This window comes from Taudactylus pleione, unplaced genomic scaffold, assembly GCF_031769625.1.
Source record: "Taudactylus pleione unplaced genomic scaffold, aTauple2 ptg000279l, whole genome shotgun sequence".
NCBI classification, from domain to species: Eukaryota; Metazoa; Chordata; class Amphibia; order Anura; family Myobatrachidae; genus Taudactylus; species Taudactylus pleione.
The window spans coordinates 454881-508272 of NW_028284681.1; the positions used below are offsets into that span (position 1 = coordinate 454881).

At 42.0% G+C, this 53392-nt stretch overlaps 1 protein-coding gene across 1 annotated transcript; it reads left to right on the forward strand.

Moving 5' to 3' along the window:
* The first annotated feature begins 12060 nt into the window (after window positions 1-12060).
* Window positions 12061-41852, forward strand: LOC148512608 (protein-glutamine gamma-glutamyltransferase E-like). The gene is made up of 14 exons (XM_088481885.1): window positions 12061-12122; window positions 13434-13486; window positions 14021-14194; window positions 16025-16264; window positions 18533-18651; window positions 20543-20671; window positions 22763-22934; window positions 24633-24768; window positions 28720-28823; window positions 30481-30723; window positions 33444-33779; window positions 34778-34935; window positions 41019-41152; window positions 41641-41852. Exons 2-14 carry the CDS (start codon window positions 13480-13482, stop codon window positions 41789-41791), a joined length of 2103 nt encoding a protein of 700 aa, XP_088338011.1. The 5' UTR covers window positions 12061-12122; window positions 13434-13479; the 3' UTR covers window positions 41792-41852.
* The last annotated feature ends 11540 nt before the right edge of the window (window positions 41853-53392 follow it).

Here is a 53392-nt window from a genome sequence, read left to right on the forward strand (position 1 = left end):
TAAAGGGTGCTGTAACCCCTGAAAGTACACTCCAGTCCAAACCAAAAAAAAATTATTTTCTGTGTTTGTGAATTGTGTGCGCAGTAGCCGCACGTGCATCAACAAAGTAGTGTCAAGCGTTCGCCTGTGTCATAAGTAAAGGGCCGGCTGGCTTGACCGTTAAGGGTGCTGTAACCCCCGAAAGTACACTCCAGTCCAAACCAAAAAAAAAATTATTTTCTGTGTTTGTGAATTGTGTGCGCAGTAGCCGCACGTGCATCAACAAAGTAGTGCCAAGCGTGCGCCTGTGTCATAAGTAAAGGGCCGGCTGGCTTGACCGTTAAGGGTGCTGTAACCCCCGAAAGTACACTCCAGTCCAAACCAAAAAAAAAATTATTTTCTGTGTTTGTGAATTGTGTGCGCAGTAGCCGCACGTGCATCAACAAAGTAGTGCCAAGCGTGCGCCTGTGTCATAAGTAAAGGGCCGGCTGGCTTGACCGTTAAGGGTGCTGTAACCCCCGAAAGTACACTCCAGTCCAAACCTAAAAAAAAATTATTTTCTGTGTTTGTGAATTGTGTGCGCAGTAGCCGCACGTGCATCAACAAAGTAGTGCCAAGCGTGCGCCTGTGTCATAAGTAAAGGGCCGGCTGGCTTGACCGTTAAAGGGTGCTGTAACCCCCGAAAGTACACTCCAGTCCAAACCAAAAAAAAATTATTTTCTGTGTTTGTGAATTGTGTGCGCAGTAGCCGCACGTGCATCAACAAAGTAGTGCCAAGCGTGCGCCTGTGTCATAAGTAAAGGGCCGGCTGGCTTGACCGTTAAGGGTGCTGTAACCCCCGAAAGTACACTCCAGTCCAAACCTAAAAAAAAATTATTTTCTGTGTTTGTGAATTGTGTGCGCAGTAGCCGCACGTGCATCAACAAAGTAGTGCCAAGCGTGCGCCTGTGTCATAAGTAAAGGGCCGGCTGGCTTGACCGTTAAAGGGTGCTGTAACCCCTGAAAGTACACTCCAGTCCAAACCAAAAAAAAATTATTTTCTGTGTTTGTGAATTGTGTGCGCAGTAGCCGCACGTGCATCAACAAAGTAGTGTCAAGCGTGCGCCTGTGTCATAAGTAAAGGGCCGGCTGGCTTGACCGTTAAGGGTGCTGTAACCCCCGAAAGTACACTCCAGTCCAAACCAAAAAAAAAATTATTTTCTGTGTTTGTGAATTGTGTGCGCAGTAGCCGCACGTGCATCAACAAAGTAGTGCCAAGAGTGCGCCTGTGTCATAAGTAAAGGGCCGGCTGGCTTGACCGTTAAAGGGTGCTGTAACCCACAAAGTACACTCCAGTCCGAACCAAAAAAAAATTTATTTTCTGTGTTTAGCCGCACGTATATATCAAATCGATATAACATAAATGGAGGACCAAACTTTCTCCGATAAAAATAAAATAGAGAAAGATCAAGAACCACTTCCTCCTAGTGCTGAAGCTGCTGCCACTAGTCATGACATAGACGATAACATGCCATCAACGTCGTCTGCCAAGGCCGATGCCCAATGTCATAGTAGAGGGCACATACAATCCCAAATGGCAAAGTTCAGGAAAATGACCTTGAAAAAGACATTTAAATCAGCTGAAGAGAAACGTAAACTTGCCAATATGCCATTTACGACACGGAGTGGCAAGGAACGGCTAAGGTCGATCCCTAGTATGTTCATGACTAGTGGTTCAGCTTCACATGACGATGGAAGCACTCCTCCCACTAAAAAAATCAAAAGAGTTAAGCTGGCAAAAGCACAGCGAAGAACTGTGCTTTCTAAGAAGATATCACAAATCCCCAAAGAGAGTCCAAGTGTGGTGGTGGTTGCGATGCCTGACCTTCCCAGCACTGGACGGGAAGAGGTGGCTCTTTCCACCATTTGCACGCCCCCTGCAAGTGCTGAAAGGAGCACCCACAGTCCACTTGCTGATATGCAAATTGAAGATGTCACTGTTGAAGTACAACAGGATGAGGATACTGGTGTAGCTGGCGCTGAGGAGGAAGTTGGCGAGGAGGATTCTGATGGTGATGTGGTTTGTTTAAATCAGGCTCCGGGGGAGACAGTTGTTGTCCGTGGGATGAAAAAGCCCATCACGGTCATGCCTGGGCAGAAGACCAAACATTCCACCTCTTTGGTCTGGCAATATTTCTATCCAAATCCGGACAACAACTGTCTTGCCATATGTACCATATGTAAAGGTGAAATAAGTAGGGGTAGGGACGTCAACCACCTAGGAACATCCTCCCTTATACGGCACCTGCAGCGCGTTCATAAAAAGTTACTGTCAAGTTCAGAAACTTTGGCTCAGACCGTAAGCAGTCCAGGGACACCTAAATCCCGTTGTCCTGTTGTATCCAAGCGCCTGCAAACCACACCGTCAACTCCCTCCTCGTCAATTTCCTCCTTAGTCAGGATCGGAAGTAGTCCTGCAGGCCATATCACTGGCATGACTGACTCTCCTATCCGGGATTCCTCCGGAGGATCCTGCATTGCTACGCCTACTGCTGCCGCTGCTGCTGTTGCTGCTGCTGCTGGGAGTCGTTCATCATCCCAGAGAGGAAGTAGGAACACCACTACTTTTACTAAACAATTGACCCTCCAACAGTCCTTAGCGAGGAGGATGAAGTACGACAGCAGTCATCCTGAAGCAAAACGTATAACTGAGGCCTTGACTGCTATGTTGGTGTTAGACGTGCGTCCGGTATCCGCCATTAGTGCAGTGGGATTTAGACAATTGATGGAGGTAGTGTGTCCCCGGTTCCAAATCCCGTCTAGATTCCACTTCACTAGGCAGGCGATACCGAGACTGTACAGAAACGTCAGAAAAAGTGTCCTCAGTGTCCTGAAAAATGCCGTTGTACACAATGTCCACTTAACCACGGACATGTGGACAAGTGGAACAGGGCAGACTAAGGACTATATGACTGTGACAGCCCACTGGGTAGATGTATCACCTTACGCAGCAACAGCAGCAGCGTCACCAGTAGCAGCATCTCAGAAACGCCAGCTCGTTACAAGGCAGGCTACGCTGTGTATCACCGGTTTCAGTAAGAGGCACACCGCCGACAACCTCTTAGAGAAACTGAGGGAAATCATCGCCCAGTGGCTTACCCCACTTAGACTCTCCTGGGGATTTGTGATATCTGACAACGCCACCAATATTGTGCGGGCATTACATCTGGGCAAATTCCAGCACGTCCCATGTTTTGCTCACACAATAAACTTGGTGGTGCAGAATTTTCTGAAAAGCGACAGGGGCGTGCAGGAGACGCTTTGGGTGGCCCGAAAAATTTCTGGCCACTTTCGCCATTCAGCGACTGCGTGCCGAAGACTGGAGCGCCAGCAAACACTCTTGAACCTGCCCCGCCATCACCTGAAGCAAGAGGTTGTGACGCGGTGGAACTCAACCCTCTATATGCTTCAGAGGATGGAGGAGCAGCAAAAGGCCATACAAGCCTATACATCCACCTATGACATAGGCAAAGGAGGGGGTATGCACCTGACTCAAGCGCAGTGGAGAATGATTTCCGTGTTGTGCAAGGTTCTTCAGCCCTTCGAACTTGCCACACGTGAAGTCAGTTCAGACACTGCCAGCTTGAGTCAGGTCATTCCCCTCATCAGGCTTTTGCAGAAGCAGCTGGAGAAAGTGAAGGAGGAGCTAAGACGGAGCGATTCCGCTCGGCATGTGGGACTTGTGGATGAAGCCCTTCATTCGCTTTGCCAGGATTCCAGGGTGGTCAATCTGTTGAAATCAGACCACTACATTTTGGCCACCGTGCTCGATCCTAGGTTTAAAGCCTATGTGGTGTCTCTCTTTCCGGCCGACACAAGCCTGCAGAGGTGCAAAGACCTGCTGGTGAACACACTGTCAGCTGAAGCGGAACGTGACACGTCAACGGCTCCTTCTTCATTTTCTCCCGCAACTGGGGCTGCCAGGAAAAAACTTAGGTATCCTAAGCAACCCGCTGGCGGTGATGCAGGGCAGGCAGGACCAAGTTTGGACATCTGGTCCGGACTGAAGGACCTGGCAACAATTTCTGACATGTCTACTGTCACTGCATATGATACTGTCACCATTGACAGAATGGTGGAGGATTACATCGGTGACAGCATCCAAGTAGGCATGTCAGACAGTCCATACCTGTACTGGCAGGAAAAAGAGGCAATTTGGAGGCCCCTGTACAAACTGGCTCTATTTTACCTGAGTTGCCCCCCCTCCAGTGTGTACTCCGAAAGAGTGTTTAGTGCAGCCGGGAACCTTGTCAGCGAAAGGCGTAGGAGGTTGCTTCCACAGAATGTGGAGAAGATGATGTTCATCAAAATGAATTATCAGCTCTTCCAGGGAGACCAGCCTCCAGAAGGTACAGAGGGACCTGTGGTGGTGGATTCAAGTGGGGACGAGTTAATACTTTGTGAGGATGAGGATGTACACACTGAAGAGGGTGAGGAATCGGTGGATGAGGAGGATGAGGATGACATCTTGCCTCCGTAGAGCCAGTTTGTGCAGGGACACATTAATTGCCAGCTTGTTTTGTGGGGGCCCAAACGAACCAATCATTTCAGCCACAGTTGTGTGGCAGACCCTGGCGCTGAAATGATTGATTTGTTAAAGTGTGCATGTCCTGTTTATACAACATAAGGGTGGGTGGGAGGGCCCAAGGACAATTCCATCTTGCACCTCTTTTTTTCTTTGCATTATGTACAGTTTGGGGCCTAGTTTTTCTAACTGCCATCCTGCCTGCCACTGCAGTGTCACTCCTAGATGGGTCACGTGTTTGTGCCGCCCACTCGTGTCGCTTAGCATAGTCATCCAGCTACCTCGGTGCAACCTTTTGGACATAAAAACACTATTGTGAGGTGTGAGGTGTTCAGAATAGACTGGAAATGAGTGGAAATTAAGGTTATTGAGGTTAATAATAGCATAGGAGCAGAAAAACCTACAAATTCTGTGATTTTAGCTGTTTTTATGCTTTTTTTCAAAAAAATACAGATCCAAAACACAAAACCCAGAACCCAAAACACGGAAGGGTGGTTTTGGCAAAACCAATCCAGATCCAAAACACGAAGAAAGATCCAGATCCAAAACCAAAACACAAAACACGAAAAGTGGCCGGTGCACACCCCTAATATAAATAAGCACAGTGGGGTGCTATCCAATCCCAAAGTGTTTACAGCTGTGCCCCCAGATGAGAAGACTTCATGACATGTAGATGTATAATTACAGCTGTGTGAAAACAGACGCCGCTGAAGTGTGATCTTGCTGCCCAACTACAGTATGGTGACAAAGCCACGCCGTGTTCTGGACCTAAAACTCACTGTGAATGATGCACTTTTACCCAGCGAGCAGAGCTACGTACCTTTCACCTTTTGGCTGATATCTTGGGAACAGTGTCCAGGTGTATAAGCTAAATCAGACACAGAAAACAGGATATGTCTCTGTATATATGTATATATGTATATATATATATATATATATATATATATTATATATATATATATATATACTTTTGATCCAGTCTCCTAGATAGGAGCACTCACCAATAACAACAATAGGAGTCTCTAATGAATCCAGAAAAAGTCATCATTTAATCTTCAAAATTACAAAATGTTGTCCACAATAAGCCATATATTCAGTATTGTCGACGTTTCGGTTCAAAATATGAACCTTTCTCAAGACTGGCGCAAAATGTACATCATACTCATAGTGCTAAACGCACACACTTATGTATTACATCTAAAAAATAAATGAAAAAAGAAAAAAATCAATCTTTTAAAATAAAATGTATACCAAAAGAATATGACAGAAAATAATATATCACAGTGATGCTGTCTATCAGGCTCTATAAAGCTTCATGGAAAAACTCATATAGACAAATAAACCCACTATAAATGCAGGCACCAAATGAAAATATATTGCAGGCATAAAAGAGACCCCCTTTCTTCATATTCATATGGAGCTGGACTATAAAAAAATGTCTATTAATCCTATAACCAATCACCACTAGCGTTATGCTCATAACAGGGAAACAACAGTGTCTCATACCTAAATAAATATACTAACATGCCCCCAGATATATTTATTTAGGTATGAGACACTGTTGTTTCCCTGTTTTCGGATCATGTTATATGGAACTATGGTTTAACATTATTGTTGCATAGGTATATTATCAAGGATTCAGGCCACTATATTGGATAACTTATCTCCATATTATGAGCATAACGCTAGTGGTGATTGGTTATAGGATTAATAGACATTTTTTTATAGTCCAGCTCTATATGAATATGAAGAAAGGGGGTCTCTTTTATGCCTGCAATATATTTTCATTTGGTGCCTGCATTTATAGTGGGTTTATTTGTCTATATGAGTTTTTCCATGAAGCTTTATAGAGCCTGATAGACAGCATCACTGTGATATATTATTTTCTGTCATATTCTTTTGGTATACATTTTATTTTAAAAGATTGATTTTTTTCTTTTTTCATTTATTTTTTAGATGTAATACATAAGTGTGTGCGTTTAGCACTATGAGTATGATGTACATTTTGCGCCAGTCATGAGAAAGGTTCATATTTTGAACCGAAACGTCGACAATACTGAATATATGGCCTATTGTGGACAACATTTTGTAATTTTGAAGATTAAATGATGACTTTTTCTGGATTCATTAGAGACTCCTATTGTTGTTATTGGTGAGTGCTCCTATCTAGGAGACTGGATCAAAAGTGGATATCTAATTGGATCAGTGTAGAAATCTGATCTTGGAAGCACCCCATGGATGAATCTTCTTTGATGTGAGTGCAGGATTTCATTGGATATATATATATATACACAGTCAGGTGCATAAATATTGGGACATTGACAGAATTTTCATATTTTGGCCTCTATTCACCACCACAATGGCTTTGAAATGAAACAAACAAGATGTGCTTTAACTGCAGACTTTCAAATTTAATTTGAGGGTAATTACATCCAAATCAGGTGAATGGTGTAGGAATTACAACGGTTTCTATATGTGCCTCCCACTTTTTTAAGGGGCCAAAAGTAATGGGACTATCAACCCAAAAGCTATTTCATGGACAGGTGTGGGCTATTCCCTCATTATTTCATTATCAATTAAGCAGGTAAAAGGTCTGGAGTTGATTCTAGGTGTGACATTTGCATTTGGAATCAGTTGCTGTCGACTCTCAATATGAGATCCAAAGAGCTGTCACTATCAATGAAGCAAGCCATCATTAGACTGAAAAATCTAAACAAACCCATCAGAGAGATAGCAAAAACATTAGGTGTGGCCAAATCAACTGTTTGGAACATTTTTAAAAAGAAAGAACGCACCAGAGAGCTCAGCAACACCAAAAGACCCGGAAGACCATGGAAAACAACTGTGGTGGATGACAGAAGAATTATTTCCCTGGTGAAGAAAAACCCCTTAACAACAGTTGGCCAAATCAAGAACACTCTCCAGGAGGTAGGTGTATATATGTCAAAGTCAACAATCAAGAGAAGACTTCACAAGAGTGAATATAGAGGGTTCACCACAAGATGTAAACCATTGGTGAGCCACAAAAACAGGAAGACCATCATGTGTTAGTGCGAGTATATGTGTGTGTGTATATATATATATATATATATATATATATATATAGGTTAGTGAGTTGATGTGTAATGTCCAAATAAATATGAGTGTTCCATAATAATAAAACAGTAAACATTAAAAATATGAGAAACATAAAGTGAAATGATGCACAAAAAATGTGTAAAAAATTATGTCAAGCAAAAAGTGTACCTGCAAAAAAATGGTACCATAATTACGAATAAATCCCTAAAAAAAGGGACATAATTTACTGTAAGATGCCATTAAGTATGAAACATCATTTAAAAACAGTCCAATGGATCTTCTCATTGAGTCCCTTCGGGCTCATGGAGTTGGGATTAAAAATCCTCCATGCCTCCATATATATATGTATATATATATATATATATACCAAACGAATTGCTCCGGCACTCCGGTCCCCACCAGGGGAAGCTTGCTCCAGTGCTCGCCTCCTGGGTCAGTGCCCAAAACATAAACAGCAAAACAAAGCGGCACTCCAGAGACTCAAAGATACGTGAAAAGATTGAAAACTTTACTGTGGTCAATGTTTCGGGGACGTGCTCCCCTTCTTCAGGACAGTAACAAACAAATATAAAATACAAAAATATATTTATACACTCACCCCTGAAAACTTCCCAATCAGCATGTATCCTGGCTCCGTCGTCTGCAGTATCCGTCTAGGCGCTTCCGGGAATGTGACTCCTATCCGGCTGGAGTAACCCGACGAGCCCATACGGCGTTGCCGTGGAAACACTATGTGCATAAAAACAAACACATAACATAATATAGATAAATGTGGATGTTAGTGATAAAACATCAGTGATCAAAGCATACATTTAAGATACAGCAAATAACTGTAATGGAGTATTTAAAGTGCAACTTCAAAAAAATTATATCATAATAAGTAGATGACATTAAATAAAATAAAAAAATGCAAACAAAATACTGATATTGTGCACAGCTAGATGAAACCATGTTGAGTGAACATATAGGTGTAAAAAACATATGTATAAAAACATATGGAAAAATACGTGTCTATCTAAAAAATAATAATTAATAAAAGCGCTTGGAATGTAGCACCAAAAAATCGTTATCCTCAGATGCCAAAACCAGTATAAATATCATACATCGCTGTCATGGCTATAACTAAATATATAGTCCTAAAAAGTATACAAAACACCTATACAGACAGTGAACCATATATTTAAAATGTTAAAGATAAGATATTCAAACCCCAATAATAATAGCTGTATCATCATCATCTAGAAGATGAAAATACTATTATCCCCTGATAGATAAAATTGATCAAACCGAGAGATTCGTTAAGGCCTCTAGGGCGTAAAGTATCTAAATGAAAAATCCAACGGTATTCAAGTTGGAGCAATTTTTTAGATCTATTGCCTCCCCTCTGGGATTCCGGGACGTGGTCCACTGTTTTGTACCTCAATGTGGCCATGCTATGTTTGTATTCCGCAAAATGACGGGCCACCGGTTGGTCCCCTGTGCCTGATTGTAGAGCTGAGCGAATGGTCAATCTATGTTGGGCATTCTGATCTTAAACTGGCAATCAGTTTTACCTACGTAGTATAGTCCACAGGGACACATGATGACATACACTACAAATTTCGAGCTACATGTTAAAGGCCACCGAATTTTAAATTTGCGACCTGAAAAAGGATGAGTAATATCCTCACCTATAGACAAATAGTTACATGTAGTGCAGCCCAAACATCTGTAACACCCATTCCTGCAGCTTAAAAAATGAGTGCGAACCTTTTTGAACCTGCCCACATCCGTCTTTACAACAGCGGCCGACAGTTGATGGGTTACCATATTCTCAGTTTTTGAGATTTTGTAGGGTATCCAACACAGAAGTAGAAACAGATAAACAACTTAACCAAATGGTGGAGAAATTCAGGTCACGGGGTTATCCCTTGAAAGGTTTATTAAAAGCAAAAAATAAAGCTTGGTCTATAAGTAGAACGGAGCTGTTGAAACCTGTGGTAAAAAAGGAAATTAAAAATGTAATTCCCTGGGTTAATGCTAATATCAGCTGTGATATTTTAATGTTTGCATTCGCATTGCGTTCGCTGCCTGATATAAGGACGTCCACTTCCGCTTACTCACATACGTATACTTGACCAACATAGTGAAACAATCTCTAACATTGAGTAACATCGGACAGTTAGAGAAGCCCAGACCTTCCTCAGGAATTGCTTACTTATGCACATGCTATGACGCCTCAGGCAGCATCTGGTATTGTAGTGGATAATTTATGCACGCCCCTGCAATGGCGTTGAAACGCACTGGCACGCTTGTGTTCACCCTACCACCCCCCCGTTCCCACACATAACTGGCACTTCCCGTCAATTACCCTGCCATGGGTCTGTGTAGTCACTGGCTTCTCAGGGGTCTATTTATCAAGCAGTGAAAAGTGTGGAGAAGTGAACCAGTGGAGAAGTTGCCTATTGCAACCAATCAGCTCCTACCTATTATTTTATAGACTGTACTTGATAAATGCTACTTCAATGCTGATTGGTTGCTAACTTGCTATGGGTAACTTCTTCACTGGTTCACTTCTCCACACTTTTCACTGCTTGATAAATAGACCCCTCAATTCCTAACGCAGCGCTTAGCTCCTGCATGCGCACTGCGATGTATATGCATGCGCAGTGCAAATTAATAGACCGATTGCGTGCGTATAAGCAACGGCATTCCTTGCTGACTCAGGCCCTGTGTGAGTAGCACAGGGTGCTTTGTGCCCAGCATTAACCCTTGAGGTTTGGCATAAAACACTGTTATTACTGTCTATTCATGATGGCAAAAGAAGATTACAATTTTAATATGCTTTAGTCTAAAGCTGGGCATCCACTATACAATTATCTGTCAGATATCTGTCCAATCTGGCTGGTTGGAATGAAAACCTGGTAATGTATGACAGCAAATGACAGTCATTTAGCTCACAAACACTGGAAAATAGCCAAAAATGGTTGTTCAGACAAATTGGTTAAAACACACAAATGTAACCAATTCGAACAATTTTTTATGTCTTTTTTTCAGTGTTTAAAACCATATGATTGACTGTCATTTGCTCCCATACATTACCAGGTTTTCATTCCAACCAGCCAGATTGGACAGATATCTGACAGAAAATTGCATAGTGTATGCCCAGCATTAGTGATTTTTTAATGACAGAATTAGGGTTCTATTGATAAATAAGTCACTTTTCTCAAAGTACTCACTTTAATGAGTCTTGAAGAAGTTCATTAGGAATATTACTTTTATTAGTATTACTATACTTTTTATTTATTTCATATGGCTTAGCAAAACTGCACTATGGTTTGTTTTTGTGTTTCGTTACTTTTTCCAACAGTTTAGCTGCATACAGACACAACGATTGAGTTAATGAACGATTTTAGTAAACGATTTTCTACCTTGAAAAAATGAACTAAAATCGTTTACTAAAGTTGTTCATTTACTATGTTCATTTAAATGTAATGAACGATTTTTATGAACTACAAACGATTTTTGCATATTAACTTAATGAAAATCGTTGAGTTGACAAGTCTGACTGAACTACAAACTACAAACTACAAACGTGAACGCGCATGAACAATAATCGTTCATCGTTTGACTCAGAAAGTGAACGATTTTTTTCAAACGATTATCGTTAAACGATATCGTTTAACGATAATCGTTCAAAAAATCGTTGTGTGTGTATGCACCTTTAGTGTTAGAAGTTTCCAACGGGTCAAATACATTGTCCAATACTAGTTAAAAAATTAGACAGCATAGTCAGTTATCTATGGGGCTGATATTCCTAGCAAGTGAATGAATCAGTTTGCTTGGCTCATAATTAATCCATCTGTTCCCTCACAGGGATAATCTCAAAACATGGCCTACTGGGGAACTTGAAAATTAATGCATTAGTATGAGTCCTCCATTTAGGGCAGTGGTTCTCAAACTCGGTCCTCAGGACCCCACACAGTTCACGTTTTCCAGGTCACCCAGCAGGTGCACAAGTGTATTCATTACTCATTGACACATTTTAAAATTTTCACAGATGGAGCTAATTATTTCACTTGTGATTCTGTAAGGAGACCTGGAAAACATGCACTGATTGGGGTCCTTAGGACCGAGTTTGAGAACCTGTGATTTAGGGACCTATGTATCAAAGCTTCATGTGAGATAATATTATTAAATACATATCACCAACCAATCAGCTCCAAACTATCATTTCTTAAACAGAGGTTGGTGATATATATATCTCACAATTCTATCTCACATCAAGCTTTGATACATATGCCCCAAGTGATCATGAATCCTGTGATATTGTTATATCTATTTACCATTCTTACGTGGTGGGGATTCATTCTAAATCCAGATCTTAGAATCCACTTCCACGTTACAGTGACAGTTCTTTTCCATCAACTTATAAAAGGTCCATGTGGTTTTTTGGATCACTATTCTGTGGTGCACAGAGTGGCTGTGTTGGGATTTTGTGATTGGGAGAGACCAGCATCTGGTAATTTGTAAATTGTGATAGTGTGTAAATATTCCAATTAATGCTTTATTATATTATTAAGTGGTTAATGCAATGCTCAGCAACATACAGTATATTGCCTTCCAGTGTATTTTCTTGTTTGGTTTAAATGTGTTCATCTGCATTGTTATAGCATGCTTCTATTTATTTGGACTGAGTGGCTTATATACAGTAGTTCTTAACTGTTACTAATATTCAATGGAGTGGCCTAACTTCATCCCAGGTGCCTGGAGGCAAGATAAATGTTGGTGCTTCCCCAACCCCCCAGTAGTAAGCCCACTGTAGTGTCCCCAGTAGTTAACCCACATGTAGTAAGTCGCCTGTAGTGCCCCCCTGCTCACACATATATTAAAAATAAAAAAATAAAAACTTGCCTTCAACCCCGCTTCAGTGCCTGCTGCCGACTGTACCTGGCGCCCGCTCCTCGCAACTATGGGAGTGACTTCATGATGTTGCTCCCATAGTGCACTGCGGGACCCGGAGCTCAGTAGTGAGCTCCCGCTGGGTGGGGGGGGGGGGGGAGAGAGAGGGAGCGGGTGCATGCTGGTAACTCAGTGGGCATCCGGCATCCTCCGTAGTTATGCCACTGGAGGTGGAGCGCCAATCAATGGTGCTCCTTCTACATGCAGCTCCTCCTCAGCAGTGGCCGGATGACAATGGAGCCAGGTGCCCCCTTCAGGGCTGGCGCCCGGCGGCAAATGACTCCATTGTCTCTGGGAGTTCCACCACTGATTCAATGGCCACATAAGGTTCAAGTTTAATGTTCACCTCTTTTAAAACTGGGCAACTTTAAAATATATGCAATTTTTTTTAAATGGGCTAAATATAAATTCTGATCCTGGGTGTTGTAGGTTGGTTTAAATTAGCAACTTTGCCACATTTTAAAATGTATCCCTGAACATTGTCTAAATGTTAAGGCCCCCCATACAGTGTGATATGTGACTTATGATCTGATGGCTCACCTATCGGGCGGTCCCCACACATGGAGCGATTGGGTGGCCAACTGCCCGATATATTGGCTCCCCCCACCTGCATAGCGCTGCATGGGATTGTACATCTTATCCCCAGATCAAGTGAACATCCAGTAAAATCTGGAGGAGCGATGTACGACACCACAGGCCGATATCATGCCCACACAGTATGATATAGCAGCGATATTTATTCAATCGATCGTATCGGCTGCTATATTGTGCTGTGTATGGGGGCTTTTAGTGGTGATAGACTTGTTCCAAACTTGTTACATACAGTGCTAGTAATGATCACAGCTCCTGAAAACCAGTCTTTGTGTTTTAGAGCATTGAACTAAAGAAAAGCTGCTTTTCTACCAAACCGAGACACCATGACAAGTAAGTGCATTAATTGGTGCTATGTCTCTACTGTGGTGCTGAATGGTATGTAGAAATGCCGTGTCTACACTATACTGTACTCAGGTTTTTGCACATTATGCCACTTGTGCTTGGAGGCACACTAGTAATCCTAATATATGTAGTTATCTTATGGAAGGCTATCCCACTATTCATGTATCTATTGAAAAGTGGCTTCCTCCATATGTTGCATGAATATTGCAGTGAACGTATTACAGTAGATACTTTGCAGGAGAAAGAGGGCTCTCACCATTTGAATTGGCTGAAAGTCCAGTACTTTCAATTGCATACCACCATGTGTATTACAGGTTAATGTAAGTCAGTCTGTTGTAGTCTCATATTGCAGGACCTTTGACAAGACTCACCGTAAAAACATCTGTCCATGAATCTTTATCTATGGTAAAATGTGTAGCCTATGTTCTAGGTGTGTGGTGGTGGTTTTGTTTTTTGTTTTCTTGAACACCCGGCAAGAAGTCTCTTTAGTTACCAGTAACAGCATCTGATCTTGTATTACAGGCCTGCGGCTCCTAAATTCACGCTTTGAGCACAGCGCAAATTCTTTGGCACACAGAACTAACCATTTCTCCACCAAAGCTCATGTTGTTAGAAGAGGACAGCCCTTCAATGTATTGCTCACATTCAACAGTGCCTTTCAGCCTACAGACTCGCTCTCTCTAACTGCTGAAACGGGTAATGTAATCCAGAACCTTTTCTCTGCTTCCTGAATGCTACTTTTACTGTATGGTAAACTGTCTAAGGCCTTTTTACATGACATGGGTCTATTTACTAAGCTGTGCTAGGAGAAAGTGAACGGGAATAAGGTACCAGCCAATCAGCTCCTAACTGCCATTTTTCAAACACTGCCTGTGACATGGCAGTTAGGTGCTGGTTGGCTGGTACCTTATCACTGGTCACTTTACCTCCTAACAGCTTAGTAAATGGAGACCCCACAATATTTAACTGATGCATGTACCAGTACTTGGAAAACCACATATTAAGCTGCATGTCCATGGAATATTAAAGTAGATTTTATGCTAAATAGTGAATTGTTCCATATTCAATAAAGATGCTTCACACAAGGATGCTCCAAAAAGTGTTTTCTTGGAATGCAGCCTTTTTGGGCTTCCTACATGTACATGCATCCACTGTGATGTAATAAGTCAGTCCACTGGAGCTGATGTTCCTCTTACATTCATCATGGTTACTAACTGCTCAACCTTGGCATTACATCTGACATAGTTTGGCTGCCTTATGCCGGCCATACACTGATACTGAAACGTCACGATGTGTTGTACGATTTTCCTTTGAGATTCTTCCCTTGAAATTCTCCATAAGATGTGTTCAAATGGTTTATGATTGATTGTTATGATCATACGATATGGATGCTAATGTGGATCACATTGTACACAATAGATCACAATCTTACGGTTTTCCCATAAGATCTACAGTACAATCCAGCTATACGACTGGGGATGCACATCATAAACATACAGAATCAACACACTGTTGTATGGGCTGCTTTAGAAGCATTCGGGCATATTGATGTTTGGGCCATTTTCTTTAAAAAAAACCAAAAAAACTACTAGTTCTTAAATTCACATCCTTTTAGTGAGCAGATCACATTCCCATATTTTTAATGTGAAATCTGATCTGTTTCAGATTTACTAAAAAAAAAATTGTGGGAAAATACCAAGAGGGAGCCCTGCAATAACTCTGGAGATGGCATTATGCAGGGTTCCTCCCTTGTTGAACCTACTGTAGCTTAGCCTTCCATCTCTGCTAATAGGGAAAGCGGAGCCCAGAGCATTCTTATTTGGATTTATAAATGTCTGTACAATGTTTTAGAATTCCTTAATTTCGGTTCATGATTGGTGTTGTGGTTTAACAAATGAGGTAGATGTATTGTCATGGATGAGGCATTATGTAAGTCATTTGGTGCTTTCAGGGAGTGGCAAATCTTCCATGCATTACACAATCATCTTGGAATCTTTTTGGTACGGAGTGGGCATAATTTTCTAAAGAGTATTGTATTAGCCTGTTAGGACAGTGGGACCATCAGGCTTGAGGGCAATGGAGTCTTGATATTCTTTAAAAGAGCATCATAAGATTGGTGCTCAAATTAACAAAATGTAATGTATGTTAACTCCAAACTAAGTCTCTAATGACCAACCTAGATGGTCTAAAATGTGCTTTGACAACTTGGTAAGAATCTAACTTGATAAAACTTGTATGTGTGGAAACTGTAAAATGTTTGCTATGGCTACTCAAAATCTTGCAAGGGGCTTGGAGTGTTTGGTGGCACTCCAACTGAGTCTTTTCTGTTCTAACATATACCTCTATGATCAGGGCTATTCCTATTAACCTTTGGTACCAAACTGTGTTGCTCTGCTATTTCCATTGGATAAACTTGTATCCAGAAAGCAGCTCTGACAATGGATATTGGAAATTAAATTCTGCATGACAAACACAAGAGAACTGGAAACATGCCAATTGTCTGACTTTTTGTTTTTCTTGTTCCAGGCCCTTTTCCATCAGTAGCTACAAATACAAAGGCAGTGATGGCAATCACCACCTCTAGCAGTGGAACATCTTGGAGTGCAGTCTCTAAATCAATGAATAACCCCCTCATGGTTATCCTAAGCTCTCCTGTCAATGCTGTCATTGGGCGTTATCGTCTGAGTCTGTATGTTACTAGTGGAGGGAAGACCACTTATAACAGACTTGATGACTTCATTATGTTGTTTAATCCCTGGGTCTCAGGTAATATACCCTCAATAAATGGACAAATGATCAAATTATATTGAGGTCTATATTGATCATAGAAAGAACCCTAGGAGCTCCAGAAACTGTAGCTAATGAATAATTTCTAGAAGCGGCTCACCACTGAGGGGTTGGCTTGTCTCCAATTTTAGGATCCTATATCTAAGAAGCAGATGTGTGGGAGCGCTAACTAGAAATGGGTAAAAGGTGCACAAATAAGATGTGCAAATAACAATTGGTAGATTAAAATAGGGAATCCATTTAATGGTGGTATGAATTGATCATAATCATCCCATAATCTATGTAAGATATACATAGAAATAAAATGACAGAATGAACATGAGTGGTTGTACAAAAACAATAGGCATATAATAGGAATGTGTTCCTTGATAGAAAATAGTTATTTTCTGTATAGCAATGTCCACAGATGGCATTAGGAAGTTCTGTAAATAGGGCAAGTTCAAATCTCTTAAGGTTAGAGATGGTCTTATCACAGTTGAATTGGAATTTTGAATGTGACAAATATTTGTGCAGGATCAGTATGTGTCCACCCCCCTCTGTGGGGTACTTGTAGTAGTCCCGCTTGCTTACCTACTTGATGTAGATGTCTCTAAGTGGTGTAACGGACAACACTGTAGCCCCGCTTGCTTACCTGCTCGATGTGAATATCTTATGAGCAGTGAAGCTGAGGTCACGAGAGTCTGTCCTGTCTTTGAAGGATTTGTCCCGGCTGGGAAAGAGCTCTGACTCAGACTTATATTCTGCTCAAGTGAGCTCCGGGCGGCAATGCGCCTGTGAAGAGAGCCGTCGGAGCCGTTCGTGCAGTCTGCCTCCATATATTACTTCAAAATTTGTAAATCCAAGTGAGTGGTGTGGGGCTGATTGCCAGTAATTATTTGGTGCTAAGGCAATGGTGGGTGAGAGAACCTAATGAGTTTCTCGGCCTCACATATACTGGCTGTTTCCTCAGAGGTAGTGGATCTCACTCCTATGTGCCTTCTTTTTATGCTCCTGTAATGATAGTAAGCACTTACAGATGTGGATCTTGGAACATCATTTTGTTGCCAGTTTATTAGATGCAAATAACTTTGTATCCACTGTGTAATGTTTTATCTCAGTTTTGTTTCAATTGTAAATTTCTTTACAAAGAATATATATCATCTTGGATATAATTATAATAGATTATAATATTTGTTAGTCCAGAAGACTTCTAAAATTATGTATAAATAAAGCATACAAATAGATATATAACAAATTAACTAGATCTTAATTAAAACAATAAAATCTTTATTAAATATAACAAAATATATAGTGTTAGATAAAATTTGTGAAATGCAATAAAATAAACTTAATATAGTGAAGTAGATGTTTATAGATATTCAATAAACGATACCTTTTCCTTATTTATATATAATAAAATAATTTTATGTATTGTATTCATAGTTACAGAACAGATCATTGGTCAGTGTAGATAGTTTTAGTTATAGGTTTTGTTCTAATTTAGATTGAAAAATGTCATACAAATTTGATGGAACCACTTAAAAAGAAGAGACAAAAAACTCTTCTGCATCACTTGTTCTAATGTCGGGGGGGGGGAGGAAACCACCTGCCGTGGCTATTTAAAAATGCAGAACATTCTGCAGGGCTAATCGGGGGTACCCAGAGTGAACCCTTATGTCTGGACATCTTTAGGGGGCCCTAGGAGCAAAACCGCCAAATTCACTAACTTTAAGCAATTCTTACCTTTTCTGCAGGCTCCCGTTTTCACTGCTTCCTAATTGAATACGGGGATAAAGTGGGCACGCCCCCGATACTTTATCCCAGGAAAGGCTGCGATGTGGAGAGAAAAGTCCAGCACTGACTTTTTGCTCCCCCAATTGAATAACCCCCTAAGACTTGGATGGAGATAGTAGCAGCCATCAGCTCCTGACTGCCATGTCACAGGCTGTGTTTGAAAAATTAGTTAGGATCTGATTGGTAATGTGAATGGAGAAAGTACAAACCAACCAGCTCCTGTCACTTTTTCAAACTGCCTGTGACATGGCAGTTGGGAGCTGGTACTTTATCTCTGTTCACTTTTTTTTTACTTTCTATTTTTTTTTTCTCCATCTGAGGCTTGTTAAATGGACCCCACAGCCTGTAAACTGACATTTAGGAGCTGATTGTTTGGTACTTTATCTCTCTCTCTCCAAGGCTTAATGAATAGACCCATATGTGTATCTGTTATGTTGTTGAAGCCTACATCTAATGTGCATATTTCTGATCCAGGTGATGAGGTCTACATGAGCAATGAGGATGAGAAGAGAGAGTATGTTCTTAATGAGACTGGGCTAATTTTCATTGGGAATGCACAGTATCGGCAATCTCGTTACTGGGATTATGGCCAGGTAACTTTGGCTGCTTAATATTAAAGCTCTACACTTCTTTGCCGTTTTTGTTTGTTTTTTATGGTGTCCACATATTACATGGAACTTGCTGTCAAATTTCTCAATCAATTGTACAGACCTGTGTAAAGTGCGCTAACTTGGTAAGATTAACCTACAGTGTTTTTGGACTATAAGAGGAAACTAGGGTAATGTAGGAAGATGGTTAGTTATGGCAACAAATCCTAGTTGGTGGTGCATCCTGCACTCCCTTCTATGGTTTGGAGTATATGACTTAGGGGATATCATCCCTGTATGCTGCCCTGGTTACTAGTGACTTTTTCCAAGCTGTCAGGAGTTTAATAATCAAATAGTGTAAAAGAAAAGATCCCTTGATGTGTAAGATGGGTAGATGGTTTTAAACATGAATATTCACATATTTAATGTCTTTAAAGTTAGGTCTTAAATGGTCTCCTATAACATGTAGTAGTTATATAATTATGGTAACTTCTGACAAAACACAATATTTAAAACTGCACAGTTTGGATGGAAACAGTAAAGTGATAGAATGCTATGTTTTCTATTCAATAATTCTCTACTGGTACAAAGAACATATAAGGCAGAATTATATTAAGAGTCCTTTGGTGCACTAGTGAGTGAATTCAAGTCCAAAGGTTGTAGGGAAGCTGATGTCCATTTTACTCTTCAGTCATTAGGAAGGGAGATGGTGTGACCACCCATAAATTTTAAAAAGTTGGTTCCTTCTTATAGCCATAGGGGTTTATTTACAAAGCATAAAGTTGTAAACCCTGGTGCTTCTGATTACATTTGATATTTAAAAGGGCAATGCTTTTACTAGCCATGTCTTGATAGTAAAAGAATTACCCTTTTAAATATCTGGCATAAACATGGTCAGTAGCGCTGCTCTTCACCAATAAACCCCATAGTCATGGGTCTTAAAGTTGTGCTGTAACTGGAACCAAAAAGGAAACTGGTAGGGTTTATGGGATCAAGAAAGTTGATAAGATGTAGTTTCTGGTGTGCTGTTTCTAATTTATGGGGGATCTAGAAAAACTAGGTCAAAGGATTTGATGATTTATGCCAGGAAAACTTGTGGGTTGAGGTTGAGAACTCCAAACTACAGTAGCCATGTCTTGAGGATTTCTGTCTGTGGAAACAGGTGGGATAATCACTGTTTTATTGCAAAATAAACTAGCTCACCTGTGCATGATTACAGAAATTCACAAAATGACATGTTGGTGGTACTTGAAGACTGAGACACCTTGGTTTAGACGTGCAGAGTAAAAATGTACCTTGTGGCTTAGGTGTTTCAATGTTTGAGATAATTTGAACACAAACTTCCATGAGCATGGATTTGTATTTTGAGCAACTGTTTTGACTGGGGCAAATGGTGAATTCAGTACTAACACATCAGTGTAGTTTGATCATACAAATTGTGACTCATCTGATCCAGCTGGAGTGCCAAACCTGAAACCAGATCTGGTTTTACACTGTGTACACTGGCTGATCTAGAGCAATCTAAAAAGAGGGTCAAAATGGTGGTTCATGGTGCTGATGTTTCATTAATATTTGAGCACTTTCTATGTCAACAATGGTTATTTGCATGAAACATGCTGTTCCACTTTATAGTTGGTAGAAAAACATTAGGCTGCCTTCAAAAATAAGCGGTGAAGTGTCTGTACAGACATGTACTGTTCTAGAACTTGGATATCAGACTAGTCCATTCCAGATATCTAATAGACTAGGTAGACTTACCTGGCCACTTTTTCTAGAAAAAAAAAAAAGGATGGTGCCTCCCAGTTTACCATTACCCTAACACTAGGAACCAATGTTTAATTATAGGTTGAGTGGTCATTCTCGCTTTTATAGTAATGATTTCTATTTCTGTTTTCAGTTTGAAGATGATGTATTGGACATAACCCTCTCATTGCTGGATAAAAATTCAAACTACAAGAAAAATTCTGCTAAAGATGTTTCACTCAGACATGATCCAGTTTATGTGGGAAGAGTGCTTAGTGCCATGGTAACATGTGACTCATCTAGCTTAAGTTCTGTGTAATCATAAAAGTACAAGCAAATATGCCTTGAATATTTGCTGTCCACCTAGGAGATGCCCCTTATCAGTAGTAGTATCGGAACACTAGGGCCATCAAATGCTCACATCTACTGATGATGGTCAGTCATGCCTTCTTGGGTTATGGCTCAGACTCCCAATCAGCCCCTTAATATTTGGTTGCTGGAAAGAATGAACTGAAAGTGGATTGGGGAGTGTAGGACAAGAAGTAAGATTTCGCATGATGCAACATCTTGAGACAATGACTGTCTTTAGTAGGTACCAAACTCTTGTCTGAGGGAAGAAGTCCAGGCGTGCAGAGTAGCTAGCTGAAGTTTGCAAAGACACTGGGGGTTAGACATGGTGGATTTTGGAGGAGGGAAGAATGTGTGCTTTTCAAATGAGTGATGTTTATTGGCAGTTCCCAACTTTAATACCGTGGAGAGGCTGCAGCATCTCATTGGCTGTGGTCCAGTCCCTATAAATTGAGCATGTACACAAAAGCAGCACTGGTGCTAGAGGCTGCTGTAATAAAATGCTTCAAATTGAAGTGCCTCATCTGCTAATGTTAGACCAGACTGGCAGTTCCAGGGCCAGAATAATCCTACCCCCCCCCCCCCCACTCAAGCTGCAGAAAGCCCTTCCAATGGGAAGCCCCTTCTGCTTTCATTATAGCAGCCAAAGGACTGCTGGAACACAGTGGTAGCCTAGGAGCTCACAGGAAAGTGATTATTTTATAGTGGGGGTGCAGCCCCTAGCTAAAATCAATCACTGGCAGTATTGTAAGATTAGTATGAATTCATTGTGGAGCAAGTTGGCATTGGAGTAAGATTGCCTCCAGTGGTGCTCAACAGTGTGTGTATTTTTGCAGGTAGTGGGTCTATTTAGTGTGCCATGGTTGAGGTTTAGATTGTTGGAAACTGTTGGCTGGATCTGCATTGTCTAGGACTGAAGTGTCTTGTAAATGAGAACTGCTTGGGCAGAACAGGTTGGTCACTGAGTAATTGTATTCATGAAAATGGCCTATTGATTTGGTCAAGAGTATTGAGGTTACCTCATGCCCAAATACAGTAAAGTGTGGATGGAAGGAGGTTGTGGTTGGACAGTAGGAAACGAGAGAATAGAAGTGAGGGAGGACCAGGTCAAGGGTGTTGATCAGTTTTTCGGAGATAAATTTCACTGGGTAAGACTAAAGAAGTAAGTGAGGTTTTGTGGCAATAGGTATTGGATTTTACTATGGAATTCTCCAATTTCCTTTGAACCACCACTAAGTGTTATTGTTAATGAGTAAACCAATTGTAGTTCACAAAACATAGCATGAAATAGAAGTGTAGTTGGCTGTTAGACTTTAAGGAGGTGATTCAGTTTTGTGTGCCCATCAGCAATTAAATTGTTCCCCCTCCCCATAGGGCAAAAGTGCTGCATTAGTGTCTAAAGTACACATTTCTGCTCACCACCTCAGAGGCTGCAAGCAGATGTATCTCCCGCAGTGATTTGCAGCTGAATAGAGCAACAATTTAATTACACCGTCAAGCACCCACAAGAAAGTCATGGGGAAAACCTTTGAATCTCCCCCTTTGCTTGATTAATTTAACTCTTTGCTTATGTCTGTAATCGCTCTCAAATTGAGTTTGGCAAGGCTACAGATATTTCTACATAAGCTTCCATCCTAGCATAGGTCTAACTATTGGTCAAATGTTGCTTGTGTCCTTAACATATGCACTGCTACTTGAGGTTTAGCAACTATCTGCTTTAGGGGACCCTTTTTACAGACAAAAAAAATTATTAGTTTCCAATAGAACTTGTTATAGTTTACAACTAAAATCGCTAAATTAGTTCATTAAATGGGACTTGCATATGGCAATTTCTATGTTGCACTGTCACTCAAACCTTCATGATTGCAAAATTCTAGATATATCTAATTCTGAATCGATAGTTTTGGTTGATCTTAAGGGGGGAGGGGGATGTAATTTCCTTCCCCCTTCTCTTCCTACTGCAGATACAGATCCAACTTTATTCCCAGATTTGAAAAGATCTTTGTTTTATTTCCTCACTTTTTAGGTTAACAGCAATGATGACCATGGGGTGGTTTTTGGAAACTGGAGTGCAGACTACTCTGGGGGCACAGAACCCACACAATGGAATGGAAGTGTTCCCATCCTACGCCAATGGAGTAAGGCTGGACCAGTAAAATATGGGCAGTGCTGGGTTTATGCAGGAGTACTTTGTACAGGTTTGTGCAGATCTAATTACACTCCATAGTGTTCAAGGCAGAAATTAAAGTGAGAGAGGGGGTAAAGTCTGCATAACTTGGGTGGCAGACATCAGGCAGCACTACCTGCTGAACTCCAGAGAAAAGGGATACACCAAAAGGCTTTCTAATTCACAATCTACAGTATATTTCCTACCACATATATGCACATACTAGGGTTCAGTTTTGTTGGGAGCCAATTATCTTACAGGCTTTGGAGTGTAGGAGGAGACCCTAGCAAGCACTAAGAATGTACAAACTCCGTAGTTTGGTTCGATTCACACCACGGCCTTAAGATCTCAGTGCTGTGAAGCAGTAATACTATCCATTACACCAACCATGCTTAAGATGAGAATTAAACTTTTATTATGGTAAAATATCAGGGTGGTCCATTTAATAGACTTCTACATTTTACAGCAATATGTAAAAATAAGTAAAAAAATCCAATTGTTGAAGAAAATGATTTCAAATGATGCTGTAACAGTACAATAGAATGTATTGTTTGCATGAAGGTGTCCAAATTGAAGTACTGAATTTGTAAAACATGAAGGGCCATATTCAATTACAGGCAAAAAGATGTCTTTGCCTGGCTTTTGGAGATTTTTTTTCGCCTGAAAACAGATCTCCAAATTCAATTCCAGGATTTCACCTATGTGGAAGCTCAATGCATTGAAATAAAAAAAGGTTCTCCTTTGAATAGCAGGAGATGAGGTAGATAATCTTTATTTTGTGGTGCTAACATGGGGAAACTACTCAGAACCCTTGGGACATATCTGTCAAATAAAAATGCCTCAACACCCCAAAACACATGTCCTTTTTTGGGGTGAAAATGTTAAAAGTATAAAGACTAGCAAAATGGGGTGCTGTAAGGAGGGGCCAAGTGTTTTTTGGATTGCAGGTGCATGTAGGAGGGTGTCTTTTTTCATGTTTTTAAAAGCTCACTATAGAGACCTGAAAATGGGTGCTAGCATATTGTCAGGTAGTCCATACGTGATTGGGCTACTTATTTTCACAAACACTGCTTTATGCCAGTCTTCACCACTTTTCCATAGACTTTAATAGCAAGCAATTAACACCACTTAAGTACCCTAAATAGTTCAGTTAGGGCTATTGGTACACATCCTTAATGACTTCCTGTGTCAGTCCATCTTTTCCTAGGGTACAGAGTGGTTCTCCCAATCCTCCTGCACTTTCCGCCAGTTCCCATTTTAGTCTATTTCAGGATTGAATTAGGCAGGAAGCGGGGACACGCACTGAGATTCCTCCTCTGAAGGAGGCGGAAAGTCTGACAGGCAAAACCTTTCCACGACAATTGAGTACAGGCCTAAGTTACAAAAGTATGTAGTAGCTTCTCATAATAAACACCGCTCCACCCTCTTGATTTAACAGGTGCAGTGTTGCTACACAATTTCAGTCAGGGTAAACTCTTCACGTGAACTGTAGGTAAAAAGTGTTAGCATGTATATACTTACAGAATGTAAATAACCATTACACTTAATGTACAGTAAATATTCAAAGTATGCTGCCCCAATATGAATGGGCATTAAGTAGGTGAGCATTGTGAATCCAAAATATTGTGAATGCAATGATGTAAGCTGTGCAGAAGTATCTCTTGGATTGCATGACTATTGCCCTTTGTTTAATGTATGGAATGCAAATGAGCTGTGTATCTGTATTCAGTGCTCCGCTGCCTGGGGATTCCTGCGCGTGCTGTCTCTAACTTTGAGTCTGCTCATGACACTGATGGGAACCTCACTGTAGATCGATATGTTGATAGTGATGGAAGAGAAACATCTGACACAGAAGACAGCGTGTGGTAAGATCTTTGTTGTGTAGTAGCATAGTCCATGCTTCATATTTCGTATGCTCCTCTGGATTTTGTGCCATTGGCTTGACAAGCCTCACTTATCAGCATCTGATTGTACCTATTAGAGATCACATAAATATCTTTATTTTTACTATACCAAGCAAAAGGTATAAGACCAAGAACCTATCCAGTGCTATGGCCAAATGTATTAGGTTCTTTCATAAAAGCTTGTGTACGTCTAAATCAAGATCAAAGTCTAACTCTTTATAGCTGTCATTCCCTGTCGTCATCCTTAAATATCATCGCATATTTTATAATAGACTGTTTAGAAATGCATACCACCTCTGTACTTTATAAGATGGCATGTCATTGACAGGTACTTCTTGCCTGTGTAAATCTGAGTCAGATGTCATGCAGATGGATTTTTTACCTGGTCTTGAACAATTTAATTTAGAACTTTAGTTGCTAGCTGTTGGCCTGTTGTAATACAGTGCTCCAACATTCTTATAGTAGGGGCAACACTTCTGAACAGATGGCTCTGGCTTATGACAAAGTTGTCTGCCAAATGCACTTTTTAGGGGCAATATATTTACTATTGAGTCTGTGCATTTCTCCAGCACCTCGCACCCAATGATGTCCTAGATGGTGTGAATTTATTTAGGTTTTTAACCAAAGATTCTTAGAAAAATGTAATGCAATAATATTTAGGAATGAGTGCAGCTGAACATCACTCATTGGTGTTTAGGCAATCTCCTTTTAAACTTTACAAGCATTTTAAAGCAAGCCATTCTCTCCAATAGGACTTGTATAAATTGACATATTTGCATAGGGTGCACTCAGTTGTAAATCCTTCAGATCTTTCCCTGCCACAGTAGAGCTTGGGTTAATTGGCTTCTGACAAAACCGACCCTACTGTGTTGTAGGTAACTATAGATTAGTGTGGGGTTTTTTTTTTTTCTTTTTTTTAATTGGGGGAACCACAGCACCTGTAATAAACAAACATGGTGGGAACATATATATTCCTCATACAAGGATTTGGGGGACAATCAAACCAGTACAATGTCTTTGGGGGTGATTCAGCAGAGGAAGCAGGATCTATTACAGCTGCTAACATGAAAGCAGCTGTAATATGGTAATGCAACAGGAGGAGTCACACCTTTTGAACGCAGCTTGAATAAATAATGCATGCAAGTACACAGCTGGCTGATGTGATTGCCGATTATCAGATCCTCAGTGATTGCAGATCACTCAGCTGGCTGGTTCGTATATGCAACAGAAGCCAGGAAATCTCAATCAGCCAATCCTGGTATCTGCGAGCACCCATGTAGGCCATGGCCTGGTTCCTCCAGGAAAACGGGGGTGACACGCGGTTGTGAGGCTGAGTACGCCTACTGCGCATGCACAGTCCTCCCACCATAGGAGATGTGGGCTAACCATTGCATACATCTCTAAATCCGGCCCTCTGTGTGATCATGCAGGACCTATACTACGCATGCGCAGATTCCTGACAATCAGGAATCTGCATTCAGCAGTGCACTACTGAACTGGGGCCTCTATCCCTATGGGGATAGCTTATTATGGCATGATTTGGATTTTTTTTTTTTTTTGCCTGTGAAAGGCCACAATTTTTCACACCCAATGCTCTGACTTGTGCCTGGCTACCAGTGGAATTGCTTGTGTACCAGTCGTCATGCAAAAAAAAGTTACTCTTTCCTACCAAAAACCTGGGTCTGACCTGTGTTTACAGACATGGTTCCAACCCAAGTCAGACAGTCTACACAGCACCATCAATCTGGGTTATCCTACGGTCAGCCCTGTTCACATTGAACCTGGGTCTGCCCTGCTAAACTTGTTAGGTCATAAAGTGGGAGATGATTGCTCCACAACCAACAGTCGGCTAATTTTAGGCATTACCAAGGTCAAATAACCCAGGTTGCGCAGTTTACACTGCATTACCCAGGTCTGTTTTGGGTCTGACCCTGGTAGCTACCTTGGTTGGATTGCCAGGTCACATTTACACTGAGTTGTGACCCAGGTAGACCCAGAAATAACCCGGGTTATCGCAGCAGTGTAAAAGGGCTATTGGTGAGGGCTTCATTGCCATGCATTACTGATTGGTGTCCTGTAAGTAGTCGGGATATGGTAAATACAATATATTTATTATTGACCCAGGAAGGATACTTGGTTGGGTCCCCTTCAATTAAGGATGGTTGCAGGATTTAAATTTGTTTCATTAGTAGTTGGCTACTGAAGTTATCCAACACCATTCTATTGCAATAATGTGGTAATACATACTTGCAACACTATCTCTCTATCATAAATAACACTCTACAAGACAACCTGTCATAACCAGCAGTGGCTCCTATCCTATTGGATGATGGGGCTGCCCAAGGAAAGGAGACTGTCCCTGCACCGGCATATCTGCAAGCAGCGATGGCGCCACACAACACTGGCTTCTAGGGACTGCATCAGCTGAAGCCCCTAGAAGCTGGATAGGGCTGCCTGAAAGGCAGGGGAGTGGCTTACCACTAGAAGTACACTTCTGCTTGTCATAGCCTGGATTGGTAGTCCCAGGGTAGAACACCTCCCCCTGTGACTGCCTGTACTGTGTATCTGGCAGGTAGCGCTTTCAATGGAAAGTGGTGGCATAATTAGGTTCTTTGGAGCCCAGGGCAAGATGAAAAAATGTCACACGCCACGCACTTTGCTTCAAGCAAAATTCCATTGCTACTTCGTACCGAACCACTAGAGGTCAAATGGCAATGTTTCAGGATGATATTCTTGCTGTCCACATAGTGACTATATCATCCTGACCCAGCTGGCTCCGAGATCCAACACTGGTGTATTGTGACTTAAAGCATTGTAACTGCATGAGTATTCTAAATGAAAAGATGCCAGTAAGCAGCATATTTAAAGTTGGAGCATTTTAACAATTTGTTGTAACTTTAAACATGCTGCTTACTGATGTCTTTAAATTTACAATACCCACCAATGTCAGGATCCTGTCATGGTCAGGTTGACATACTGTCGGGTTAACTCACACTCTGGCTGCATATTGAATTTAATTTCTAGGAAAGCTCCACTTGCTAAAGACCCTTGTATATGTTGATAGACTTATCCGAACACTCAGAGGACCTATGACCATGACAAAGCCCTGTGTTATGTAACTGGACACTGGAGTCAACCTACTTTAGCAAAACAGGGTGCTGTTCATGGAGTGGAAGACTTGTGTATAGTACACCTATTTATGACATTGGCTACACCAATTTGTCCCTAGATCTTTCCCATCTAGCTCTGGTAACCTGTGCTTTGGTGTCTTTACCAGGATTTTATTTCTATCATTTACTGTAAATTGAGGTGACATGGGAACATCTAGAGCCATTTTATTATCCAAAATGGCAAGGATAAAGTATGCTGCTTAATCCTGCCGCTGGTACACAGGCTTTATGGGACATCCTTATCGCTCAATTGATGCTGATGAGAACAGACGTCACTTTCTGTGGCACAATCTAATGAAATCAGGACTGTCCTATCTAAAGTTGACTTCAATTTTTATTTTTTTTTCCATACATGTGAGTTTTTGTTTTGGGATAAGCAAAGCAAGCACTCTGTAATAAAGGCAGACCAGTATTACTTCAATGTAAGCCATAAATGAGGCTATAGAGCAGGCATTTAGATGCATCCATTGGCATACTTGAAGGTTCTACTTTGAACACATTCCCTTTTTTACACCATTTTTGGGCATCTTCATACTCTTCCACCTAGCTATGCACAATTCTAATTAGTGAAAGTAGGCATGCACTGGGCAGTCAATCTGGGTGCATAAGTTTTGTAGGTTGTCTGTGTATTGACCACTGAGTTCACTTATAATTCAGCTAATATGTAAAACCTACTGTTGTCTGCCAATGTTTTATAGATTGTCCTCATCTAAAATTGAATTTTTCACTGTACACTATACAGGAATTTCCATGTGTGGAATGAAGGCTGGTTTGTTAGGAAGAGCATCGGTTCAAGCTATGATGGATGGCAGGTTTTGGATGCAACTCCACAGGAACAAAGTGAAGGTATAAACTGCATACAGAAGTTCTCGAATGGATGATTTTTAAATGATCAAAACCCTGCATTGTCATATTGTACTATGCACCACTTCAGTCCACATACTGGTGCTGAGGCACAAATGGCACCAATGTGGGTGTTTACTACTTAGAAGTTTGCAGAAAAATGGTGCATCTCTGCAAATACTGTATGAAGTGCTGCATGTCTCTGCATTGGTAACATGTGCCCGGTTTACAAACTTGCCTAGAAGGTGCAGAAATACTGTTCCTAATCTGTATATGCACTTACTTGCTGTGCTGCATTTGTGCATAGCTGGAGAGGGCACGGGCCACCAGGAATTGGAGCACTGCTCCTTAGGTGACTCTGCTGGATGCATGTCCAAGCACTCTGCAAGCCAAATGGGGCAGCTCTGCAGCAGCACTACTGGCTGTAGGAGTTGATATGGATTGGCCCCAATGCACTGTGCAATAACACAGCTCGAACACCCCTGGTTAGTCCTCTATCTGTGTAAATTACAATTACTGAACTTTGGAATGGAAATAGGGTGGTTTTTTCACATACACCTTTCTGTTTGGAGAGTTTGATGCTTCACTGTGGGGGGTGACACCAAAGTTCCGGCTCCTCCTCATTCATCTGGGTGCAGCTCCTGGTCGCTGAGGGGTCGGCAGTGCAGGCAATCTGAGGGCAGCATGGCACCTCTGGGAGTGCTGGGCATGCCCCCAGTGTGATGTAACCAGGGGTGTGCTGCAAGGTCACTCCCCCTTTCTGGTGGTGTATTGGGTGGACTGTGTCACTGGCCCAGTGATCCCATTGGATGAGAACAGGGCTGCATAGCTGTGAACGCATTTGCTTTCTTGGCATGTGCAATACAAACTTGCATACTACTCACTCTGCAGTCTTACATATAAACCTAGCGGGGCTGAAGCAATTTTCCAGCATTTATGCTTCTGATTTGGTTCCCAAACTGGCTCATTGTATTGAACTTTCAAAGCCTGGTTTTTCTCATTTGTGACTAGCCTATTTGAATTAAAGTCAAGCAAACAGATTGGAGCGGTTTAGAGCTGAAATGACTACTGACCACACCTATTTGTATGGTATTTATAATGTCTATATTCCTTATGTGAACACCATAATGTCAACATTCAGGATGACAATGTTCAAAATGTTGACATTCACAATGACTACTAAAGTAATGTCATCCCTCTTAATGTCCGCATTGTGAATGTCAAACATCAGAATGTCGACAATGTTTTAGCCTAACCCTAATTTCAGGTGTCTGCGTTCTGACTACATCCCTGCAGTGTTCCTTGCAGACTCCAGTAACTGATTGTTAGAAGCACAAACCTACAGCATTGTATGTGATCACTGGACATGGGGCTTACCAGAGTGGGAGGTTTGGATGCAAGGAGCTGATGAATGGAGTTCCTGGGAGAAGTGGGCAATGTATCTTGGCCTTGCATGTTGAAACCTAAATTCCCAGCAAACTAGCTGTGAGGCCAGGAAATGATAGGTGAGCCCGCCAGAAGTATGTGTGTACAGAGTGCAGGCTGCTGTAGTTGTCACCACAAGTGTTAAGGTCACCTTCTTATTACAAATGGAGATTGCAATATAATTCTTATAAATATAATATTTAATTTTTATTTATTTTTTCCTTCTCTACATCAGGCTTGTACTGTCTTGGACCATGTTCGCTGAATGCAGTTAAAGAGGGAGATGTGGATTTGCAGTTTGATACAGCATTTGTATTTGCAGAAGTGAATGCTGATATTGTAAACTGGATGGTATATCCTGATGGGTCAGCCAGAAAAGTTTACTCCAACACCCGATCAATTGGGCAATTCACCAGCACCAAGGCAGTTGGCTCTAACAAACGTGTAGATGTGACTAATAATTATAAATATCCTGAAGGTATATAATGCACATCTAGTAACTTTGTTTATTGTATTATACTCACCACCCACTTAGTTGGAACTTAATGCTGGATGTTGTCAGTTTTTGTTTTACAACTTTCTTATTTTCAGTTTCTTTGGCTCATCTACTACAGCAGAGATACAGGCCAGGGCTGGATTAACCTTCAAGCAAAATAAGCACATGCCTAGGAAATCATAGGAAGGGGGGAGTAGCACAGAAATTTTCCATTGCTGGATTTACAGTGGACCATATGGTGCAGCAGTACCAGGTTCCACAAAAGGGGCTATATACAATAATAAACATAAAATAGTAGTACTAGTAATGGAGGTTAATGACATGCATTACTATTGGGAATACAACAAAAATAGACTCTGGTAAACTGCAGCATGGTCCACCAAGGTTCTTTATCGTTCTTGTCTTGGTCATGTCGCTGTCTGTCCTTCAGAGTACAGCAGAGCTCAGTACAGTGTCCCAGATGGGGGGGGGGTGGGGGGGTGTCCTACAAACTGAGGTTTTTAAAGGTATTGGTGAGAATGTTTTATCTTTTTGGGGGGGGGGAATATATAATATACTTGCATTACTGTGCAAAAGTTTTAGGCAGGTATGGGAAAAAATGCTTCAAAGCAAGAATGATTTAAAAAAATAAGTGTTACTTGATAGTTTATAGCTGTACAGAAGGGGGATCAAAATGAAATCCATATTTGATGTGACCACCCTTTCCTTCAAAATTGTATCAATTCTTCTAGGTACACTTGCACAAAGTCAGGGATTTTGTAGGATTCTTATAATCGGGTGTATTATTAACCAATCATACCAAACAGGTGATGATGATGACTTTAAACCTACATCTGAAAATGATGAACTGAAACAGCTGTGTAGGAGGCTCGAAACTGGGTGAGGAACAGCCACTCTGCTACAAAGGTGGGGTTGTGGAAGAGTTTCAAGACACAAGGTAGTTGTACTACATCAGCAAGGTCTCTCCCAGGCAAAGATTTCAAAGCAGACTGGGGATTCAAGATGTGCTGTTCAAGCTCTTTTGAAGAAGCACAAAGAAACTGCAAATGTTGAGGATCGTAGACTCGGTGGTCGGCCTTGAATCAGATGAAACGCATCATGCATGATTCCCTTCAAATTGGGAAGATGTGCCATCAGCTCAGAACTGGCAGAAAGCAGTGGGACCCAGGTACACCCATCTACTGTTTGAAGAATACACAAAAAAGAAGAAAATTCCCCTTGCGCTCCACACTCTATATTGCTGCTTACAAGACAAAAAATGGAGGCTTCACACTCAACAAACAGTATTATATCACATAAGATAATGTCCCGTAATAGCTCTAATATAGTTTTCCACAGTACTTTCATTTTAGAGTTTGTTCCCAAATTTTAGATACAAGAATTCCAATGGTCGCTGTATCTCCTCTTTGGTAAAATTACTCCAACTCCTGATATTGGTATACTCAAAGAGGAGATACAGCGACCATTGGAATTCTTGTATGTAAAATTTGGGAACAAACTCTAAAGGAAAGTACTGTGGAAAACTATATTAGAGCTAGTACGGGACATTATCTTATGTAATATAATACAGTTTGAAGAAGTCTGTCCAGAAGTGGCCTTCATGGAATAACTTTTGCCAAAAAGCCATACCTCCAATGTGGAAACAAGGCAAACTAGACTATGCATGAAAAACCTATCAACTGGGGTGCAGAAAAATGGCAGCAGGTGCTCTGGCCTGATGAGTCAAAACTTTAAACATTTAGCTGTAACAGAAGGTAGTTTGTTTGCCGAAGGACTGGAGAGCAGTACAATAAGTGACTGCAGGCAACTGTGAAGCATGGTTGAGGTTCCTTACAAATTTGGGGCTGCATTTCAGCCAATGGAGTTGGGGATTTGGTCAGGATTAATGGTGTCCTCAATGCTGAGAAATAGACAGGTACTTGTCCATCATGCAATACTATCAAGGAGGCATCTGGCTCCAAATTTAGTCTGCAGTAGGGCAACTACCCCCAAACATACAGCTAATGTCATTAGGAACGGTCTTCAGCATAAAGCAGTACAAGATGTTCTGTAATTGATATGGAGCCCTGATCTGAACAATGTGTCTTTGATTACATGAAGTGACAGAAGCATTTGAGCAAGTCTATATCCAAAGAAGGTCTGTGGTTAGTTCTCCAAGATGTTTGGACAACCTTCCTGCTGAGCTCCTTCAACTGCAAGTGTACATTGAATGAACAGAAGAAGAGAAATCTAGCATCAATTCTCTTTGTTTTTATCAATTAACAAAAAGCAAACTCCTATTTTTGAAAACATTCTTACTGTGCAGCATTTGTTCCATACTTTCCTAAAACATATTTGCACAGTACACTGTCTAATATATATTTTAAATATGGGCACAGATCTCTAATGCTTTAGGTCCTCTAAAGGTCTTGAGATAGCCCCCCCCCAAATTGCCATTAAAATATTACCAAAAAGTTGAGGGATCCTTGTTTCCATGGTAAAATTGTCTGTTGGCGGAAAGAGGACTTGTGCAAGTTTGCCTGCCAGTCCTGATGCTATCTGTCTTTCTCTAGCCTTCAACTCCAGATCATGCATGCAAATTATTTTAGATGTGACCTTCTAATGGAGACTTCAAATTAGCAGCACCCTAAACATCTGATTAACACAACACATTTTTGAACTTGTCCTAATTATTCTGATTAACCCATATCTTCCATTATCAGGCTCTGGTAAAGAGAGAGACATCTTTGAGAAGGCTCAGGAAAAACTAAAGGATTCAAGTGTCAGCACAAGGCCACATGGCCCAACATCTGGACCTGGAGAAGACCTTGTACGTCATACAGGCTCTGCCCCAATACCTGACTTCTCTGCTACTTTTAACCAGGGCCCTGAGACGCAGGTTGGTCAGGATGTCCTACTTTCCCTGAACTTGAAAAATAAATACGCAAGTAGCAAAAATATAAGTATCAAAATGACTGCAACCGGCATTGTGTACACTAGAGCCGCAGTGAAGGAAATCTTAACTGACGCACAGTCTGCTACACTGGAGCCACATGAAGGTATGTATAAATGAGGTGTACTACCTTTCCACTACCACCCATGGTTTTTATACGTTAACACTTAAAATTTCAGGAGCACTTTAACACTTCTAAAGTGGGTGTAGTCTGGAAGTCGACTATCTAAATGCCGACCACCAGCTTCCAGACTCTCTACTCCCGACATGGGACTAATGACAGGCGTCAAAATCGGGGAGTTAGGGTTAGGCCTCCCTAAGGGAGGGTTAGGGGGTAGAATTAGGTTAGCGATACTTACCTTAGGGACGATTGGGATCTTCACCCTTGCCGGGCTGCGGCTGGCGGTAATTCCTACTACACCCTTCTAAAGAAGCCTGAGACTTCTTGAAAATGTTCAAGAATTCAATTAAGTTCAGAATAATAGGTAGTAAACATTAGATTTGTTTCACCCATAATTTATTACTAACTTAAACTAGTTTATTAGCTGTACTACAAAAATGTTGTAATTTTAGATCTTTTCAAATATAAATGACAAACTCAAGAAGTGTAACTTTGCTGCTGTCTTTTAGTATGCTGATGTTAAAGTCCATGTTTGCAGACCCCCGTGTTGGTAAAAATACCCTCAATTTTTTTTCTTCTATAGTTACTGATTTCATTCAAATTGATAAAACCGGTAAAATCATGTATTTTGGACCAGTTTACATGCTATCCAAAACCAGACATTCTGTTTTTAAATCCCGAACTTGCAGGAAACCCCAGCCGGGACTCTGTTCTTCTTGGAACCTTAAAAGTGATCAGAGACCGGACTCTTTGACCCCAAATATCAGGGGGTGTTTGGTTTTCAGTTAAACAAAACCACACCTAATTTTAAAGAGGCAGCCATTTTCTGGTCTGAACCATGTTTTGACCAGTTTATCCAATCAATACAAACCAATGACATTAACTCTTGTCTTGGGACTCCATTATGTTTCTGAACTTTTTTGTAGTAAACTTATTACAAAATTGCCATTATGTTGTTGACTTATTAATTTTTTGTTTTCCAGAGAAAAACATACAGCTTTCTATATCTTACTCCCAGTATAAAGACACCCTGACAACAGACAATATGATTAAAGTTGTTGCTGTATGTGTAGATGATGCTGGATTGATTTTTGTGACCAGAACAGTGATCACTTTAAAGAGCCCACCAATTCATATAGAGGTATGAAGTCATGCACCGTACAGGGTGTATATAAAACATGACAATGGTACAGTAAATGTTAAGTTGACATATCTTTGGAACAATAGAGCAATAACCCAACAAACTAGGAAGGATGTGGCCTAGAGGTGACTGTTAGGGAAACTCACTATTTTTATTGGCTGGTGGAGGTGAATCGCTTGGAGAAGACAGTTAAGTACTCAATGAGCATGTGTCCTATCAAGGGTGAGCATAGTTGCTGAAATGAGCTAGGATGCGAGGAGCATTGGAGGCAATGCTAGAGGTGAACATGAGGAAGGGGGCCCTTGCATAAGAGGAGGGTTGAACTGTAGAGGAGCAAATTATAGGAGAGGAGTGGAAATTCAGGAGTAGGGATGGTAGGCTTTGAAATGGTGAGTTCAAAGTGAATGTTTGAAGCTGGCGAAAGGCATCATTCCAAATTTCAAGACTACCAAATGTGGGAGCTGAAGCTTGTCGTCTACTGCACATTTCACAGTAGAAATTATCTCTTGCTACCTCAGTCTCTCCTCTCATACAGGTTACAGAATTTATTTAGAATAATGCTCCAAAAGCCCAAACCCCAATAGTGACTGACACCATAAGACTGGTATTTAATGGGGGTTTTTTAGGTTTAACCCGGTATATTTAGCACAATCAAGCAGTCTGCAGTAGTGTACATGTGACTGTATAACAGCAGTCTCAGTTAGACATTGGGTTTTCATGTCAAGGAAACTTGTACTAAATATAAATTGTGCTAAATAAAATACGTAAACTAAAAAATAAAATTAATCAAAATTCGCAACATTCAAGCTATTCATTTCCCTTTTGTGTGTGGTCCCCTGGGGCTTGATGATGGGTCAAACTTCACCATCTGAGAGTATATACAATGTTTGGATTTTCTGATAATTGGAAATTGACTGCAATCTGCCATTGATGCCTAAAACAGTGTTTCTTCTTCGGGGTCCACAGGATACACCTTGGGGTATTTAGTTGGAGCAATCCAATGCACCAAACAGCTGCAGCTTTGGAACTTCCAGCATGCACTGGTTCTCTCTAAACCCCGCCTTCAGCCACAGGCATTCAGTTTTTTTGTTTAGTGTGCGACCAGTTATACAGCGGGACTGCCTAGGCAGTCCCAGGCTTTATTTTATGATTTTAACTTTTTTTTATTTTTTGAAAGCTCAGAGTTTAGCGGTACCAGCACCGATAATGACACAGTACCACTATATGCCCTGAGGTTCTCGGCAGGCCTCAGCATGACTTGGCTAGAGACTTTCGCTGAGGTCCGGACTGCAGTCGAGTCATAGAGATGTTGGGTAAGCTATTCTTCACTGGGAATAGTGTGCGGCAATCCGGGCCTCCGGTGTAGACTCATCAGAGGCAGCTGCGGGTGAAGGCCTCGTGTGATGTGTCCTCAATGAGGCGGCCAGGGCCATATTGCCTGTAGCCAGGGACAGGTGGTAAGATGCACTAGAGGCGGACTAGTCAACGTCTTACTACTGTGAGGTCAGTGTACCTGACCCTCAAAATCGCAGCCTAGGGGAGATGGGCGCTCCTCCCCGTCAGACACTATCTTCTGGGAATGGATTCCTGTGTCTGGTTCACTATATCGAACACCTCATGTAAACAGACTCTGGCAGTTAGTGTTTGTTTGTACTGCTGTAGCTGTTGGTCTGTCTCTGTATACCTCTCCCCTGGGCCTGGTATATAGCACTCTATCAACTAAACAGCCCTGAGGGGGTTGTGGTAGAATATAGTAAATTTGCAATAGCAATTGTGCATATTTATGCATTGTATGCTAGCTGCTGTGTGTACTGCATGTGATGGTTTTTTTTTTTTTTTTCAAACTGTCAGTTATATCACTGTTTCCCCACATACCTCTTCAGGAGGGATGAGGAGAGTTTAAATGATACACACTGCATTGTATACCTTATACCATTTACTAATTTGTCAAATCTAAAGTTAAAGGTGAGATGGTTGAACCACCAGTGCTGAAGACATGTAAGTCCTGTGTGGCAGGCCTGTTGGAGCAGGATGTTATACAGGATGTATTGTGTAGTAACTTGTAAACAGATACCTGGGCCATCCAGTACACCTGCACCAAAGCCACCCTGGGTGGCCATGTTGCCTCAGGTTTTGTCATACTAGGTAGTCAAGGCTGCAGAAGCACAGGCTCCTGCTGCAGTGGTATTACCTCATGCTATGGGGTGTTCACAGCATGTGTATCCTTCTATGTGTATGCCCCCCATGAATTCCTGTTGGGTTAATTCTACTGCTCACTCTAGTCAGCAGCATCCTCTGTCTATAGCCTCTCAGCAGGTATAGACCTGTTAGGTAAAGCAGGGGCATAAGGGGTTCTTGTCAGTCATTGCCTGAAGAGTGAGTATCAGTCTGCTGAGGAGGCAGGGCCAGAGTTCTGGGTCTTACTCAGTGGAAGACAATCAGTCCTTTGTGGATGTCCCCTTTCTGGTAAGGGCTGTCCTCTGTATAGAGGAAGAGATGTCAGCCACTTTGAAACCTAAGACTCTGGTCTAGATGTCACTAAGAATTATTTCCCTCAGTCTGAGCATGGGGCACTCCTGGTAAGCATTTTCATGCTGCAAGGTATATAACCTCTCCATACCCACTTGCACTTTGAGTGCAAAATGGGAAGGCCCCGCCCCAACTGTAGATGATCATTCACAAGATTGATTAGGCAGCGTCCTCTTTGAAAAAGGTTACAGAAAGAAAACTTGCCAATTTCAAAACCATGTTTTAATTATCTGGTGCTATTACCAGACCAGCTATGGCTGTAGTCTGGGTAGACAAAGCTATGGAAGAATGGACAACTCTGTTGTTCTGTTTGCATCTGGCATAGTATCTTCCAATCTCTACTCCAAATGTGAGAAGCGGCTGTGTATATGGGGCAAGCTGTTATTGACTCATGTATTTTGCCTTCTAGGGTCTCTGCAAACTCAGTTGAAGCCCAAAGATCCAAGAAGGATCTTGAATCCTTGCCTTTTGAAGGGAGGGTATTGTTTGGTGTTGCCAAGGAAGTAATTATGTGATTCGGCTCTAGTCCAAAGTCTGCTGCATTGCCATCCACGGCTGCCTCTAAATTTAGGGAGTAGTCTGTCCTTTTGCCCACAGGGTGTCTCGAGAGACTGTGTTTATTTGCTCCTGTCATTCCTAGAGGAAACTACAGGCAAAAATCTTGGTCAACCAAGGGGCGATGCTGGACTCTCTGACAATTCTTCTACCAGAAGACAAGATTGTGGCACTACAGAATCGTGTGCACAGTCTCTGCATGCAAATGGTGTTGGTACACTTGGCAATGCAGGTGCTGGGCTCCATGACTTCCACACTCGAAATGGTGGCGTATGCCCAGTTCCACTCCAGGTCCCTGCAACAATGAATCCTGGCTCAATGGGATGGTCAGTATCATCGGATAAAGTCTTGGATGATTTGCATCTCGCCAGGGGTTCGGCTCTCCCTTGCCTGGTGGCAGGAGACTAATTTAAACAAGGGGCGACCATTATGGGTACTTCTCACCACAGATGCAAGTCTGCGAGGATGGGGAGTGGTGACAGGTCACCACACCTTCCAGGGAAGGTGGATCATGCAGGAAAGTCACCTACCAATAAATATATTGGAGCTTCGTGCAGTGCTCATTCTAGCGCAGGACCTCCTACAGGGAAGGCCTGCCCAGGTTCAGTCCAACAATGCAACAGCAGTGGTCTACATCAATCATCAAGGAGGCACACCAAGTCTGGCCTCCAAGGATGTGGCATTCTGCTCACAGCAGAATTTCTGCCATCTTCCAGCAATCTCTGCAATATTCATCCCAGGTGTTCTCAACTGGGAAGTGGGACATACGCACCGGAGAATAGGCTCTTCATGCGGATGTCTTTCAAACCCTGGTGGACAAGTGGGGATTACCAGATGCAGACCTCGTGGCGTCATGTCACTGCCACAAGTTCCCAGGTATGGGTCCAGAACAAGGGACCCATCAGCCACCTTTGTGGACACTCTGGAGAAAACATGCATGCTAACCTGAAATCCCCTCACTGCCAATCTCCCTCCTCACAAAAGTTGTCAAAGTTCAAGCAGGAAGGTGGCAGGATAATACTATTAGCCCCTGCCTGGCCCAGGAGGCATTTGTTCTCTGATCTGACATTTCTATCCATGGATAGTCCACTTCCACTGCCTCTACGACTGGTTCTGCTAAGGCAGGGTCCCTGCCTATACCAGGATTTACCTCTGCTGGCTTTGATGGCATGGCTCTTGAGTCTTCAGTCTTAAAGGCCAAGGGTTTTCCAGACTGAGGGCAAGGAAGCCTGCTTCCAGCTGCATCTGTCACAGAATTTGGCATTCATGGTTTTTTTTTTTTCTTTTTCCTTTGGTGTTCTCACAGAAATTATGACCATAAGATGCTTAAAGTATTGAGAGTACTTGCTTTTCATCAGGCTGGATTAGACTTAGGTCTGCGCCTGGCTACCTTGAGAGTTCTGGTTTCTGCTTTGACAGTTTGGCCCCAGCACAATATTGCCCTTTTGTCGGATGTTAGAACATTCTTACAGGGGGTTCTTTGGCTGCAAACCTCCATTTCTCTCACCGGTGGCACTGGATTTATCCTTGGTTCTCAGGGCACTGCAATCTCCTCCCTTAGATACAGTGGACTTGTGATGGCTGACAACGAAGACCCTTTCTCCTCGCTATTTCTTCAGCTCAGAGTTTGACTTTGCAGCATTGTCATGCCATTCTCCATACTTGAATTTTCATTAAAATGGAGCAGTCCGCCGTACTAAGGTGGGTTACCTTCCAAAGGTGGTTTCCATATGAATGAGGAAATTTGTAGTCCCAGACTTTCAGCCTTCAGACCTGTCCTACAGGTGAAGCTGCCCTGGATGTGGTTCGAACCCTTTGTATTTACGTGGATCGTACCAACTCCATCAGGAAATCAGATTTGCTCTTTGTGTTATATGGATTTCACAAGCAAGGCTGGTCAGCGAACAAACTTTGGCTCGCTGGCTACGTATGACTATTTTTCAAATCTATACACAAGCTGGTCTCCCTGTCCCTAGGAAGGTAACAGCACATTTCACTGTCTGTGGGACCATCATGGACGGTTTGACATGGCACCTCGGCTGAACAGCTGTGCAAGGCAGCCATTTGGTCTTCCGTCCAGACCTTTATCCAATTCTATGCATTTGATACTTTTGCCTCCCAGGATGCTTCCTTTAGGCGGCTGATTCTCCTCTCTGCGCGGGAGCGTCCCCACCCTTAAGGGAACTGCTTTAGAACATCCCCCAAGGTAGATCCTAAAGAAGAAAACTGGTTATGATGCAGCAACTTTTTTCTGTTAACTTTCTTTGAGGTCCACAGGGCACCCACGCTGATTCACCTGGCCGCACTAGGGATCTGTTCTTTAAACATACGAAGAGGGAATCAGTGATACAAAGAGGATAGTGTTTCTTGTGTACATTGTACTTCTCCATGCTCCATCTCTTGCCATTAGGCTTGCTTACAAACTATGCCTGTGGCTGAGGGTGGGGAATTTAGGGAGGAGGACCAGTTCATGATGGAGCAATCCAATGAACCAAATAGCTTTGGAGCTTGTAACTACATACCCCAAGGTAGACTCTATGGACCTCGAACAAAGTTAACAAAGGTATGTTATACCATAACTCTTATTTACAGTACTATGCATAGTGTATAGATGGGGAGGGGGGGGAGGAGTTAAATGTGTGTTTTTTTTTTTTTTTTTTGTTTGTTTGTTTTTTATTTGGTTTTTTCTTCGTTTTATCTGCCATTGATACCACTGACCAATTTGTCAGATTTTTGGCAGAATATTGGTTTCAAATCAATCACCCCATGCCATCTGAGCCTAGACTGCCATTTTCATCACCTAATTTTCAATACCAGCTGACACTAGGAGGAGGGCAGAGCATGGGGTTCCCCTGCCATAGTGCTAGAAGAACTCAAGCACCAAAAAAAAAAAAAAATTAAATACAAATGGCTGTCTTTAAACAAACTTTCTGTTGCAAACCTTCTTGCTTATTTCTACACCTTGCATGGAGATTAACTTTACAGTTTTTGTGTTTTAGGTGATTGATGAAGCCTATGTTAATAAACCTCTTCATGTAGAGATCACATTCTTCAATCCATTATCTGAGAGTGTTGATGATGTTGTTCTGACAATAGATGGCAGTGGACTGATAAAGCAACAGATTAAGATAGAGTAAGTACATTAGTACTGTTAGAAGTCGTCCTAAACAAAGTATGCATACACACACTGGTAAAATAAATTTATTTTTGTCCTCTTTGGTAAAAGACCAAAAGATACTGGTGGCTATTGGGATGTCTTCATCCAGGTCTCCTATGCTCAAATGTTACAAGTTAGGTGGTGTGATGTAACACAACCATGTTGAGAGAAAAGATATTGTCCTTTGAAGTGAGAGTTAATAGGCCTCAGGGTAACTGAGTTATTACTGATGAAATTGGGCCTCTGGCAGAGCCTAGCAGTGGGCTCCCAACCTGTCATTTTTAACTGTTCCTTAAAGCTGCATTCCCATTATGTTTTTATAGAGGTTGTAGAATGGAAAACCCCCCCACAAAGTAAACCTTCCAAAAACTATTTTTGGAAAAGTGTTTTGTTTTTTGGCTTACTGAAGCTACAACTGTATCTTTACTAACTATTTTATTTTTTTATATTTTTTTTTTTTTTAGTGTGCTGCCTGTGCAGAGCAATGAAAAATCCATTACAAAACTGGACATCAAGCCATATAAATCTGGCCAGAGGAACCTCCTGGTGGATTTATCATGCAATAAGTTTTTTGACATTAAGGGTTTTGTGTTGGTCAATGTTTCTTCAGATTAGCAGACTGTACTGATGCTGTTTACAGATGAATCATTGAAGCATTAAATATCATAAACTCTTAGTCTGCAGTCTGTCATTGGTTCCATGCGTTCAGATAGCATTAATTCACAAGTGTGCATGCAATTTTTAGTGGTTCCATTCTATATTCTCAACATGTGTGGCAATCCCAGGTATTGTCCTGGAGTAGGAAACTGTCCAGAGATGGTTTCACTGTGATGTCTACACTGTAGTACTACATTATCATAGAACACTTACACAAATTTTATATTTTTTTGACACTTCAGACCATGGGATATCACCACTGTTGGCAAAAAAGGAATTCAGGGGTATGATTTGCATAAGTTACCAATCGGACTCCCATATTACATAAGTAGCGCAACTTGTCTTTTTTTTATATGTGTATCATAAGAATAGCATGTAAACCAGCTTTATCTAGTTTGGAAGCTAACAGTCCGTGGGACACTTGGGCAAATTCAGACTCTTCTATCATAGAGAAGGATTGCACATGGAAATTCCAGCTGTTTGAGAGCTAGCCAACCTGCTAAATTTTAGAATCTGCCAGACCACCCATGCTTAAGGTTAGTCATAAGTAAGAGCTACTGTATATACAGTATAATTAACTAACTTCTAGTTCTCCATTCCATATTACCACCTCTTTCCACACAAGAAAAAAACACAATCAGGGAGGTTACATCTAGCTCACATGATTTTTTATAAAAGTGTTAAATATACTTCCGGATATTCTAATTTCTCCTATTTGAAGATCTGTTTTTGCTCCCAAAGGGAGAGGTGAAAGTGCAACCTGGTATCTGTGTTTATGGCGATCACTTGTTAAAATAATGGATTACTCTAGTTTTCAACAAGCCTTGGACCTTTGTTATATTTGTAATAACGCTGTCTGTTTGCTGGAATACTTTATTACCAATTATGATTAATGTGAATGGACACATTGACTGAGGCAAAGTTCCTTGTACTATAGCTGCTTATGGCAGTCAAAATGAGCAGCTGTAGTAAATTAATGGATTTTTCACTAATGGGTGAGTGTAAAATGAAGAAGACTATTAGAAATGGTGAACATACTATAAAATGCAGGTATACAAAAGGATAAATTGTAATACATTATTTCATGCTGCATGGCTTTTTAGGCTGCTTCCTCAGGTTACCTTTGAACACCCTGCTTTATTCTAGCCTTGATTCTGCTCTTACCATGTATCAAGCTTATACTGCCCTCTATCATTTCTTCATAGATTCTTTTATTTTTTATTTTCTCCACCTGATTAGCATGTTTTTCTTCTATACTGGAATCTAGCAAAGCCTTTGCATTAACCCTTAGAGCTTCAACAAAAGTAGCTGTTGCTGATGGTACCTTGTTCTTGGCTGTAATGCTGGCCATACACTAGAATATCATTCAAGCCAGCCAACTAATTGGCTGGTTGGAATGAGAATCTCCCCAGTGTGGGAGAACAAATGATAATCAGCTGACTTATTTATTTTTTCACTATCTAATTCTAGTGTACGGGGAAAGTTTCCAACTGACAGTCCCAGAGGTCGGAGACTCCTTGTGGGAACCAATTATGTCTACATTTTTGCACTTTGTTCTCAAACACTGAATGAAGGTGTTTTCTGGGGACATCGTATCACTCTATTCTAATCGCTCATGATGTCTGTCTGTGTACACACATTGAACAAAACAGGCTTTGTGGGAACATCTCACACAAGTGGTTAGTTCCTTGTGGGGACCAATATGGTCTACAGTTTCACACACAATTTGTTCTCAAACACTGACTGAAGGTATTTTTGTGGGGATGTTGTGTGTCCAGAATAGACTGATATGTCCTCACAAAACACCTTCAGTTGGTGTTTGAGAACAAATTGTGTGAGAATGTCAAAAAAAATGGTCCCTACAAGAAACTTTAAGCACTGAATAAACAGGCTTTGTGGGGACATTTTACAGAGTCTGTGAATACAGACAGAACATGGCTGGGTAGGAAGAACTATTTTACTATAATATGAGTATTTATTTTCTCTAAAATTAGCTTAATTAGAGGTCAGTCTAATTGCATGTTATGCAGTATTTGAAAACAAAATACAAATGGTAATTGATGCATATTCTAAACTGCTTTTTAAAATGTTTACAGACAACCAGTATTATAGATTATACCATGGTGGGGGAGGACCCCCACCATTCTTCACTCCTGTCAAAAACCCGATGGATGATGCTACTGGTCCAAACAGTCTTCAACCAGAACATCTATGTTCATCATTCCACTTTTTTACTTTTAACCACTTGCCTGGCACAGTCGTATCAGATACGACCATACCAGACTGGGTTTTCCCTGACATGGTCGTATCTGATACGACCAGTCAAACACACAGTGGGTGGCTTGCTGGAAGTTAACTTCCAGCAGCCGCCCATCTCAGGGGGACCTGCTGGTCCCTCTACACCTGCGCCTCCTACTCCTTTGTGTCCCGATCCCTGCTGGCCACAGTGATCGGGCCCCGGCGGCACCCCCATAGAAGCAGCAGCTACGGCTCATGTAGCCGCTGCTGTTGTGACCCGATCACTGTGGCCAGCAGTGATTAGGCAGCCATTTCAGTAATGGGCAGTAGCGGTGGCTCTGGTAGCCGGGCCGCTAGCAGGACACCCTCCTGCGGCAGCTCCGGATGGCAGCGATCAGTGGGATGTACCCCGGCAGCCCCTCCCACTCCTTTCCGGCCTCAGCTCCACCTCCCCAAGTCTCAATGTGTCCCGATCACTGCTGGCCACAGTGATCGGGCAAAACATAAAAATAGTGTCTGCATGTCCATCAATGGTACAGCTGTCAATGGCCATCATTACAGTATAACATAAAAATTGCTATTTTTATGGTATACTGGGTTTTTTTTAAAAAAAATTCAAATAAAATAGTTGAGTTTAAAATTATGTTCTTGACCTAATTCAATCATAAAAGAAACCGACAATTTTGGAGTGGTTTTTGGGAAAAAGAATGTCAGTTAAAGTGGTTAATGTGTTTGTATTTTAGGATGTTTTTAAGCAGCTAAAAAGGAGTAGATTAGTAATTGCACTGAGAGCTTGTTACCCACTCTCTGCCAATCTGAGACAGAATAGACAAACACTAATGTCTACACTTTCTTTTGAATAGAGACCTGTTACAGAAGCAGAGAATGTATCACAACATAATTACACTGGTATGATACTGGGAAGGAACTTTTGGGTTTAATTTTGGTAGTAATACAGCATAAAGATGGTGCAAGTCTGAAATTTTAATTTCTCTTCCAAAACTAAAACAAGTTGGTAATCTGGGTCGGAAATGCAGCTATATATGTGGCCAATGGGTGTGTTCAAGGAATGTGACTGCTGATGTTCACGATGTGGACATTATGTCAGAATATTCACGGACATTCTGAATGCCGACATAATGACCACATACCGTGGCCAATATACCCAGCGCCAACTCTTTGTAGAAGATATAAAGGATTTTCTTGCACTTTGCTTAGTGTTTGAGTTATTGCTGTTAGGCTGGTTATTGGTTACAGCTGCTCCAATATGCTACCAAGTCTTTGGGATCAATTCAATTAGGAACGAGTTTGGTTCGGCGAGGCATTTTCATTGTCAAAATGCAATGCAAAAGCTGTGTGAATTAAGTTCAAATTAAAAATTAAACTATTGGGTGCAGGATGCACCAGTGGTAGCACCCAGAGGTCTAGTGATGACAGATGCAATTTCAAGAAGGGGCAAGGTCTAGTGCAGTGGTTCTCAGACTCTGTCCTCAGGACCCCACACAGTGCATGTTTTGCAGGTCTCCTCATAGAACCACAAGTGAAATAATTAGCTCCATGTGTGGATCTTTTAAAACATGTCAGTGAGTAATGAATACACCTGTGCACCTGCTAGGTGAACTGCAAAATATGACCTGTGTGGGGCCTGAGGACTGAGTTTGAGAACCTGTGGTCTAGTGCAATGGTTGATACATACCTCTGTATATAAGGCTGTGCTCTGCGCACACAGGAACACTGACAGGTGTAATGTAAATACATCAATGCCTATACCTGTAGTCAGTTTCTGCTGCATAGAATGTCAGTTAGCGAGTCCCAGTGTTACCAGCTTATCAGGACATGTCTGTGTGTGGTTCTGTGGCCCTCCAGCTTTTCTGAGTTTCTTAGGTGACTCCACCATGATCACTGGCCACATTCCAAAGATGTACTGTCCGGCCAAGCACCCAATAACTGGATTACTCAGAGAATGACCTGACATGTTTACTGGGGTCGGGGTGATGTCTGTCCCCCCCCCCCCCCCCGTCCCCCCCCCTTTGTGGCTACTGGCTGGCTGTATGCTGCATCATATGCCCGGTGTGAGAAGATGCTCCCTGACCGCTTCATTTATCTTATTTATTTATGCATGCATTCATTCATTCAGTCAGTGACTGAGGAGTTTCTATCTCTCTCCCGGCCATTGTGGCAGGGCGGATTGGGACATCGGGAAGGTTCGGCCCGGGCAATTCCGTGATTGCCTTCCATTGTGGAACACAAGCCGGAAGTTGTTACCTGCTCAAGCTAGCTGGCACATCCGGGTGCCGTTAGCCAGTACAACCTCATTGGAGCAGAGGGCAGGGCCGAAACTAGGGTTTTTGTCACCTGGGCCAAGACAGTCATTACGTCCCCTCCCCCCCCGGTAACACCCCCATAGTAATGCCCCCTTCAGCAGTGCACCTAAAGTAATGCCCCTGTACTAGTGGCCATATAGTAATGTCCCCATAGCAATGCCCCTGTAGTGCCACACACAAAAAATACCTTAAACCCCGTTCCTGTGACTGCCGCTGTCGGGTCTGCCCGGCTGCTCCTTGGAACTATGGGAGAGACGTCATTACGTCTCTCCCATAGTGCCTGTGGGGAGAGTCAGAAGCTGGAGTTCAGGAGAGAACTCTGGCTAGCACGGCGTTGCAGAGAAGGAGCCGGGCAGCCGCTGGTAATAACATCTCAGTGGGCGTCCGGCTTGGAGTCTCCCTGCGGCACCGGGCTGGAGGACACTGGCGCTGGGTGCAGCGGCACACGTGCACCTCCAGCCCCCCCAATTTGCGGCCCTGCAGAGGGCCATGGCCGCCATCACTTGCAGGGGAGCGAGAGCCAGCAGCTGTGCACAACCCGGCAGACAGGGTCACATGGGCACAGTAATGTAGGAGGGAAGGAGCCACATATACGAGCAGCCTCAACCGTGAGATGGATCCCAGCAGCTGGAAAAAGTGCTCTAGCAGTAGGAGGGGAGCTGAAGGTTGGCGACACCTGGAGCAACCCAGGAGTAGTGTGACCTGGAAGTTGGAGAGGTGAGAGGGCGATCAGCTTCACACAGGCGCTGGAAGGGCAGAACATTTGGAGGTTTGGGTCGGTGAAATCTGGAGTTGAATTTAAAAAGGGGGTGGCAGATTTTTAATGAGCAAGGAGAGACGGCCAGATTGTGGGTCTGGTTTTATGTGTAATTATTCTATAGAGGTTACTGTTATGGTCTCTGTATTGAAGAGAGGACACTAGTATAGTTTCTGTTTTGTCACATGGGGCTGGAAGGTTATGTATTTGTTAATAGCTCTTTGACATAACAAGTAACTTCTATGGCTATTTAAACCACACCCACATTAGATACACCATGCCTCTGACCACACCCACATTAGATACACAATGCCTCTGACCACACCCACATTAGATACACCATGCTTCTGAGAAATGTATTATGCTATTTTTTCCGTCGGTTATTTGGTCGAAAATTGAGGGCCATATGGTTGTGTTTGCCCCTCAGGCTTAACATTACCAGCCAGCCCCTGTCCATACTCCCATGCCAGACAGTGTACCTCTAATCAGAAACCTAATTTCCTGATTCAGTAGTGTGTACATATTCTGTGTGTGTATAAATAATTAAAAAAAATAAAAATGATATATATATATATATATATATATATATATATAAACACAATGGGGTGCTATCCAACCCCAAAGTGTTTACAGCTGTGCCCCCGGATGAGAAGACATCATGGCACGTAGATGTATAATTACAGCTGTGTGAAAACAGACGCTGCTGAAGTGTGATCTTGCTGCCCCACTATGGTGACAAAGCCACGCCGTGTTCTGGACCCAAAACTCATGGTGAAGATGCAGTTTTACCCAGTGAGCAGAGCTATGTACCTTTCACCTTTGGCTGATGTCATGGGTAAAGGTTCCAGGTGTATAAGCTAAATCAGACACAGAAAACCGGATATATCTCTGTTGATATATATATACTGTATATATTAGGGATGTGCGCCGGACCATATTTGCCGGATTTGGATTTGGTTCAAATTCATCATCCGGATTTGGATTAGCCAAACTGCGGTGACTGGCTTTGGATTTTTTACAAAAATTGGCAAAAAACGCTAAAATCACATAAATCTGGCTTTTTTTTCTTCCTAGAGTGGTGTTAACCTCAATAACATTAATTTCCAGTCATTTACAGTCAATTTAGACCACCTCACAGTTTCAATTATAGTTTTCACCATTATTGGCCAAAGGTTACAGTGAGCTGACTCTTTACCAAGCGTCAGAGCAGTGGCGCAGTGGCACAGACACCACAGTTTAAAGCACATCTATGAAACATTGCCACACAGCAGTGGCAGAAATGAAAGGTAGTTCAAGATGGAATTGTCCTTGGGCCCTCCCACCCACCCTTATGTTGGATATTAAAAAGGACATGCAGAGTCACAGTGCTTTTATACATAGAGGGCTAGTGCCCAAAGGAGTCACAGTGCTTTTGATTTATACACAGAGGGCTACTGCCCAAGGACTCAAGGTGCTTGTATACACAGAGGACTAAGGCCCAAAGAGTCACAAAGATTTTCTACAGTGGGCTAAGGCCCAAGCAGTCACAGAGCTTGTATACAGTGGGCTAAGGCCCATGCAGTCACAGAGCTTGTATACAAACAGTGGGCTATGCCGTCACAGAGCTTGTATAATACACTCAGTGGGCTTATGCCCTTTCACGGAGCTTGTATACACACAGTGGGCTATGCCCAGTCATGGAGCTTGTATAATACACACAGTGGGCTATGCCCTGTCACGGAGCTTGTATAATACACTCAGTGGGCTTATGCCCTGTCACGGAGCTTGTATGCCGTCAGTGGGATTATGCCCTGTAACGGAGCTTGTATAATACACTCAGTGGGCTTATGCCCTTTCACGGAGCTTGTATAATAGACACAGTGGGCTATGCCCTTTCACGGAGCTTGTATGCACTCACTGGGTTTATGCCCTGTCCAGTGGCGTAACTAGGGTATTTGGAGCCCAGGGCAAATTTTAAAACAGAGCCGCCCCCCCCCACTAACATACCGATATGTGCGTGGAAAAAAAATGGGCGTGGTCACTTAAAAATGGGGCGTGCCAACATGACACACCCCTTTATTTTCACGCTGAACATTCCTATCCATATGCACCTTAACCCCAGTAGTACCCCTTATACAGTACCCCCAGTATGCAGTTGTGGTCCCTCTTATGCAGGCCCATAGTAGTGCCCCTTTTACAGTATCACCAGTAGTGGTCCCGCTTATACAGCCCCCAATTAGTTCCCCTTACTCAGTACCCCCAGTAGTGGCCCCCCAAATGCAGTGCCCCACGTAGTGTTCCCCCTTATGCAGTGCCCCCAGTAGCAGTCCCCACAATGCAGTGCGCCCAGTAGCAGTATCCCCTTATGCAGTGCCCTTTATATGGTGCCCCCAGTAGTAGTCCCCCCCTATGCAGTGCCCTTTATATAGTGACCCAGCAGTAGTTCCCCCCCCATGCAGTTTTCCCAGTAGTGGTCCCCCCTATCCAGTGCCCCCTGTAGTGGCCCTTCCTATTATTTCCACCAGTAGTGGTCCCCCGAGTGCAGTGCCTCTAGTAGGCCCCTTTTATAATGCCCCCAGTGGTAGTTCCCCCCAAGTAGTAGTCCCCAGTAGAGTAGGTCCTCCCAATGGTGCCCCCAGTAGTAGCCACCCCTCCCCCAGTAGAGGTCCCCCCAGTAGTAGCCACCCCTCCCCCAGTAGAGGTCCCCCCGGTAGTAGCCACCCCTCCCCTAGTAGAGGTCCCCCCAGTAGTAGCCACCCCTCCCCCAGTAGAGGTCCCCCCAGTAGTAGCCACCCCCCTCCCCCGTTGTGCAGATAGATATATATATATTTTTTTTTTTTAACCTATCTATAAAAATATACTTACCTGAATCTCTGCTCCTGGTCCTGGTCCTGCTCCTGCTCTCGACGCCGCTCCCGCCCGGGCGCGCGCGCTCAGCATTATGGGACAGACGTCATGACTTCAGTCCCATTACCCACTGCAGGAGCCGGACGGAAGTGTATATATATATGTTTAATTAACTGGTTTATCAAGTTAAAATAATTGGTGTGTATATATATATATATATATATATATATAAATGAAAGACCAAATAAACAGTGGCGCTTGGAGGCTTGTGCAAAACGTAAAAAAATATGTATTCACATGGAACCCATATGACACCAACGTTTCGGGACCAATGTGTTCCTTTGTAAAGGCATGTAACAAGTGTGATAAAAGAACTAACCTTAAATATCTTGGAGAAGCCCGCCATGCGTGGACCACTGCTGAAAGCCTGGAAGTCCCGTCTCCCAGAGTGCGCACCAAGAGTGACGTCAAGGCGCAGTCTGTGTACCGTTGCCCTGGCAACGCGGACTCAGTATGGTGGCCCTGAGCAGGAAAAAAGGTGTAGAAAGCAGAATGTGTAACCCTAATAGATAGGAAAAAGAACCAGCGTTCAACCACTGTGTTTTATAAAGAGATGCAAAGGCTGTAAGAAATGCTGGAGCAGAAAACCAGAACATGCATTATTAGAGAAACATGTATCTATAGGAAATAAGCACCTTTAGATAAAGCCCCATGGGGAACCGCACATCACATATGGCAAGGCAACTGATGTACATGACAACTATAAATAACAGTTATAATAAAACACTGTATCCAAATATAAAAATATATGTTGTGAAAGCGCATGATCAGAATGTGGCATATGAAAATAAAAATGAAAAAACTGTGATGTAAATGTGAAATGTGCTGTGTATCAGAAAAAATGAAACGTGATGTAAGTGAAAAATGCGGTATGTGCCTAGATATGTGCAGAAGCATTGGCAAGTAAAACAAAAAACTAAAACAGTGAAAAACGTGTAAAGCTAAATCACGTGAGCAATGTAGAAGATGACACACACATCTATTGTGTGTCCATCATGTGTTAGTGCGAGTATATGTATATATATATATATATATATATTATATATATAAATATAGGTTAGTGAGTTTATGTGTAGTGTTGAAATAAATATGAGTGTTCTATAATAATAAAAAATGAAAAATATATGAGAAATATTAAGTGTAAGGATACACAAAAAATTTGTCAAAAATTATGTCAAGCAAAAAATGTACCTGCAAAAAAATTGTACCATAATTACGAATAAATCCCTAAAACAATGGACATAATTTACTGTAAGATGCCATTTATAGTATGAAACATCATTTAAAAACACTCCATTGGATCTTCTCATTGAGTCCCTTCGGGTTCATGGAGTTGAGATTAAAAATCCACCATGCCTCCATATATATATATATATATATATATATATATACCAAACGAATTGATCCAGTACTCCGGTCCCCACCAGGGGAAGCTTGCTCTGGTGCTCGCCTCGTGGGTCAGCGCCCAAAACATAAACAGCAAAACAAAGCGGCACTCCAGAGACTCAAAGATACGTGAAAGGATTGAAAACTTTACTGTGGTCAATGTTTCGGGGACGTGCTCCCCTTCTTCAAGACAGTAACAAACAAATATAAAATACAAAAATATATTTATACACTCACCCCTGAAAACTTCCCAATCAGCGTGTATCCTGGCTCCGTCGTCTGCGGTATCCGTCTATGCACTTCCGGGAACGTGACTCACATCCTGCCGGAGTAACCAGATGAGCCCATACGGCGTTCCCGTGGAAACACTATGTGCATAAAAACAAACACATAACATAATATAGATAAATGTGGATGTTAGTGATAAAACATCAGTGATCAAAGCATACATTTAAGATACAGCAAATAACTGTAATGGAGTATTTAAAGTGCAACTTCAAAAAAATTATATCATAATAAGTAGATGACATTAAATAAAATAAAAAAATGCAAACAACAAAATACTGATATTGTGCACAGCTACATGAAACCATGTTGAGTGAACATATAGGTGTAAAAAACATATGTATAAAAACTAGGGGTGTGCACCGGCCACTTTTCGTGTTTTGTGTTTTGGTTTTGGATCTGGATCTTTCTTCGTGTTTTGGATCTGGATTGGTTTTGCCAAAACCACCCTTCCGTGTTTTGGGTTCTGGGTTTTGTGTTTTGGATCTGTATTTTTTTGAAAAAAAGCATAAAAACAGCTAAAATCACAGAATTTGTAGGTTTTTCTGCTCCTATGCTATTATTAACCTCAATAACCTTAATTTCCACTCATTTCCAGTCTATTCTGAACACCTCACACCTCACAATAGTGTTTTTATGTCCAAAAGGTTGCACCGAGGTAGCTGGATGACTATGCTAAGCGACACGAGTGGGCGGCACAAACACGTGACCCATCTAGGCGTGAAACTGCAGTGGCGGACAGGATGGCAGTTTGAAAAACTAGGCCCCAAACTGTACATAATGCAAAGAAAAAAAAGAGGTGCAAGATGGAATTGTCCTTGGGCCCTCCCACCCACCCTTATGTTGTATAAACAGGACATGCACACTTTAACAAACCAATCATTTCAGCGCCAGGGTCTGCCACACAACTGTGGCTGAAATGATTGGTTCGTTTGGGCCCCCACAAAACAAGCTGGCAATTAATCTGTCCCTGCACAAACTGGCTCTACGGAGGCAAGATGTCATCCTCATCCTCCTCATCCACCGATTCCTCACCCTCTTCAGTGTGTACATCCTCATCCTCACAGAGTATTAATTCGTCCCTGCTGGAACCACAGGTCCCTCTGTACGTTCTGGAGGCTGGTCTCCCTGGAAGAGTTGAATTGTTGAAGTTGTATGAACATCATCTTCTCCACATTTTGTGGAAGCAACCTCCTACGCCTTTCGCTGACAAGGTTCCCGGCTGCACTAAAAACTCTTTCGGAGTACACACTGGAGGGGGGGCAACTCAGGTAAAATAGAGCCAGTTTGTACAGAGACCTCCAAATTGCTTCTTTTTCCTGCCAGTACAGGTACGGACTGTCTGACATGCCTACTTGGATGCTGTCACCGATGTAATCCTTTAACAGACAGACGCACGCTTGTCGCTGCTGCTTTGAGGATTCAAGTGCGGCTACAGCCCACACAATTCACAAAGACAGAAAAAAAAAAAGAATATTTTTATTGTTTGTGGAGCACACTTTGAGGGTTACACCACCCTTTAACAGACAGACGCACGCTTGTCGCTGCTGCTTTGAGGATGCAAGTGCGGCTACAGCCCACACAATTCACAAAGACAGAAAAAAGAAGAAGAATATTTTAATTGTTTGTGTAGAACACTTTGAGGTGTCACCACCCTTTAACAGACAGACGCACGCTTGTCGC

Coding starts and splice junctions, on each gene's coding strand:
- LOC148512608 (XM_088481885.1), top strand. Junction 28,824..30,480: donor TCCACAGGAACAAAGTGAAG/GTATAAACTGCA, acceptor TCTCTACATCAG/GCTTGTACTGTCTTGGACCA. Junction 41,153..41,640: donor AAGCAACAGATTAAGATAGA/GTAAGTACATTA, acceptor TTTTTTTTTTAG/TGTGCTGCCTGTGCAGAGCA.